We start from the raw sequence: 72,089 nt of genomic DNA on the forward strand, positions 1-72,089 counted from the left end.
TCAAATTTTCTGAGACATCTGTGCAGAACATAATTCAAAGCTAAGTATCCCAATCAAGGGCCCAATGCCCTTCTGGGTTTTAAATCATACCTAGATTTCTGTTTTCATAATTATATTTCACCTCTACATTCTTGTAAATATCGCAGGTTCCCAATACAATTATTCATGGCGCAGAATGATTTCTAACCCAAATCAAACCTGTTATTAACCCTAAAAATACACTGTTCCCTCAATCTCATTTTACAGAAGAGCAGGGACAGAGTTGTTCTTACAATACAGGAAAGTAGGGGACATTCAACCTGCTGAGAACCTCAAACGTCCTTGCAGAAATGATACCTGGAGAAGTTGTAGGCAGGTATGAAGAACCTAAGAGAGCAAAGGCCAATTTGCATGGCAAACAACCTGGTCAGGATGAAGGGATGTTTCTGAATCAGGCTCTCTCTTCTTACTGTGGAGAAGATGGACCAAACCAGGCCTGTGTGGAGAGCTGTTCCCGGGTGCCTATGGTTGATATACCATTCTAACTTGTGAAAGTGTCAGAGGAAGTAGGGACAGCCACCATCTCATGGGACCTTTGGAAGCAATTGTTAGGACAAAGGGGTTGCCAAGGCAGTGACCTTATTCAGTTCCAAAGAAAGTGACATACCTCATTTCCTTGCTGATGGAACTCTCTGAACTTGGTATCCAAGAAGCCAGGCACCCAGAGGCAGTCCCAGTCCCAGTCCCAGTGGGCTCACTTGTTTGGATTTACCAAGGACACAGTTAGTATTTCTTGGTACTTACTGGTGTGAGGATGGCAAAATGCCAGGAGAGCTCTGAAGAGGGACCATTCCTCATAAAGCAGGTAGTGGCTCACCACTTTTTTCTGAAAACTTCAAAGCGTTGGCCAAGGAAACAATATCTGAGAGGGTACAGGTTATTTCAGCGGAACATAGTATGGCCCACCAGTCAGAGGACACACCGGATAGTCAAAGACTTACTTTGGGGAAGCAGGTGCCTTTTTGAGTGTGGGTTTGTAATTTTGTCTCATGTTCTGAGAATAGGTAGGAAAGGCAGTATTTTTTTCTGTTTTTTTTGTTTGGAGTGAACTGTTTCTAGTAAGCCATTTGACAAGGTGAGTGTTTCTATGTCTGTGTATCCCACTGTGTCTGTGGTTGTAGACATGAGAAAAGACAATGCAACAATGGATGTGTCCTGTCTAGTAGAAAGCATCCCAGCATTCATCGTGCCCAATTTATGAATGGAGTGTGGCTTTCCTTATGGATGGGCAAAACCTACTACCTTCCTAAGTCCCTGTTTTCTTCCTGAATTCTGGCCACTCTCCAAAATAGGCCCATGGATTTGTGTCCAAGATAGGTGCCAACTCCAATGTCTGTGACATAGCCATATACTGGATAGCTGAAGGGAATGGCCAGTATCTCAGAAAACTAAAATATTAGTGTGACCAGGAAAGTCTCAGTGGAGATACCCTGCTTTGGGCCATTTGCTTACCTATTGTTCTGTTGCCCTGAATGTCAGGAAGGTCTTTGCCTCAGGCCACCCCTTTTTTGAACCCTGAAGAAAACAGTTTTCAAATGGAAATAAATGGGCATCACCTTGGGCTCTTTGCTTAATTGCTTTGGAATAGGATGTGTCTGAATCAGCCTCTTGGCGCTGTGTGAGGCTGTGGCTTATATGCTCTGCACCTGATGGATCTAAAGAAAGATTCCATGTGTGCATCCAAAACCAAAATGGCAAAAAGTTCAGTCATTGTGAATGAATTCTATTGCCTTCCTCTGTTAGGTTCCTGAAATCCATCAAGTGAGAATAGGAATCTTTTGGGTCAAATGAGTTCCTCAAATCTCTGCAGAAGTGCTTGTCTTTTCTCCTAATTCCTGTTCACCTAAAGAATCTAAACCCCACAGTCAGAAGGCCTCAAATTGGAGAAGCGGAGCAGTATTAAGGACAGGCCTATTTGATCACTCCTGTTTCACAGGAAGGGTTTCCAGCCCACCCTGACTTTAGCCAAATGAGGGGCATGGGAGCTTATTTTGGACACTCTCTTGGAATGTGCCCCTCATGGAAAGCTCTAAACAGAGGTTATGATGAGTGTCTACATAAAAAAAGATGGGGGCCATGTGGGAGTGTTTTGGTTTTAATTGTGGTCATTTGTTTGGCGGTGTGGAGAGATGACTGGGTCAACCTGGGCTTGAACTCTGCTGTGATTCCCCTTAGAGACTGCATTCTGGAACTGACCTCAGAGAAGAATTGCCATAAACTGTGTTGGGATTTTATGAGGCCACGCATGAGAGTCGCCCTTGGAAACAGAGATCTTGGCCGAGGGTGGCTTTTTTCAGAGTATTGGGAATCTCAGCCAGGATATCACATGATTTTATTCTGAAAGACTTGGCAGCGATTTTTGAGAGTCAAAACACACATGGACCTCATATTGGAGACCTCAATGGGCCTGGCTTCATGTGACCTTTTTTTCCCTCTTTTGGAAGCCTTGCCTGTGAGAGTTATCCAGAGCTTTCTTTGAAATGAACTTCCTCAACATTTAATGGTTCCTGAATGAATTGAAACCCACAGTGCCTCCAACTTCATCCTTGAAAAATGACTAGATAAATACCATGAAATTTTTGAAATTCCCATGACCAGGTGGCACTGGAGAACCTTTGGATGTTCTGTTTCTGATCATGAGTGTACCAAACCATGCCTTGTTTGACTGGGTTTCATGAAAATTGTGTAGAACAGAGATGCAAGTATATTGAAGCCTGCTGAGTAGTGGGCCAAGAGCTGTGGTGTGCAGGTGTGTGAAAAAATATCTGTGGTGGCGACATGTGGATCTCCCATTGACTTCCATATGGCTTGTGGCTGACATGGTGCAGCCAGCAGACTCTATTTGTAGAGGCATCTTTTTATATGGAGAGGTTTTATGGCAATGTTCAGAATAAGGTTACTATGGTCAAGGAGAAAGCTATGAGGGATAGAAGCCTGTTTTGTGCATTCTCCTAGAGACCCTGACACACCACATGTGACATAACTCTTTCCAGCAATGTGTCCCAGTTGAACTCCTTGTATTTCATGAAGCAAATACCAAACTCCCAGTGCAGGAGCAAGAAAAACCATGGAAAGTGGAGGATGACCAAATGGCTTCACAGTCCACACGGGGAGACACTTAGCCCACAGTGGCCACAGTTTGCATACAAAGGGAGAATTTGGCACTGCTGTCTCATGTTCATTGGACAATAAGAAAAAATGTCCTCCAGGTCACATAGATGCAGGGTCAGCTTTGATGTTCTCACTACAAAGGAACATAGTTTCTGACAAGCTCCTGAGAACAACAAATATTTCAAGTGTCCAACCACAGAGGAAGTTTCTCAAGAAGTATTTAGTCCGGCAGAGCACCATGTACGTGGAGTGTTTACCCTGTCACTTAGTTTTGGAAATTCCTCTACCACCTCCAAAGTTCTGAACTCCTGATCATTTTCCATTGCAGATATGTATTCACATATTTTCTAACTATTCTCCTCTAATTGTGCTTTACTTGGGGCGAAGGTAATGTAAAGGCATTTTTCGGGATGAGAGTGGAAAGATTTTTGTGTAGCACATATTTACATACATATTGGATACATTTTCCTATTTTCCATTCGACATAGTGAATCCCTGACAATAATCCATACTCTACTAGACTCTTACTGATAAACCTAATATGATGGAGAAAAATAACCCAAACAGAATAGAAATACAAGCAGTTCAGTGGATGCATCACGTATATTTGGACTTGCCTTTTGCATGACAAATTGTAGGTGTTATAAATCTTGTAAATTTTAATTGATATAGTTCTCCATGAGTTTTTAAAGTTAACAACTATGTGAATTCCTGTCTCCTTTTCTCTGTAGCCTATTCAGCACATGTATTTTTATATGCACATATAGAATCCTACCTGGTATCACAAGTACATTGTTGTGAATGCATGCATTGGCAGATACAAATTGTGAGAAAAGATCACTCCTCCTAAACGCTGTTGGAAGTGAAAATTGAACCTATGGGTGACCTTCCTAGTGGAATATTATAAATAAATCCATTTTCATTAAAATATAAATTTTTCCATCTCTGGATGATATATATTTCATGATAAATTTCGATTGGCATATATGTTGCTACATTTTAATGTCTGTGTGTGTGTGTTTTGTGTATATATATATATATATATATATATATATATATATATATATATATTCTCCAGATTTTTCAAAATTTGAAATATATGTGTCTTATATACACTCCCTAAATTCACTCTTGTTCATGTATGTGGATTTATAATCAACTTTTCACAAGATTTTTTTCAGAAATATTCATCCACGTGAAATACATATTTGTTTCCTAGTACAACAAACTCACTACAGTGAATGGTGGTTACAAATCCTAATATTTCTACACTAGCTGACTCAGTTTAACATCAACGCAAGTAGATTCCTATGGTACATGATGTGTATTTTGAGGTTCATTTGCATTCAACACTGGTATATTACTATTTCTTAAGTTTTTAACATCATAATATATATATATTTCATCCACAAGTTCACAAATTTATAGGCATTTGTTTTAGTTTCCATCATTTCCTGCTTCAGAACACATGATTTCCTCCAGGTTTCTTGACTGGCCTTTTCATGAAACTTCTTTCCAAACACATTATTTTCGATTTCCATAATCAATTTTAAAGCAAACCTCACACACTCTTCATGATAAAGCATAACCCTAAAATTACCATTAGATGTATAACTGGTTGTAATGAATGGATGTATATCAAAATAAGATTTCCTGTATATTTTCAGATATCAATTCAATCCATTATTTAAAGTTGGAGCCAGTTATATTATTTATTCACAGTATGTTCTATTCATGCATTTTCTCTATATTCATAGACACAGGGCACGCCTATTTTTACTTTCAATACTAATTTATATGTCTTCAAAAACTTGTTCCCAGAAATGGTGGAAGAAATACTCATGTTACCTGATGTACATATACATTTTATCACAGTAATATTCTGGACACAAAATGCAAAGTCACATTTATGATTGTACCAAATCCTAAATGGTAAGTGAGCATGGATTACTAAAATCATCCATGTCCAGGTTGCCTAATGCTCTAAAATGTAAATCCTATTGGTGACTATGTATTTGTTTCCTCCTAAGATTATATACTCAACCTGAAGCCTGTTGAAAATGTCTAATCCTATCACTCACTTTATACTTTTCCTGATTTTCTAATGTTTCTATTGATATCTACTTTCCTACATATTTTCCCCAGTTCATCTTTGTGACTGACTCTTCATATGTGCTGACTTTTACATTCACTCTCTACTCAAAACCCTCTTGCGAAAGAACTTATGGTCCAAATCATATACTCACTCTTCTTCCTAAACCTACCAACTATCATTCTAATCCTACTGACTATCTTTTTTTAATGGATGTTCTCTTCTACATTCAATCATGCAAGGTACAAGGTCCTATGCCATTGTATATTGATTTATCTGAGATAACTGTGCAGAACATAATTCAACGATAAGTATCCCACTCAAGGGCCCAATTTGCCCTTCGGGGCTTCAAATCTTACTTAGATTTCTGTTTTCATAATTATATTTCTCCTATATATTCTTGTAAATATCACAGGTTCCAAGTGCCTTTATTCATCCCACAGAATGATTCCTAACTCAAATCGAACATGCTATTAACCCTAACCATACACTCTTCCCTCAATCTAACTTTACAGAAGAGCAGGATCACAGTTGGTCTTACAAAAGAGGAATGTAGGGGATCTTCCACCTGCTGAGAACCTCAAAGGTCCATGCAGAAATGATCCCTGGAGAAGTTGTAGGCAGCTATGAAGGACCTGAGAGAGCACACATCATCTTCCATGGCAAACAACCTGGTCAGGATGAAGGTTTGTGTCTGAATCAGCCTTTCTCTTCTTAATTTAGAGAAGTTGGACCAAACCCGGCCTGTGTGGAGAGCTGTTCCTGGGTGCCTATGGTTGATATACCATCCTAACTTGTGAAAGTGTCAAAGGAAGTAGAGGTAGCCTCCATCTATTGGGACCCTTGAATGGAACTGTTAGGACAAAGTGGTTGCCAATCTAGTGACCTCATTCTGTTCCTGAATAAAGTGACCTACCTCACTTTCTTAGTGATGGAACTCTCTGAACTTGGGATCCAGGAAGCCATGCACCCAGAGCGAGTCCCAGTCCCAGTCCCAGTGGGCTCAGTTTTTTGAAACAACCAAAGACAGTGTCAGTCTTCCTTGGTACCTACTTATGTGAGGATTGCCAAATGCCAGCAGCGCTCTGAAGAGTGGACTTTTTCAGAAAGCATGTAGTTGTTCATCGCTTGCTCCTCACAACTTCTCAGAGTTGGCCAAGTAGACCAGATCTGAGACAGGACAAGCCATTTCGGGAAAACATAGTATGGCCCACCAGTCATAGGACACTCCTGATAGTCACAGACCTATTTGTGGGAACAAGGTGCCTTTGTGGTTGTGGGTGTGAGTTTGTGGTTTTGTCTCCTGTTCTGAGAATAGGTAGGAAAGATGGTTTGTTTGGTTTGGAGTGGACTGTGTCTAGTAAGTCCTTTTACAAGCCGATTGTTTCTATGTCTGTCCATCTCTCTGTGACCTTGGTTGTAGATATTAGAAAAGAGAATGCATCAATGAATGTGTCCTGTCTAGTAGAAATTTTCCCAGAATTCATCCTACCCAATTTATGAATGGAATTCAGCTTGCCTTATGGATGGGCAATGCCTACTATCTTCCTAAGTTCCTCTTTTCTTCCTGCATTTTGCCACTCTCCAGAATAGGATCATGGTTTTTTGTCCAAGTTATGTACCACCTCCAATCTCTGTGACATAGCCACGTACTGGATAGCTGAAGGGAATTGGAGCATCTCAGAAAACCCAGATATCAATGTGACCAGGAAAGTCTCAGTGGGGAAACCCTGATTTGGGCCTATTGCTTACCTATTCTTCTGTTGCCCTAAATGTCAGGAAGGCCTTTGCCTCTGGCCACACCTTTGTGAAGCCTGAACAAAACAGTTTTCAAATGGAAATGAATGGACATCACCTGTGGCTCTTTGCTTAATTGCTTTGGAAAGGGATGTGTCTGAATCAGCAACTTGGCCCTGTGTGAGGCTGTGGATTAGATTCTCAGCACCTGATGGATCTAAAGAAAGATCCCATGTTTGCATCCATAACCAAAATGGCAAAAAGTGCAGTCATTGTGGTTGAAGTCTCTCGCCTTCCTCTGTAAGGTTCCTGACCTCCATCAAGTGAGAATAGGGATCCTTTGAGTCAAATGAGCTCTTCAAATCCCTGCAGAGTCTAGCCCACAGTTGCTTGGGTTGTCTCATGACTCCAAATCACATAAAAAATCTATACATGACAGTGAGTAGGCCTCAAATTGGAGAAGCACAGCAGTATTTAGGGCAGGCCTATTTGATCACTCCTGTTTTACAGGAAGTGTTTCCACGTCACCCAGACTTTAGGCAAATGAGGGGCAAGGAAGTCTATTTTGGATACTGTCTTGTGCATACAGCCAGAGGTTATGATGAATGTCTATATGGATAAAGATGAGGATCATTTGGGAGTGTTTTGGTTTTAATTGTGGTCATTTGTGTGGCAGTTGGAAGAGATGACTGGATCCACCTGCTCTTGAACTCTGGTGTGATTCCCCTTAGAGACTGAGTTCTGGAACTAACCTCAGAGAAGTATTGCCATGAATTGTGTTGGCATTTTAGGAGGCCATGCATGAGAGTCACCCTTGGAACCTGAGATCTAGGCCCTGGTGGCTTTCCAGAGAGCACTTGAAATCTCAACCAGGATATCACATGATTTTATTCTGAAAGACTTGGCAGTCACAGTTGAGAGTCAAAACACACATGGACCTCACATTTTAGACCTCAACGGGTCTGGCTTCATGTGACCTTTTGGCCACTCTTTGGAAAACCTTGCCTGTTATTGTTCTCCAGAGCTTTCATTGAAATGAGCTTCCTCACCATTTAATGGTTCCTGAATGAATTGAAACCCACAGTGCCTCCAACTTCATCCTTGAAAAATGGCTAGATAAATAAAATGAAATTTTTGAAATTCCCATGACCAGGTGTCACTGGAGAACCTTTGGATGTCCTGTTGCTGATCAAGAGTGTACCAGACACTTCCCTGATTGACTGGGTTTCATGAAAATGGTGTAGAACAGAGATGCCATTAAGTTAGACCCTACAGAGTAGTGGGCCTAGAGAAGTGGTGTGCAGTTGTGTGATAATACATTTGTGTTGTGGCCATGTAGATCTGCCATTGGCTTCCAAATTGCTTGTGACTGACATGGTGCAGCCAGGAGACCCGTATATGTAAAAGCATGTTTTTATATGGAGAGGTTTCACGGCAATGTTAAGAATAAAGTTGCAATGCACAAGTTGGCGAGCTATGTGGGAAAGAAGACTGGTTGGTGCATTCTCCTGCAGACTCTGACCCACCGTAAGTGACAGAACTCCATCTAGCACTGTGTCCCTGTTGAACTTCTTGTATTTTGTGAATCAAATACCAAACTCCCAGTGCAGCAGCAAGAAACACCACGAAAAGTGGAGGAAGACCAAATGGCTCCACAGTCCACATGGAGAGACACTTAGACCCAAGTGGCCACTGTTTACCTACAAAGAGTGAATTCAGAACTGCAGTTGACCCAGAAAGAGAGAATTCAGCACTGCTGCCTCATGTTCACTGGAAATTAAGGAACCATATCCTCCAGGTCACATAGATGCAGACCCAGCTTTGATGGTCACACTACAAAGAAAGCTAAAGCTCCTGAAAATAATATATATTTCAAGTGCCCAACCTCAGAGGAAGTTTCTCAAGCAGACCTACATGTTTGAGGAGTGTTTACCATGTCCCTTACTTTTGGAAACTCCTCTACCACCTCCAAGGTTGTGAACTCCTGAGCATTTTCTATTCCAGATATGTATTCACAGATTTTCTAACTCTTCTGTTTTAATTGTGACTTACTTCAGATGAAGATAATTTCAAAGCTTTGTTCTGGATTAGAGTGGGATGATTTTTGTGTAGCACATGTTTGCATACACATTGGATTCATTCTTATTTTCCATTTGAAATACTGAATTCCTGACAGTAACCCACAACCTACTAGACTCTGACTACTAATCCTAATATGATGCAGAAAAATATCCCAAACAGAATGAAATTCAAGCAGTTCAGTGGAGGCATGGTGTAGAGTTGGACTTACCTTTTGCATAAAAAAGTGTAGGTGTTATAAATATAGTCAATTTCTTTGTTGAAATAGTTCTCCATGTGTTTTTAATGTTAACAAATATGTGAATTCCTGTCTCCCTCTCTCTGTAGCCTATTCAGCACATGCATTTTTATATGCACATATAGAATACTACCTGGTATCACACGTACATTCTTGTGAGGTGGCTGACTTGGCAGATACAAATTGTGAGAAGAGATCACTCCTCCTAAATGCTGTTGGAACTGAAAATTCAATGTATGGGTAAACTTGCTAGTTCAACAACATTATGCATAAATCTATCTTCAGTAAAATGAATATTTTTGGATATATATATATATATATATATATATATATATATATATATATTTGGATCTCTCTCTCTCTCTCTCTCTCTCTCTCTATATATATATATATATATATATATATTGCTATTTTTAATGTCTCAGTGTGTGTGTGTGTGTTTGTGTGTATACACACACACACTCTCCAGATTTTTCAAAATATGAAATGTATGAGTCTTATTATACACTCCCTAAATTAATTCATATTCATATATGTGGATTTATAGTCAACTTTTCACAAGATTATTCTCAGAAATATTCATCCACCTGAAATACATATTTCTTTCCTAGTACTGAAAACTAACTTCAGTGAATGGTGCATACGAATCCTAACATTTCTACAGTAACTGACCCAGTTTAACATCAATTCAAGTAGATTCCTATGGGACATGATGTGTATTTAACAATAATTTTTATTCAACACTGGTACTTTACTATTTCTTCAATTTATGCACATCATAGGATATATATTTCATCTACAAGTTAGCAAATATTTAGGCATTTGTTTCACTTTCAATCACTTCCTGCTTCAGAACACATGTACACCTCCGGGTTTCTTGACTGGTCTTTTCATGAGACTTCTTTCCAAACACATTATTTTCAATTTCCATAATCACTTTTGAAGCAATACTCACACACTCTTCATGATAATCCATAACCATAATATTACAATTAGATGAATAATGGGTAGGATTAAATGTATTAAATCAATATAAGATTTCCTGTATATTTTCAGCTATCAATTCAATCCATTATTTAAAGTTGGAACCAGTTATATTATTTATTCACAGTATTGTCTATTCATGCATTATCTGTATATTCATAGACACATGGTTTAGCTATTTCTACCCCCAATACTAATTCATACATCTTCATTATATTGCTCCCAGAAATGGTGGAAGAAATACTCCTGTCATCTGATCTACATAATCATTTTATTACAGTAATATTCTGGATACACAAAGAAAAGTTCACACTTATGATTGTACCAATGTAAAGTTCGGGTGAGCGTTGGAGGAAGAAACCAGGAAGAGACTGTCTCATGAAACAGCAAAGGGCTTATTGGGGTTTCAGCATGCTGGGGCTCAGAGCTCACTTGATTAGAGAAGAGAGCCTTGAGAACAGCTTAAGCAGAGCTTATGTACTTTACATGGTGAAGGCAGGGAGGGAAATTAATTGATTAGTCAGGTCAAGTGAGTGGTTTGCATGCCAACAGGAGAGGGAGTACATTCAGCAGTTTGGCAGTTGGGGACAGCACATTCTGGGAACAAGATTAGCTAACAGTTCTCAAGATTTCAACAGTGTTTTGTTAAGCATACAGAAAAACAGGAATTACAAGTACCTATTTTATTAACCTTTCATTCCCCACTTCTTATTCTGGTTACTTTTAATCATCAAAGTGATCATTTGGGCGTCTTAGATTTTATGTCTCCTAGTGAGGTATACTGTTGTCTGATTACCATAAGTTTAACTTATCCAATTTGAGCTTGTAGAAAAGAAACTACACGGTTGAGCAAACAAGTTCCTACAATTATCATTAATATGAGGATTGTTAATGGACTGGCCAGGGTTGATAAAAACGTAGTTAACCAGGGGAACTATGTGAACAAAGACTCAAACCAACCTTTATGTGCCCCTCTCTCTTGTTGATACTCTTCAAGGCATCTTTTTAATTTACTCATAGATATTTTTACAACTCCAGGATGGTCGGCATAAAAACAACATTCTTCCCTCAATGCAGCACAAAGGCCCTCTTCTCTCATGAAGAGGAGGTCCAACCCTCGCCTGTTCTCTAAAACAAATTCGGAGAGAGAGGTTTAAGAGAATGGTCTGAGAATGAGGAAGGAGAGATGTAAAAGAAAAATGGGAAAGGGGTTTGGGATTTTCCAGGCAACAAAAAGTTGAGCAGTAGAACAGGTAGTGCAGAGGGGAAGACAGGAGTGAGTATCCCAAAAAGCCTGTGAGGGACGTTAAATTCTTAGTAACCTGTTTTCAGTGATGACAAATAAACTTTAAAGGCCATTTTCATTACATCTTGGATAGGAGTCTGAGGGCTCTCCTTAGCTTTTTGAGCTTTGGGTTAGCTGGTAAGAGGACTTGGTGGGACCTGGTGAGGGCACTGACAGGAGAAGAGAGAAGAGAGTGGGTGGATGTGTACCTTAGTACCTGTTACCTCAGCAAGGGGGCAATAGTTTAAGAACCGGCGGAGGTTTGGGTTTTTGATCTAGTAAATGGAGGGGAGAAATCAGGTTGCTGAAGTGGGAGTGACAGCAGAGAGTCTGGAGCAGAAAGCTGAGGGTTAGGATCTATTGGAGAAGCATAGTTCAATATGTGAGTGAAGGAGGGAAAAGGCCTCCACATAGGGGAATTTCCTTCCACCCTTTGAGCACTTGCCGAAGTCAAAAAGGTCATGCAGAATTTGAGCATCTACAGACCCCTCCAGGGGCCATCAGTTTTCGTTGTCTAATTGGTAATATGCCCAATGCTGTGTACTGAATTTGATGAGGAGTTTGGGTTCCACCAGGCAGCCCCTGTATGCTCACATCCCCATGACTTACAAAAGAAGTCGGCTTTTCGCCCACACAGCTGTGGCTGTTTGTGGGTTTGATCGTCCGCTGAGCAAACATAGTAATCTAGGCTAGCCAACCTGCATCTGGCTCACGTGTCCCTACATCCATAATGTTTGTTTCCATTACATATGGCACGGAAGAGATTTAATGGAATTTTAGTGGGATCCCCTTCATCAGGGATATCCCAATAGAAAAGACCTATAGCCAGCTGACAAATGTCTGGGTAGAGAGATGGCCACAAGGTCCCTAAGGTGGCTGTATGAAAGATAGACCATACTTCTTGTACAGTATGATTTGTGATCAGCCATCACTGATGAACAGGCTGATGAGGTTTAGGACTACTATTGGCCAAGGGGAGAGTCTATAGCCTTATCCACATGGCGAATACACAATTTGAAATGATTACCAGTCATTTCCAGTTTCCAGCCAGAGTCTGGACAGGGCGCAGGCTTGAGATGAGAGGCATGGGTCCAGGAAGTGATTCCGTCTACCTTTACCACTGTAGGTGTTATAAGTAGCACCTGGTATGGTCCTTTCCAGCGGGATTCCAGGGATGACACCTGATGTCATCTTATGTACATGAAGTCTCTTACTTGATATCGATATGGAGTCCTCTCGTCCCCAGGTTGGTAGGTAGTGGCCAGCTGTATCCACAGATATCACTGTTTTCTTTCAAGAACTTTAACTCTGTCAAGTCAGGGGGTGTGTAAGGGATCATTAGGTCTTAGAGTTGAGGTTAGGTCCCTTACTGGAGGAGGGACCATAGAGAATTTCATAGCGGGTGAGGTTACACAAAGAAACAGAGGGAGTATGAGTATTTCTTGCATGAAACAGTGCATAAGGCAGGAGCATAGTCCAACCTTTTATGCTGATATCTAAGCTTAATTTCGTTAAGGTCTCTTTAATGGTTCTATTTATTTATTTTACCTGTCCTGAGCTCTGGGGTCTATAAGCACAATGTAACTTCCAATTAATCCCCAGGGTCCTGGGTAACGCCTGACTTACAAGGGCCATGAACGCCGGTCCATTATCAGACGCTATTACCTTAGGCAGTCCGTATCTTGGAAAAATATCTTTCAGGATCTTCTTGACCACAATTTGTGCCTTTTTTTTTGTTGTTGTTGTTGTTTTTGTTTTTGTTTTTTGTGGGAAGGCTTCAATCCATCCTGAAAATGTATCTACTTGGAGATATTTAAGTCCATACCTTGCTGGCTTAATTTCAGTAAAGTCAACTTCCAAGAATTGTCCTGGTCTGGATCCTTGTAGGTGGTTTCCTGCAGGAAACTTGGAAGGGTAAGCATTAACCAATTGACAGACCCCACAGGCTTTTGTTACTTGTTCAGTTATTTCCTTTCACTCTGAGTTGGTTAGTGGAAAACTCTGTTCTTGATCCTTCAGGAATGCCTGAAGTTTCTTTGAACCAAGGTGAGTGAGTTGATGTACATTTTTAATGTACTTAAGGGGTTTCTGAAAAGGCAGGCTGGGCTCAGTGAAGTTGAGGATTTCAGTTTCAGTGTCCTTAGATGTTGTCAAAAGCTTGCTGGTGCTCAGGGGTCCATTAGAATTGGGCATCTCCCTTTAACAGCGGGTACAAAGGAGCAGCTAAGGACGCAAACACAGGTATCCATAACCTGCAAAAGCCAGCAGTCCCAAGAAACTCTCTGAGTTGTCCGCTAATAGATGGGGTGGTATCTGCTCAATGGTTTGTTTTCTGGGCTCAGTGAGGCATCGTTTACTGCCCCTAAGGCAATAGCCCAGGAAGATTACTTCTTGCTGGCAAATTTGGGCCTATTTGGCAGAAGCTCTATACTCGAGTTGAGCAAGCTCGGAAAATAGTGCTTGGGTCCCAGACTCACAGTTTTCTTTGGTGTTGGCTGCCAGTAGCAGGTCATCCACATATTGAAGCAGGGTAACTTCAGGGTGCGTAATTCTGAAGTTGTTGAGATCTCTGGGGAGGGCTTCATCAAAGACAGTGGGGGAGTTTTTGAACCCCTGTGGGAATCTAGTCCAAGTTAGTTGACCAGACGTTCTGGTTTCTGGGTGTACCCACTCGAAAGCAAATAACAAATGACAGTCTTTATGCAGAGGCAAGCAAAAGAAAGCATTTTTTTAAGTACAGAACAGTATAGCAATTCCGCTCAGGGTTCAGAGTGCTAGGCAGATTGTACAGATTAGGTCCCGTGGGGTGAATGTCCTGCACTCTGTTGTTGATCTCTCTTAGGTCTTGAACGAAGTGATAGACCCCGGTTCCTGGATTTTTTAACTGGTACTAGGGGAGTGTTCCAGTTCGAATGACCGGGCCTTAGGACACCTAAGGCCATATGTTTCTGAATATGGGGCCTTATCCCATCTTTAGCTTTTTTGCTCAGAGGATATTTTTTGACATTGATTGGATGGGCTGAAGTTTTTAACCCCACTGTTATTGGAGGTTGTTTCAAGGCTAGGCCTAACACAGCAGTTTTTTCCTAGGCATCTGCATAATCTGTTATCCATTTCTGGGGTAGCATGCCTGTTCGATCAGTCTTGGGGGGTGTGACAAGTTGATGTTCATCTTCTACTGACATAGTTAAAGCCGTGACTATAGGAGTTTTTACTGAAGGTTTTAGAAATTTCACTTGGGGGCCTTCAGGGTTAAAAGTTATTCTGGCCTGGAGCTTGTTGAGCAGATCTCTACCCATAAATGGGCCTGGGCATTCTGGGATTATTAGGAAGGAGTGATGGATTTTTCCTTTCCCCAGGTCCATGGTCCTCTTAGTTGTCTAAGCCCCATATTTACTGCCATTAGCCCCTTGAACTAGAGTTCCTTTATTTGATAGATGGCCCAATGTTGTCTTAAGGGCTGAGTGTACTGGCCCTGTGTCCACTTCAAAATTTACTCACCGCTGGCGAGTTCTTTGAGTTCTTTTGGCAGGGCCAGCTTCCTCCAGGGAAGGAGGGGCTGTGTGTGCCACGGGGTAGTCATCTGGAGGGCGCTGGGCTGGCCTAGATTCCTCCATTGGTGGAGAGTCTGAGTCAGCAGCAGGGGAGTCACTTAGAGGGTGTTGGGGGTTGGGGGACGAGGACAGGGCATAAGGAGGGGGAGGAGAGTCCAGTAGAGTCTTGAGACTCAGGGAGAACAGAGGGTGGAGGAGGAGGAGCAGAGGGTTTGAGAGATAGAATCATGGGGGAAGCAGTAGGAGCGGGGGCAGGTTCAAGGAAAGGTTTCACCCATGGAGGAGGAGATTTGCAAAGGTCCTGCTAAGTTAAGATATATTGCTGTTGATCTGGATGGCAATGTGGCCCTGGCTGAAAGACAATATCTCTGAGTTTTTAAATTAGTGGGAAGTACAAACATCCTTCTGGGTGCCATCTGACTCTGAAGGTGGGTCATTTTGAGGCACAGAGTGTCTGCCAGGTCCGGCGTTTTACTGAAAAAGAAAGATTCTGAGCCCTTAAACAGACTTTGGTCCAGTGATCAAGGGTCAGGGACAGAGGCATTGAAGTGCTCTGTCCCATATGAAAGATACACTAACAGTGAAACCAATGACACACGACACAGACAAGACAAGACAATAAAGACAGGCAATGGATGTCCAGTGCTGAGACCAGGACTGAGTAGCTGGCAAAACCTGATGGGCTGGTAATACCGAATCCAAAACAAAATATCACTGAGTTGAGGAGACTATTGTTACTCGATTTCCTGAGACCTCTGGGGCGTGCCCCAGAGATGTGGCCTGTGGCTCTGTGACACATCTGTCAGCCACCGTCGGAGAGAGCTCACGCTCATCACCGATAGCTGTTTTGTACATCCCTAACCTGAAACCTGAAACCAGAAAGAGGCGCCTTACCTACCCTGAGAGGAGCCCATTGGCTGTCTTTCATCCACCACTGCTGGATCTCACTGCGGCCCTCAGATGTAAAGTTCGGGCAAGCGTCAGAGGAAGAGACCACCAAGAGACTGTCTCATGCAACAGCGAAGGTTCCAGAATTCTGGGACTCAGAGCTCACTTGAATAGTGCAGAGAGCCCTGAGAACAGCTTAAGCAGAGCTTATATACTTTCCTTGGAGAGAGCTGGGTGGGAAGTTTATTAATGGGTCAGGGTGAGTGGGCGGTTTGTGTGTAAACGTGAGAGGGAATACATTCTACAGTTTGGCAGTTCAGGACAGGACATTCTGGGAACAAGATTAGCAAAAAGTTTTCAAGATTTCAACAGTGTTTTGTTAAGCATAAAGAAAAACAGAACGTGAAAAGTACATTTTTTATTTAATTTCACCAAAGCCTAAATGTAAAGTGAGCATGGATTACTAAAAACATTCATGTCCAGGTTGCCTAATGCTCACAAATCTCAATTCTCTTGGTGACTACACATTTGGTTCTTCCTAAAATTATATATTCAACCTCAACCTTGTTGAAAATGCCTAATCTTATTATTCACATAATACTTTGCCTGATTTCATAATGTCTATATTGATATCTGCTTTTCTACATATTTTCCCCATTCATCATGACTGACTCTTCACATGGAATGACATTAACATTCACTCTCTAACTGAAACCATATTGATAAAGAACTTTGGTCCAAATCCTATACTCACTCTTCTTTCTAAACCTACCGACTATCTTCCTAATCTTAACAACTCTCCCTTTTTGGCTGGATGTTCTCTACCACATTCAATCATCCAAGGTACAACATCCTATGCCATTGTATATCGATTTATCTGAGACATCTTTGCAGAAAGTATTTCAAGGCTAAGTATCCCAATCAAGGGCCCAGTGCCGTTCTGGGCTTCAAATCTTACCTAGATTTCTGTTTTTCATACTTAAATCTCACGTCTATATTCTTATAAATATCACAGATTCCCAATACCATTATTCATCAGGCAGAATGATTCCTAACCCAAATCAAACCTGTTATTAACCCTAACAACACAGTGTTCCCTCAATCTAACTTTAGAGAAGAGCAGGGACAGAGCTGATCTTAAAATACAGGAATGTAGGGAATCTTCCACCTGCTGAGAACCTCAAAGTCCATGCAGAAAAGATCCCTGAAGAACATGTAGGCAGCTATGAAGAATGTGAGAGAGTAAGTCATCTTCCATCGCAAAAAACCTGGTCAGGATGAAGGGATGTGTATGAATCAGCCTCTCTCTACTTAATGTAGAGAAGATGGACCAAACCAGGCCTTTGTGGAGAGCTGTTCCTTGGTGCCTATGATTGATATATCATTGTAACTTGTGAAAGTGTCACAGGAAGTACGGGAAGCCTCCATTTCATGGAACACTTTGAAGCAACTGTTAGGACAAAGTGTTTGCCTAGGCATTGACCTCATTCAGTTCCTAAAGGAAGTGACCTACCTCACTTCCTTGGTGATGGAACTCTCTAAACTTGGAATCCAGGAAGCCAGGTACCCAGAGGGAGTCCCAGTCCCAGTCCCAGTGGGCTCACATGTTTTGTGTTACTAAGGACAGAGTCACTCTTTCTTGGTACCTACTGATGTGAGGATGGCCAAATGTCAGGGTCATTCCTGAGAAAGCAGGTAGTGTCTCACCACAGGCTCCTGACAACTTCACAGAGTTGGCCAAGGAGACCAGATCTGAGAATGGATAGTCCATTTCAGGGGAACATAGTATGACCCACAATTTAGAGGACACTCCCGATAGTCACAGACCTACTTGGGGGAAGGAGGTGCCTTTTTTGGATGTGGGTGTGAGTTTGTGATTTTGTCTCATGTTCTGAGAATAAGTAGAAAAGGCGGTTTTTTTGGTTTGGAGTGGACTTTTTCTAGTAAGTTGTTTGACAAGGCGAGTGTTTCAATGTCTGTGTATCCCACTGTGTCCGTGGTTGTAGACATTAGAAAAGACAGTGCATCAATGGATGTGTCCTGTATAATAGAAAGCTTCCCAGCATTCATTCTGCCCAATTTGTGAATGGACTTTGACTCGCCTAATGGATGGGCAATGCCTACTATCTTACTACATTGCTGTTTTCTTCCTGAATTCTGGCAACTCTCGAGAATAGGCTCATGGTTTTGTGTCCAAGATATGTATATCCTCCAAGCTCTGTGACATGGCCATGTACATGATAACTGAAGGGAATGGGAGGATCTCAGAAAACTCAGATATCAATGTGACCAGTAAAGTCTCAGTGGAGAATCCTTGCTTTGGACAATTTGCTTACCTATTGTTCCATTGCCCTGAATGTCAGGAAGGTCTTTGCCTCAGGCCACCCCTTTGTGAAGCCTGAAGAAAACAGTTTTCAAATGGAAATGAATGGGCATCACCTGTGGCTCTTTGCATAATTGCTTTGGAAAGGGATGTGTCTGAATCAGCCTCTTGGTCCTGTGTGAGGCTGTGGCTTAGATTCTCATCATCTGATGGATCTAAAGAAAGATTCCATGTGTGCTACAAAACCAAAATGGTCAAAATAGCAGTCATTGTGGATGAAGTTTCTCACCATCTTCTGTAATATCCCTGACATCCATCAAGTGAAAATAGGGATCCTTTGGGACAAATGAGTTCTTCAAATGCCTGCAGAGGCTAGACCATAGATGCTTGGGTTTTCTCATGACTCCAATTCACAGAAAGAATCTATACCTGGCAGTCATTAGGCCTCAAATTGGAGAAGGGGAGCAGTAATAAGGGCAGGCCTATTTGATCACTTGTGGTTCACAGGAAGGGTGTTCAGGCCACACTGACTTTAGGCAAAATAGCGGCAAGGGAGCATATTTTGGACACTGTCTTGAACTGCACCCCTTATGAAAACCTCCAGCCAGAGAATTTGATGAGTGTCTATATGGAAGAAGATGAGGGCCATGTGGGAGTGTTTTGGTTTTAATTGTGGTCATTTGTGTGGCGATTGGAAGACATGACTGTGTCCACCATAGCTGGAACTCTGGTGTGATTCCCCATAGAGACTGAGTTCTGGAACCGACCTCAGAGAAGAATTGCCATGAATTGTGTTGGGATTTTAGGAGGCCACTCATGAGAGTCGCCCTTGGAAACTGAGATCTAGGCCAGGGGTTGCTCTCCACAGAACACTGGGAATCTCAGCTAGGATATCACATGATTTTATTATGAAAAACTTGGCAAGCATAGTTGAGAGTCAAAACACACATGGACTTCACATTGTACACCTCAATGGGCCTAGCTTCATGTGACATTTTGGCCACTCTTTGAGATGCCTTATCTGTGAGGGTTCTCCACAGCTTTCATTGAAATGAGCTTCCTCACCATTTAATGTTTCCTGAATGAATTGAAACCCAAAGTGTCTCCAACCTCATCCTTGAAAAACGGCTAGATAAATACCATGAATTTTTTGAAATTCTTATGACCAGGTGGCACTGGAGAACCTTGGATGTCCAGTTGCTGATCATGAGTGTACTAGACAGTGCCTTGATTGACTGGGTTTCTTGAAAATGGTGTAGAAGAAAGATTTCTGTATGTTGGAGACTGCTGAGTAGTGACACAGAGCTGTGGTGTGCAGGTGTGTGATAAAACATCTCTGTTGGGACCATGTGGATCTGCCATTGACTTCCAAATGGCTTGTGACTGAAATGGTGCAGCCCATAATCCCTTATATGTTTGACCTCTTCATATAAAGGCATCTTGTTATATGGAGAGGTTTCAGGGCAATGTTCAGAATCAGGTTGCAATGGTTAATGGGGCAAGCTATGTGGGATAGAAGCCTGGTTGGTGTATTCTGGGGCAGACCCTGACCCACCAGACATGTGAGAAATCCCTCCAGCACTGAGTCCCAGTTGATCTCCTTGTATTTCATGAAGCAAATACTAAACTCCCAGTGCAGCATCAAGAAACACCATGAAAAGTGGAAGATGAACAAATGGCTTCACAGTCCACACGGGGAGGCACTTAGCCTTCAGTGGCCACAGTTTCCCTACAAGGAGAGAATTCAGCACTGCTGCCTCATGTTTATTGGAAAATAAGAAACCATGTCATCCAGGTCACATAGATGCAGATCCAGCTTTGATTGTCTCCCTACAAAGAAGCTAAAGCTCCTGACAACTACATATATTTCAAGTGCCCAAGGTCAGGGGCAGTTTCTCAAGAAGTTTTAGGCCGGCAGAGCTCCATGTTTGTGGAGTATTTACCTGTTAGACCAGGACACGAGAAAAGACCACTGACTCCAATTAAAATCAAATTAAAGCAAGCTTATTATTTTCACTGGCTGAGCTTCCTCTGCCTCTCAAAATGGTGGAAACAAGACAGCAACCCCACCTTTCCTACAGCCCACCTTTATAGCGCAGAAAGTTACACAAAGGTGGGTTACAGATAAGAGAACTCGGAGAAGCATCACATTAATGCTAGTTTACATTTTTTTTTTTGCTTGCCCCTCATAAGAATTTATCAGGACCATGAGTACTGAAAAAATGTTGCAGCAGCTGGAACATGTCACTGTATAGAAGTTCCCTCAGCAGGCTTTAATATCCCCAGTTATCAGGACTGTCAACTTAATATTTAACATTTAGTGTTATATTAGTCCCTCCCCATAAGATACAGTTTAATAATTTAATGTCATCTGACCTTGCAAAATCCTTTTACTAGTATGACCTCTGTGTGTAATAGAGAAACCTTTAATTCTGTTACTCAGGGCTGGATTATCATACTAGCAAACACCAAGCCTACCTGTGTAGGTTAGGAATATCTGTAGGACTTAATCTAAAAATTTCTGCCTCTGGCAGCTCCTCTTGATTGTCACTTTTTATAGTTATCAGGCATTGCTGACTGAGAATCCTTCTTTGTGGCCTCCAGTCTTGCTTATTTTGGGAGGATAACATAAAGTGAATACCTTAAAATATTATTATTATTATTATTATTATTATTATTATTATTATTATTATTATTTAAAATGCCAGGAATGGCTGTATTTTGGTTTTAACTCTCTTTGCTAAGTGTTTAAGTTGAAGCTGTCAAACTGACTTTTGTTTCTATCTATTGTTAACAGCAGCTGAGTTTTATGAAAGTCATTCCTGAGGAAACTTGAGAGCAGCTTCTCAGTTCTGCTAGTGCCATTTGCGCTAGGTGGGTACAGGTCTCGCTTGACCATGTGGCTTCACTCGGAAGCATCAGGGATGTCTCCCTTCTCTGATGACTCTCCTCTTCATAGCAAATGCACTGATTGGCTTTCTGTTCTCCAGTGGTCTCATTAATCTCCCTGATTGGGAGGTTATGAAGCCCAGAGTTGCAAAGCTCTTAGAGAAGTCCCCTGTTCTCTGGATTCAGACTGACTCAGAGAGCAAGAGCCAAATATTGTTTTTTTTTTTTGGCTCTTTTCATGTAAATTTAATTTTAAATCCTAATCTTAATCATCCAGCAAATAAATTTTAACAGCCTTATATTAAGAGTACTGGGCTTTAATGTCTATAACTTTATAATTATTTATCTTTTTATTAATTGGGATCTGTATTATACTATCCATCTTGTAGGTGATGACTTACTATCTTAAATTAACCAATGCTGTGTTCTTAAAGCAACACTTTTGTAAAACACTAACAGGGAATCTTTAGATCACATATAAGGAAATTACAAAATAAATTTTTTTAACAAGTGTAAAAATACTTAGTTCGTGTAATAGCTCCCCTGAATTTTTTAGCTGAGTTATACATTATATCCCCTGTTTGAGATTCTAGTAATCTTGACAGAAAAAAAAACAACTTTTGAACATCACTTTAATTGACATAAAATCTGACCTACCGCTTTCGTAGTCATTCTCACATGTAGTAATATGGGACACAGAGCCTTATCTCAGTAAGGCAGGACTCTTTATTAATATTAAGTGTTTTGGTTCTAAAGATGATCTTTTTTAAAAAAAATATCATTTTACAAAGTTTACATAAATTGTTTGAGGTCACATGAACAATAGCTAACACCATATGATATCACATTTAAAACATAAATTTAATAAACACTGAAAGTTTTTAACCTTTACATAGATAAGGCTCTCATTAACATAAAAATACATTTAAATTGTTCCCCAATGTTAAAAGTAACATAAAAGTTTACATATCTTATTGATAACAGGTAAATGAATGCCCAATATATATTTTTTTACCATACAACATCAGAACACCAGCTTGATATAATGCTCTTTTAAAGTTTCTACCTTACAGACTTGTATACCTGAAAGATATGAGCACATTAATAACATTAGAATTACATTGATGTTTCTACATTAAGCAAGTTTAGCTTTTAAAGAAATGACAGTAAAGTGCTCTAAAATAACAGTTCTTATTTAATCAGTTGTTTAGTTTTTATGGTTGCTTGCTCTAGAAAAAATAAAACTTAATAAACACAATGTTATGGGTAAACTTATGTTTTAAGAAATTTTTGTCTCTTTAACACATGACTGATTTTTACAATCTTATACAGACTTTAGTACACACTTGTACAGATCTTAGTTAATCAATCAGATATCTAACAAAAGTACTCAAGAATGAGTAATTCCATATCAAATTTACTTTACTTATTTATCAAAATATTAGACAAATGTATTGAAGATTGTAAACCATTTTTTTGTTGAAAAAAAGTCCTAGAACCAAGTCATATAAGAACTTTTGTAAACATTAATATTTTATTAGATTTTTGAACACCTAGAAAAACTTGTAAGCTGAAATTTAAAGACATTTATTTTTATCTGTTTATCCAATTTAAATTCAACAATTTAAATCATGTGAATTAAAGATCTTTGGATCCACTTTTTAAAATTTGTTTTTATGAGCGTTGTTTTTATGAGTGCTCTTTATATAAGTTAATTTGTGTATCATATATATGATATACGAACATACAACACATATGTATATATAAACATACAACACATAACAAAAGTGTGCACACATAATAATAGTAAAGGTCTTGTAGCTTTTCACAGGTGAAATATCCATTGCAATGTTTCAAAAACTCCACAGTTGGTCAAAGATAGAACTGATCAGAAAAACATTTAGGTCTGTAGGATCAAAATCATGAGCTCAAAAAAAAAAAATAAAGAATCTAAGTAAAAAAATAAGAGTCCTAGAAAAAATGACTGGTAATTAATTAGTAAATACCATACAGTTTAACTTTTTTTTCCCCTTAGGCCTCAGATCAGTCTCCTACTGAGTTTGCAGGCTTCTTTCATTTGCATTTCAACATAAGTCCTGGCTGAGGTCCTGAAGCAATAGGGAAAAGCTTCTATTGTGAGCAGACACCTCAGGCCTAAGGCATTTCAACCATAATATTCAGGTTTGGATGTTGAAAATTATGATACAAGTTTAAAACACAAATCACAAAATTTTATATCTTTACATCTTGTTTTGTCAACAGATACCATACTATGATTTACTATCCTTGTCCAAATTAATGCACTGCTACACACAGTGACATTTTCCCAGGCTACCCACTTCAAAATTGGTGAAAAATAGCCTGAATGATTGGGAAGTTACTTGCCAAGTTGGAAGTAGTGTTGTTTAGTTTTCCATCCTAAATATTTAAGTTCTCTGGCATGAATTATCTGAAATCATAAACTAAACAATTACCTAAACCCGATTTTTAACTGCAAGATTGAGCAATGCTTTAAAAACCCATTCAGATACCAGATTGTTACAATAAAACATCATCATTTAGACACACATTCAGCTAAGATCATTCCCAAAAAACAATTTATAATATCAACACATTATTGCAAATGTCTTAAAGGGCCAGAAACAAAGACACAAGACAGACAGAAAAGAGCTCCAGACTATGGCTGACAGACAGAAGCCTTTAAAATAGAGCAGATAAGATAAATATCTCCTACACCAGTGGAACCATAGATGTACCCACAATGGAACGAGATGTTTTCACAGAGGGACAACCTGAAATGTAAAATCAAGGGTCTCCATGCATTTAGTGTCCCCTTTTTCTTTTTCTCTTTTTTAAGAAAACAGAGGTGGCATAATCCTTACAGTGCAGGGAAGGAAGGAGGTAATTCTCTGAAGCAACAGTGCTTTGGCAGCTGCTGGTAGTCACTCAGTCCCTCCTTTTACTTACAGGATTAGCTCTTCTGGTTCCATTCCACCTCAAGCATGCTCTATCTCCTAACATTTCAGTAGTCAGCTCTCAAAAATTTCCAGGGCGGGGGCGGGGGGTACCTAAATTTGTAACTTAAAGTTTGGTTCCTGAATTTGAAGCCAATTCATGCCAATTTAATAATGAGGACAGGGTTTGAGAAAAAGAAAAAGGGAGTTTTACTGCTTTGCTAACAAAGGAGAAACACAGGGGTCTCTGCCCAAAGGTTGTGACTCTCTTTGTCTTAAGGGACAAGGGGTTTTAAAGGAGTTTCAATTGTTAACCTGGGAGATACTCAGTTCTTATGTCCCCAGCAGGCATTGCCCTGTGCAGTGTGTGTGCTCCAGGCAGCCAGCTAGTGGCTTCTCTCATTCTTCTTAACAAAGGGGGGTAAAGTTCATCACAGTTCTTTAAAACACAGTCCAAAGGGATGTCAGTCTTACTTGCTTTATTACCCATTTTCACGTCCAATATCCTTAAGTTTTTTCCACAGAAATCACACAACAAAACACACAAAAACAAACAAACAAAAAACATATAGAACACAGAAGAAAACACACAAAAAAACAGAAACTCGGTGCAGAAACAAAAAACAGAGGAGCAATGGAACATCTTGCTAATGCTCCGGGATAGGAGCTCCTACGTGCCCGTTGGCACCTCTCTACCCTTTCAGAGGAATTCCCTACAGAACAGAACAGAGGACAGAATGATTCTTGGTACTGTCCCAGACAGGAGTATATATGTGCCTCCCCAGGCCACCTCTCTGTCATCAGAAGAGATCTCCCTTAACCGGATATCAGATGTTATATAGGCACCACTTACCGATGGAGGCCTCCTCCACCATAGTTTTAATAGTTTTAGTGCGGTGGTTCACTGCAGTGCTCCCTGGATCAAAAGCTCACTCCAAGGCCTTGGAACTTGCCTCTCCTGGCTGGAGCCCTGGAGGGAAGGCCAGCTTCAGAATTTCCAGCAGTGTGGTCTTGTGATCTGTTGGGGCAGGTTCATCTCACTGCGGAACTACAAAATGTTAGACCAGGATGCAAGAAAAGACCACTGACTCCAATTAAAGTCAAATTAAGACAAGCTTATTATTTGCAATGGCCAGGCTGCATCTTCCTCTCAAAACAGTGGAAACATGACAGCAAACCCACCTTTCCTACACCCCAGCTTTATAGCCCAGAATGTTACACAAAAGGGGCGTTACAGAAAACAGAATTTTGATAAGCATCACACTAATTTTCGTTTACATTTTTTTTTGCTGTCCCCAGCATCAGAAATTATGAGGACCATTAGAGCTTCAGAGAGGGTCATTGTATGGTCAGGGAAGGCCAATATTTATGAGGTGTCACTAAAGTTTCAGAGAAGGCTGCGATCTGGTCAGAGAGCCAGGCATGGGTGAGTTCAAGGCACGGGAAGGCATTCCAAGCAGGTTCAGAATTTGCAGTAATTTACACTAAAGCCAAAATTATCTTTTCATGGTTTTTTGGAAAGATGGCTCATAATTTTAATAAAAGTTTATGTTGGATGTATCAACCGTGTCCCTTACTTTTGGAAACTCCTCTACAAACTCCAAGGTTGTGAACTCCTGAGCATTTTCCAATCCAGATATGTATTCACAGATTTTCTAACTCTTCTCCTCTAATTGTATCTTACTTGGAGCCAAGGTAATGTCACGACATTATTCTGGATGAGAGTGGGAAGATTTTTGTGCAGCACATATTTGCATATACATTGGATTCATTTTCCAATTTTCCATTCGAAACACTGAATCCCTGACACTAACCCATAACTTACTAGATTCTAACTACTAATACTAATATGATGGAGAAAGGAAACCCAAACAGAATTGAAATAGAAGCATTTCAGAGGAGGCATGGTGTATACTGGAATTGTCTTTTGCAAGATAAAGGGTAGGTGTTATAAATCTAGTGAATTTTTTATTGAAATATTTCTCCATGTGTTTTAAAGTGAACAAATATGTCAATTTCTGACTCCCTTTCTCTCTAGCCTATTCCGCACATGTATTTTCATATGCACATATAGAATCCTACCTGGTATCACACGTAAATTTGTGTGAGGTGCCTGACTTGGCAGATACAAATTGTGAGTAGAGATCACTCCTCCTAAACGCTGTTGGAACTGAAAATTCAACCTATGGGTGAGCTTCCTAGTAGAACATTATACATAAATCCATTTTCAGTAAAATAAATAATATTTTCCATCTGTGGATGGTATATATTTCATGATGAATTACGTTTTTCATATATATTGCTACTATTTAATGTCTGTGTGTGTTTTGTGTGTATGTGTGTGTATATATATATACACACTCTACAGATATTTCAAAATATGAATGACATATGTCTTATATACACTGTCAAAATTCATTCTTGTTCATGTATGTGGATTAATAATCAACTTCTCACAAGATTTATCTCAGAAGTATTCATCCACTTGAAATACATATTTGTTTTCTAGAACAGAAAACTCACTACAGTGAATGGTGGTTACAAATATTAATATTTCTACAGTAACTGACAGAGTTTAACATCAATGCAAGTGGATTCCAATGGGACATGATGAGTATTTTGGCGTTCATTTTCATTCAACACTGCTACATTAATATTTCTTCAGTTTTTGCACTTCATAATATATATATATATATATATATATATATATATATATATATATATATATATATATTTCATCCTGAAGTTCACAAATTTATATGCATTTGTTTCACTTTCAATCACTTCCTGCTTCAGAACACATGCATTCCTCCAGGTTTCTTGACTGGTCTTTTCATGAGACTTCTTTCAAAACACATTGTTTTCAATTTCCATAATCACTTTTGAAGCAAAACTCACACACATCATGATAAACCATAACCCTTATATTACCATTAGATGCATAACTGGTTGGAATGAATGATTGTATATCAATAAAAGATTCCCTGTATAATTTCAGATGTGAATTCAATCCATTATTTAAAGTTGGAACCAGTTACATTATTTATTCACAGTATGGTATATTCATGCATTATCTCTATTTTCATAAACACAGAGTACACCTATTTGCACCCCCAATAATAATTTATACGTCTTCAAATATTGCTCCCAGAAATGGTGGAAGAAATACACATGTCACCTAATCTACACATACATTTTTTCACAGTAATATTCTGGACACAAAATGCTAAGTTCACACTTATGATTGTACCATATCCTAAGTGGAAAGTGAGCATGGATTCCTAAAACATCCATGTCACCATTGCCTAATGTTCTCAAATGTAAATCCTATTGGTGATTACATATTTGTTTCTTCCAAAGATTATATATTCAACCTCAAGCCTGTTGAAAATGTCTAATCCTATCACTAACTTTATACTCTTTCTGATTTCCTAAAGTCTCTATTGATATCTGCTTTTCTACCCATTTTCCGCAGTTCATCATTGTGACTGACCCTTCGTGTGTGCTGACATTGACATTCACTCTCTACCCAAAAACCTATTGCTAAAGAACTTTTGTGCAAATTCTATAATCACTCTTTTTTCTAAACCTACAGGCTATCTTCCTAATCCTACCGACTATCCCTTTTTGACTGGATGTTCTCTTCAACATTCAATTATCCAAGGTAGAAGGTCCTATCCCATTTTATATGGATTTATCTGAGACATCTGTGCAGAATGTAATTCAAAGCTAAGTATACCAATCATGGGCCCAATGCACTTCTGGGCTTCAAATCTTACCTAGATTTATATTTTCATACTTATATTTCACCTATATATTCTTGTAAATATTGCAGATTCCCAATACTATTAGTCATCCTGCAGAATGTTTCCTAACCCAAATCGAACCTGTTATTAACCCTAACCATACACTGTTCCCTCAATCTAACTTTACAGAAGAGCAGGCCCAGAGTTTGTCTTTCCATACAGGAATGTAGGGGATCTTCCACATGCTGAGAAACTCAAAGATGCATGTAGAAAAGAACTCTGGAGAAGTTGTAGACAGCTATGAAGGACCTGAGAGAGCAAAAGTCATCTTCAATGGCAAACAACCTTGTCAGGATAAAGTGTTTTGTCTGAATCAGCCTCTCTGTTCTTAATATAGAGAAGATGGACCAAACCAGGCCTGTTTGGAGAGCTTTTCCCTGGTGCCTATGGTTGATATACCATTCTAACTTGTGAAAGTGTCACAGGAAGTAGGGGCAGCCTCCATCTCATGGGACACTTTGAAATAACTGTTAGGACCAAGTGGTTGCCAAGGCAGTGACCTCATTCACTTTCTAAAGGAAGTGACCTACATCACTTCCTGGATGATGGAACTCTCTGAACTTGGGATCCAGGAAGCCAGGCACCCAGAGCCAGTTGCAGTACCAGTTCCAGTGGACTCACTTGTTTGGATTTACCAAGGACAGAGTCAGTCTTTCTTGGTACCTGCTGATGTGAGGATGGAAAAAGCCAGGAGAGGTCTGAAGAGGGGCCTTTACTGAGAAAGCAGGTAGTGGCTAACCTCTGGCTCCAGACAACTTCACAGTGTTGGCCAAGGAGACCAGACCTGAGATAGTATGGCCCACCAGTCATTGGACACTCTGGATAGTCACAGACATACTAGGGGGAAGGTGGTGCCTTTGTGGGTGTGGGTGTGAGTTTGTGGTTTTGTCTCATGTTCTGAGAATAGGTATGAAAGGTGGTTTGTTTAGTTTGGAGTGGACAGATTCTAGTATGTCTTTTGACAAGGTGAGTGTTTCTATATCTGTGTATCCCACTGTGTCCTTGGTTGTAGACATTAGAAAAGAGAATGCATCAATGGATGTGTCCTGTCTAGTAGAAAGCTTCCCAGCATTCATCCTCCCCTATTTATGAATGGACTGCCACTTGCCTTAGGGATGGGCAACACCTACTTCCTTCCTAAGTCCCTGTTTTCATCAGGAATTCTGGCCACTCTCCAATATAGGCTCATGGTTTTGTGTGCAAGATATGTACCACCTCCAAGCTCTGTGACATGGCCATGCACTGGATAGCTGAAGGGAATGGGGAGCATCTCACAAATCTCAGATATCAGTGTGACCAGGAAAATATCAGTGGACAAACCCTACTTTGGGCCTTTTGCTTACCTATTGTTCTGTTGCCCTGAATCTCAGGAAGGTCTCTGCCTCAAGCCACCACTTTGTGAAGCCTGAAGAAAACAGTTTTTAAATGGAATTGAATAGGCATCACCTGTGGCTCTTTGCTTAATTGCTTTGGAAAGGGACTTGTCTAAATCAGGTTCTTGGCCCTGTTTGAGGCCGTGGCCTAGATTCTCAGCACCTGGTGGATCCAAAGAATGATCCCATGTGTACATCCAAAACCAAAATAGCAAAAAGTTCAGTCATTGTGAATGAAGTCTCTTGCCTTCCTCTGTTAGGTTACTGATCTCCATTAAGTGAGAATAGGCATTCTTTCTTTCAAATGAGCTCTTCAAAGCCCTGCAGAGGCTAGCCCATAGGTGCTTGGGTTTTCTCATGACTCCAAATCACATTCAGAATCTATACCTGACAGTCATTAGGCCTCAAATTGGAGAAGCAGAGCAGTATTAAAGACAAGCCTATTTGACCACTCCTTGTTCACAGGAAGGGTGTCAAGCCCACCATGACTTTAGCCAAATGAGAGGCAAGGGAGCTTATTTTGGACACTGTCTTGGGCTGCACCCCTCATGGAAAACTCCAGCCATAGGTTATGATGAGTGTCTATGTGGAAGAATATGAGGGCCATGTGGGAGTGTTTTGGTTTTAATTGTGGTCATTTGTGTGGCAGTTGAATGAGATTGACTGTGTCCTTCTGGGCTTGAATTCTGGAGTGATTCCCCATAGAAAATGAGTTCTGGTAATGAACTCAGAGAAGTATTGTCATAAATTTTGTTGGGATTTTAGCAGGCCAAGCATGAGAGTCACCCTTGGAAACTGAGATCTAGGCCCAGGGTCGCTTTCCACAGAGCAATGGGAATCTCAGCCAGGATATCACATGATTTTATTCTGAAAAAATTGGCAGAAATATTTGAGAGTCAAAACACACATGGAACTTACATTGTAGAACTCAATGTGCCTAGCTTCATGTGACCTTTAGCCACTCTTTGGGAAGCCTTGCCTGTGAGAGTCCTCCAGAGCTTTCATTGAAATGAGCTTCCTCAACACTTAATGGTCCCTGAATGAATTGAACCCACAGTGCCTCCAACTTCACCCTTGAAAAACGGGGAATATATATACCTTGATATGTTTTAAATTTCCATGACCAGGTGAACCTTGAGAACCTTTATATGTCCTGTTGCTGATCTTGAGTGTTCCAGACAATGTGTTGATTGACTGTGTTTCATTTAAATGGTGTAGAACAGAGATGCCAGTAAGTTGGAGCCTGCTGAGTAGTGGGCCTATTGCAGTGGTGTGCAAGTGTGTGATAAAACATTTGTGGTGGGGCCATGTGAATGTGCTATTGGCTTCAAAATGGCTTGGGACTGACATGGTGCAGCCAGCAGACCCTTATATGTAAAGGCATCTTGTTATTTGGAGAGATTTCAGGGAAATTTTCAGAATCAGGTTGCTATGGACAAGGGGGCAAGCTATTTGGGATAGAAGCCTGGTTGGTGCTTTCTCCTGCAGATCCTGACCCACCACAAATGACAGAACTCCTTCCAGCACTGTCTCCCTGTTGAACTTGTTGTATTTCATGAAGCGAATACCAAAGTCCCAGTGCAGCAGCAATAAAAACCATGAAAAGTGGAGGAATTCCAAATAGCTTCACAGTCCACATGGGAAGAAACTTAGCCTCCAGTGGCACCAGTTTACCTACAAAGAGAGAATTCAGCAATGCTGCCTCAAGTTCAATGTAAAATAAGAAACCATGTTCTCCAGGTCACATTGATGCAGACCCAGCTTTGATGGTCTAACTAGAAAGGAAGCTAAAGCTCCTGACAATAACATATATATCAAGTTCCCAACCTCGGAGGCAGTTTCACAAGAAGTCTACAGGCCAACAGAGCTCCATGTTTGTGGAGTGTTTACCGACACAGGTAATGTCAAGTCATTGTTCTAGATGAGAGTGGAAATATTTTTGTGTAGCACATATTTGCATACACATTGGATTCCTTACCTAATTTTCCATTCGAAATACTGAGACCCTGACACTAACACATACCCTAGTAGACTCCGACTACTAATCCTAATATGAGGGAGAAAAATAACCCAAACAGAATAGGAATATAAGCAGATCAGAGGAGGCATGGTGTATATTTGGACTTTCCTTTTGCATTTTATAGGGTAGGAGTTATATATCTAGTCAATTATTTGTTGGAATAGTTCTCCATATGTTTTAAAGTTAAGAAATATGTGAATTCCTGTCTCCGTTTCTCTGTAGCTTATTCAGCACATGTATATTTATAAGCACATTTAGAATCCTTCCTGGAATATAACATACATACTTGTGAGGTGGCTGACTTTGCAGATACAAATTGTGAGAAGAGATCACTGCTCCTAAACGCTGTTGGAACTGAAAATTCAACCTATGGGTTAGCTTCCTAGTTGAATAACACTATACATAAATCCATGATCAGTAAAAAGAATATTTTTGGATCTGTGGATAATATATATTTTGTAGTGAATTTCAATTGGCATATATATTGCTCTTTTTAATATCTCTGTGTGTGTTTTTGTGTGTGTGTGTGTGTGTGTGTGTGTGTGTGTATATATACAAGAATATATATATATATATATATATATATACATATATAAATATATATATATATATATATATATATATATATATATATATATTCTCCAGACTTGTCAAAACTTGAAATATATGTGTCTTATTATACACTCCCTCAATTCATTCATATTCATGTATGTGGATTTATAATCAAATTTTCACAAGATTATTCTCAGAAATATTCATCCACCTGAAATACATATTTGTTTCCTAGTACTGACAACTAACTTCAGTGAATAGTGCTTACAAATCCTAATATTTCTACAGTAACTGACCCAGTTTAACATCAATGGAAGTAGCTTCCCATGGGACATGTTGTGAATTTAGACGTTCATTTTCATTCAACACTGGAACATTACTATTTCTTCAGTTTATGCACATCAGGGGATATATATTTCATCCACAAGTTAACAGATTTATAGGCATTTGTTTCATTTTCAATCACATTCTGCTTCAGAAAACATGTATGCCTACATGTTTCTTGACTGGTCTTTTCATGAGACTTCTCTCCAAACACATTATTTTCGATTTTCATAATCACTTTTGAATCAAAACTCACACACCCTTCATGATATACCATAACCCTAAGATGTATAACTGGTTGGAATGAATGAGTGTATATCAATATAAGATTTCTTATGTATTTTCAGATAACAATTCAATCCATTGTTTAAAGTGGAAACAGTTATATTATTTATTGACAGTATGGTCTATTCATGCATTATGTCTATATTCATAGACAGATGGTAAAATTCTTTGTCCCCCCAATACTAATTTATACGTCTTCAAAATATTGATCCTATATGGTGGAGAACAAACTCATGTCACCTGATCTACATATACATTTTATCACAGTACTATACTGGACACAAAATGCAAAGGTACCACATCTGATTGTACCAAAGCCGAAATGGAAAATGAACATGGATTACTAAAAACATCCATGTCCATGTTGCCTAATGCTCTCAAAGGTCAATCCTGTTGGTGACTACATGTTTGTTTCTTCCTAAGATTATATATTCAACCTCAAGCCTGTTGAAAATGTATCATCCTATCACTCACTTTATACTTTGCCTGATTTTCTAGTGTCTCTATTGGTATCTGGTATCCTATATATTTTCCCCAGTTCATCATTGTGACTGACACTTCACATGTGCTGACATTTACATTCACTCTCTAACAGAAACCCCATTGCTAAAGAACTTTTGTTCCAAATCCTGTACTCACTCTTCTTCCTAAACAATCCGACTATCTTCCTAATCCTACCGACTATCCCTTTTTGACGGGATGTTCTCTTATACATTCAATCATGCAAGGTGCAAGGTCTTATGCCATTGTATATTGATTTATCTCAGACATCTGTCCAGAACGTAATTCAACGCTAAGTATCCCAATCAAGGGCCCAATGCCCTCCTGGGCTTCAAATCTTACCTAGATTTCTCTTTTCATACATATATTGAAAGTTTTATAAAATACGTACTTGTCACTTACTTGTTATAAAAACACTGTTGAAATATTGAGAACTGTTTGCTAATCTTGTTCCCAGACTGTGCTGTCCCCAACTGCCAAACTGCAGAATATACTCCCTCACCAAATTGCTCGCAAACCACCCACTCAAGCATTAGGCAAACTGAACATGGATGTTTTCAGTAATCCATGTTCACTTTCCATTTAGGCTTTGGTTCATTCATGAGTGTGACCTTTGCATTTTGTGTCCAGAATATTACTGTGATAAATTGTATATGTAGATCAGGTGACATGAGTAATTCTTCCACCATTTCTGGTAGCAAAATTTGAAGACATATAAATTACTATTTTGGGTAAAAAGAGGTGTAGCCTGTGTCTATGAATATAGAGATAATGCATGAATATACCATACTTTGAATAAATAATAAAACTGGTTCCAACTTTAAATAATGGATTGAATTGATATGTGAAAATATACAGGAATTCTTATATTGATATACATACATTCATTCCAACCAGTTATACATCTAATGGTAATATTAGGGCTATGGTTTATCATGAATGGTGTGGGAGTTTGCTTCAAAAGTGATTATGGAAATCGAAAATAATGTGTTTGGAAAGAAGTCTCATAAAAAACCAGTCAAGAAGCCTCGAGTAATACATGTGTTCAGAAACAGGAAGTGATTGAAAGGGAAACAAATGCCTATAAACTTGTGAACTTGCAGATGAAATATATATCCAATGGTGTGAATAAACTGAGGAAATAATAATGTACCAGTGTTGAATAAAAATGAACTTCAAAATACACATCATGTCCCATAGGAATCTACTTGCATTGATGTTAAACTTGGTTAGTTACTGTAGAAATATTAGGATTTGTATGCACCATTGACTGAAGTTAGTTTTCAGTACTAGGAAACAAATATTTATTTCAGGTGGATGAATATTTCTGAGAATAATCTTGTTGAAAGTTAATTATAAATCCACATTCATGAACAAGAATGAATTAATGGAGTATATATAAGAAACATATATTTCATATTGTGAAAAATCTGTAGAGTGCATATATATATATATATATATATATATATATATATATATACAAAAAAACACTCAAACAGAAATTAAAAATAGCTATATACATGCCAATCGAAATTCATCATGAAATAAATATGATCCACAGATGCAAAATATGTATTTTACTGAACATGGAATTATGTATAATGTTGTTCAACTAGGAAGCTCACCCATAGGTTTAATTTTCAGTTCCAACAGCATTTATGAGGAGTGATCTCTTCTCACAATTTGTTTCTGCCAATTCAGCCACCTCCCAAGAGGTAGGATTCTATTTGTGCATATAAAAATACATGTGCTGAGTAGGCTACAGTGAAAGGGAGACAGAAATTCACGTATTTGTTAACTTTAAAAAATCATGGAAAACTATTTCAACAAATAATTGACTACATTGATAACTCCTACCTAGTATCATGCAAAAAGTAAGTCCAACTATACACAATGCCTCTTCTGACATGCTTGTATTTCTATTCTTTTTGGGTTATTTTTCTCCATCATATTAGGATTAGTAGTCAGAGCCTAGTAGGGTATGGGTTAGGGTCAGAGATTCAGTACTTCGAATGGAAAATTAATCCAATGTGTATGCAAATATGTACTACGCAAAAAACTTCCCACTCTCATCCAGAACAATGGCTTGACATTACCTTCAAACTAATTAAGACACAATTACAGGAGAAGAGTTAGAAAATCTGTGAATACATATCTAGAATGGAAAATGCTGAGGAGTTCACAATCTTGGAGGTGGAAGAGGAGTTCTAAAAGTAAGGGAAAGGGTAAACACGCCACAAATATGGAGCTCTGCTGGCCTAAAGACTTCTTAAGAAACTGCCTCTGAGGTTGGGCACTTGAAATATATGTTGTTGTCAGGAGCTTTAGCTTCCTTTGAAGTGAGACCATCAAAGCTGGGTCTGCATCTATGTGACCTGGAGGATATGGTTTCTTATTTTCCAATGAACATGAGGCAGCAGAACTGAGTTCTCTCTTAGTAGGGAAACTGTGGCCACTGGGTCTAACTGTCTCCCCGTGTGGACTGTGAAACCATTTGGTCATCCTCCAATTTTCGTGTTGTTTCTTGCTGGTGCTCTGGGAATTTGGTGTTTGCTTCACAAAATAAAAGGCGTTAAAAGGGACACTGTTCTGGAGGGAGTTCTGTCAGGTGTGGTGGGTCAGGGTCTGCAGGAGAATGCACCAACCAGGCTACTATCCCACATACCTTGCCCACTTGACCATAGCAACCTGATTCTGAACATTATGAATTATGAATATTACATATATATATATATATATATATATATATATATATATATATATATAATATAATATAAATTGATTATGGAAATAAAAAATAATGTGTTTGGAAAGAAGTCTCATGAAAAGACCAGTCAAGAAACATGAAGGAATACATGTGTTTTGAAGCAGGAAGTGATTGAAAGTGAAACAAATGCGTATAAATTTCTGAACATGTGGATGAAGTATATATCCTATGATTTGCAAAAACTGAAGAAGTAGTAATGTACCAGTGTTGATTAAAAATGAATGTCAAAATACACACGTGTCCCATAGGAATCTACTGCATTGATGTTAAACTGGGTCAGTTACTGTAGAAATATTAGGATTTCTATACACAATTCAATGAAGTTAGTTGTCAGTTCTAGGAAACAAATATGTATTTAAGGTGGATGAATATTTTTGAGAATAATCTTGTGAAAAGTTGATTATAAATCCAAATACATGTATATGAATGAATTTAGGGAGTGTGTAATAAGACACATATATTTAGCCTTTTGAGAATACACACACACATACACACACACACACATACACACACACAGGAAACACACCCACAGACATTAAAAAGTAGCAATATACATAGCAAAGTAAATTTATCATGAAACATATATCATCCAAATATACAAAAATATTCATTTTACTGAACATGGATTTATTTATAATGTTGTTATATTAGGAAGCTCACACATATGTTGAATTTTCATTTCCAACATAGTTTAGGTGGTGTGACTTCTTCCCACAAATTGTATCTGAAATTTCTGCCACCTCACAAAAATGTAAGTCTGATACCAGGTAGGATTCTATATGAGCATATAAAAATACATGTGCTGAATACGCTACAGAGAAAGTGAGCAGGAATTCACATATTTGTTTACTTGAAGAACACATGGTGAACTATTTCAACTAAAAATTGACTAGATTTATAACTCTTACCATATATAATGCAAAAGGCAATTCCAACTATACACCATGCCTCCTGTGAAATGCTTGTATATCTATTCTGTTTGGGTTATTTTTTTCCATCATTTTAGGATTAGTAGTCAGAGTCTAGTAGGTTATGGTTAGTGTCAGGGAGAAAACGGTTTCTTATTTTCCAATGAACATGAGGCAGCAGTGCGGAATTCTCTCTTTGTAGGTAAACCGTGGCCACTGAGGTCTAAGTGTCTCCCTGTGTGGACTGTGAAGTCATTTGGTAATTCTCCATTTTTCATGGTGTTACTTGCTCGTGCACGGGGAATTTGGTATTTGTTTCATGAAATATAAGGAGTTCAACTGGGAAAGAGGGCTGGAGGGAGTTCTGTCACATGTGGTGGGTCATGATCTGCAGGAGAATGCACCAACCATGCTTCTATCCCACATAGCTTTCCCAGTTTACTGTAGCACCAGATTCTGAACATTGCCCTGAATCCTCTCCATATAACAAGATGCCTTTGCATATAAGGGACTCCTGGTTGCACCATGTAAGTCACAAGCCATTTAGAAGCCAATGGCAGATCCACATGGCCACACCACAGAAGTTTTATCACACAACTGCACACCATGGCTCTAGGCCCACTACTCAGTAGGCTCCAATTTACTGGCATCTCTGTTCTTCAACATTTTCATGAAACCCAGTCAATCAAGGCACTGTCTGGTATACTCATGAACAGTAACGGGACATCCAAAGTTCTCCAGTGCCATCTGGTCATGGGAATTTCAAAAATTTCATGGTATTTATCTAGCCATTTTTCACGGATGAACTTGGAGGCCCTGTGGGTTTCAATTCATTCAGGAACCATTAAATGGTGAGGAAGATCATTTCAATGAAAGCTCTGCAGAACTCTTACAAGCAAGGCTTCCCAAACAGTGGCCAAAAGTTCACATGAAGCCAGGCCCATTGAGGTCTAAATGTGAGATCCATGTTTGTTTTGACTCTCAACTATAGCTGCCAATTATTTCAGAATAAAATCATGTGATATCCTGGCTGAGATACCCAGTGCTCTATGGAAAGCCACCCTGGGCCTAGATCTCAGTTTCCAAGGGTGACTCTCATGCGTGGCCTCCTAAAATAGCAAGAAAATTCATGGCAATACTTCTCTGAGGTCAGTTCCAGAACTCAGTCTCTAAGAGGAATCACACCAGAGAACAATCCCAGGTGGACCCAGTAATCTATTCGAACCACCACACAAATGATCACAATTACAACCAAAATACTCCCACATGGCCCTCATTTTCTTCCATATAGAAACTCCTCATAACCTCTGGCTGGAGTTTTCCATGAGGGGCACAGCCCTAGACAGTGTCCAAAATGAGCTCCCTTGCCCCTCATTTGCCTAATGTCAGGGTGGAATGGACACCGTTCCTGTGTACCAGGAGTGATCAAATAGGCCTGCCGTTAATAATACTCCACTTCTCCAATTAGAGGCCTTCTGATTGTGGTGTTTAGATTTTTTATGTGAATTGGAGTGATGAGAAAAGTCAAGCACCTATGGGCTAGCCTCTGCAGGGCTTTGAACAACTCATTTCACCCAATAGATCCCTATTCTCACTTGATGGAGGTCAGGAACCTTACTGAAGAAGGCTAGAGACTTCATTCACAATGAGAGCAATTTTGGCCATTTTGGTTTTGGATGCACACATGGGATCTTTCTTTAGATCCATCAGGTGATGCGAATCTAAGCCACAGCCTAACATAGGGCCAAGAGGCTGATTCAGACACATCCTTTTCCAAAGCAATTAAGCAAGGAGCCACAGAAGATGCCCATTCATTTCAATTTGAAAACTGTTTTCTTCCGGCTTCACAAAGGGGTGGCCTGAAGCAAAGACCTTCCTGACATTCAGGGAAACAGAACTATTTGTAAGCAAATGGCCCAAAGCAGGGTTTCTCCACTGAGACTTTCTTGGTCACACTGATATCTGAGTTTTCTGACATGCTGGCCATTCCCTTCAGCTATCCAGAACATGGCCATGTCACAGAGCTTAGAGGTGGTACAAAACCATGAGACTATTCTGGAGAGTGGCCAGCATTCAGGAAGAAAACAGGAACTTAGGAAGATATTAGGTGTTGCCCATCCCTAAGGCAAGCCACAGTCCATTCATAAACTGGGCAGGATGAATGCTGGGAAGCTTTCTACTAGACAGGATACATTCATTGATGCATTCTCTTTTCTACTGTCTACATCAATGGATACAATGGGATACACAGACATAGAAAAACTCGCCTTGTCAAACGACTTACTAGATCAGTCCACTCCAAAACAAACAAACCGCCTTTCCTACCTATTCTCAGAACATAAGACAAAACCACAACCTCACACCCACACCCACAAAGGCATCTCCTTCCCCCAAGTAAGTTTGTGACTTTCCAGAATGTCCTCTGACTGGTGAGCCATACAATGTTACCCCAAATGGCCTGTCCTGTCTCAGATCTAATCTCGTTGGCCAACTCTGTGAAGTTGTCAGGAGCCAGCGGTGAGCCACTTCCTGCTTTCTCAGGAAAGGCCCCTCTTCAGAGCTCTCCTGACTTTTAGCCATCCTCATATCAGTAGGTACCAAAAAAGACTGACTCTGTCATTTGTAAATCCAAATAAGTGAGCCCACCTGGGCTGGGACTGTGACTGGCTCTCTTTGCCTGGCTTCCAGGATCCCAAGTTCAGAGAGTTCCATCACCAAGGAAGTTAGGTAGGTCACTTCCATCAGGAACTGTATTCGGTCACTGCCTTGGCAACCACTTTGCCCTAACAGTTGCTTCCAAGGTTCCCATGAGATGGAGGCTGCCCCAACTTACTGTGACACTTTCACAAGTTAGAATGTTATATCAACCATAGGCACCCAGGAACTGCTCTCCACACAGGCATGGTTTAGTCGATCTTCTCTACATTAAGAAGATAGATGTTGATTCAGACACATCCCTTCATCCTGACCAGGTCGTTTGCCTTGGAAGATGACTTTTTCTCTCTCAGGTCCTCCATAGCGGCCTACATCTTCTACAGAAATAATTTCTGCATTGACCTTTGAGGTTCTCAGTAAGTGAAATATTCCCTCCATTCCTGTATTATAAGACCAACTCTGTACCTGCTCTTCTGTAAAGTTAGATTGAGGAAACAGTGTATGGTTAGGGTTAATAACATGTACAATTTGGGTTAGGAATCATTCTGCAGGATGAATTATGGTATTCTGAACCTGTAATGTTTATAAGAATATATAAGTGAAATATAAGCAGGTAAACAGAAATCTAAGTAAGCTTTGCAGACCAGAAGTGCATTGGGCCCTTGATTGGGATACTTAGATTTGAATTATGTTCTGCAAAAATGTCTCCGATAAATCCATATACAATGGCATAGGTCCTTGTACCTTGGATGACTGAATGTAGAAGAGAACATCCAGTCAAAAAGGGATATTTGGTAGGATTAGAAAGATAGTTAATAGGTTTAGAAAGAAGAGTGAGTATAGGATTTGGACCAAAAGTTCTTTAGCAATAGGGTTTCAGGTAGAAAGTGAATGTAAATGTCAGCATATGTGAAGTATCTGTCACAATGATGAACTGGGGAAAATATGTAGGAAAGCAGATATCAATAGAGACATTAGGAAACCAGGCCAATTATAAAGTGAGTGATGGGATTAGACATTTTCAACAGCCTTGAGGTTGAATATATAATCTTAGGAAGAAACAAATATGTAGTGACCAATAGGATTGACATTTGAGAGTATTAGATGTGTTTCATAATCCATGCTCACTTTCCATTTAGGCTTTAGTACAAACATAAGTGTGATCTTTGTATTTTTGTCCAGAATATTACAGTGATAAAATGTATATGTAGATCAGGTGACATGATTATTTCTTCCACCATTTCTGGGTGCAATATTTTGAAGACATATAAATTAGTATTGGGGATACAAATAGATGTACCATTGTCTATGAATATAGAGATAATGCATGAGAAGACCATACTGTGAATAAATAATATAACTACTTCCAACTTTAAATAATGGATTGAATTGATATCTGAAAATATACAGGAAATCTTATATTCATATACAATCATTCATTCCAACCAGTTATATATCTAATGGTAATATTAGGGTTATGGTTTATCATGAAGAGTGTGTGAGTTTTGCTTCAAAATGATTATAGAAATCAAAAATAATGTCTTTGGAAAGAAGTCTCATGAAAAGTCCAGCCAAGAAACCTGGAGAAATACATGTGTTCTGAAGCAGGAAGTGATGGATAGAGAGACAAATGCCTATAAATTTGTGAACTTGTGGATAAATATATATCTTATGATGTGCATAAACTGAAGAAATAGGAATGTACCAGTGTTGAATAAAAATGAACATCAAAATAAATATTCCATATAATAGGAATCTACTTTCATTGATGTTAAACTGGGTCAGTTACTGTAGAAATATTAGAATTTGTAGGCACTGTTCACCGAAGTTAGTATTCAGCACTAAGAAAAAAATATTTATTTCAGGTGGATGGATATTTCTGAGAATAATCTTGTAAAAAGTCCATTATAAATCCAAACACATGAACATGAATGAATTTAGGGAGTGTATAATAAGACACATATATTTCATATTTAGAAATAACTGGTGATTATATATATATATATATATATATATATATATATATATATATATATACAAAAAAATACACACAGACATTAAAAAGTAGCAATATATATGCCCATTGAAATTCATCATTTAATATATATCATCCACAGACCCAAAACTATTTATTTTACTAAACATGGATTTATGTATAATTTTGTTCAACTAGGAACCTCACCTATAGATTGAATTTCCAGTTTCAACCGTGTTTAGGAGGAGCGATCTCTTCTCACAATTTGTATCTGCCAAGTCAGCTACCTCACAAGAATGTACGTGTGATAAAAGGTAGGATTCTGTATGTGCATACAGAAAAACATGTGCTCAATAGGCTACAGAGAAAGGGAGACAGGAATTCACATATTTGTTAACTTTAAAAACAAATGGAGAACTATTTCAATTAAAAATTGACTTGATTTATAACACCAACCCTTTATCATGCAAAATGCAAGTCCAACTATACACCATGCCTCCTCTGAACTGCTTGTATTTCTATTGTGTTTGGGTTATGTTTCTCCATCATATTAGAATTAGTAGTCAGAGTCTAGTAGGGCATGGGATAGTGTCAGGGTTTCAGTGTTTCGAATGGAAAATTAGATGAGGAATCCAATGTGTATGCAAATATGTGCTATACAAAAATCTTCCCAAACTCATCCAGAACGATGACTTGACATTACCTTCCCCCCAAGTAAGACACAATTATAGGAGAAGAGTTAGAAAGTCTGTGAATACATATCTGTAATTGAAAATCCTCAGGAGTTTACAACCTTGGAGGTGGTAGAGGAGTTTCCAAAAGTAAGGGAGAGGATTGATAGACCCAACCTGATCTTTTATTAAAATTGGGAGCCATCTTGCCACAAGGCCATGAAAAGCTAATTTTGGTTTTACTATAAATTACTGCAGTTTCTGAACCTGTTTGGAATGTCTGCCCGTGCCTTGAACTGACCCATTCCTATCTCTCTGACCAGATAGCAGCCCTCTCTGAAACTTTAGTGACACATCATAATTTTTGGCCTTCCCTGGCCAGACAACGACCCTCTCTGAGGTCTAATGGTCATCATAATTTCTGATGTCGGGGCCAGCAAAAATAAAAAGTAAACTACATTTAGTGTGATGCTTGTCAAAATTCTGTTATCTGTAATCCCCCTTTTGTGTAACTTTCAGGGCTATATAGCTGGGCTGCAGGAAAAGTGGGGTTGCTGTCTTGTTCCTGCCGTTTTGTGAGGGAGAGGCTGGCCGGCTGGTTGAAATAATAAACTTGCCTTAATTTGATTTTAATTGGAGTCAGTGGTCTTTTCTTCCGTCCTGGTCTAATATTTTGCAGTTCCCCAGCAAGATGACCCTGCCCCAACGGATCACAAGACCAGACTGCTGGAAATTCTGAAGCTGGCCTTCCCTCCAGGGCTCCCGGCTACAGAGCCACTCTAAGGGATGCGCAACTTGAGATGTTTCAACACCTTGGAGTGAGACTTTGGTGCAAGGAGCACTGCAATAAACCACTGGACTATAACTCTTAGCAAGCACCTGGTGGAGGAGGCCTCCATAGGTAAGTGGCGCCTTTATAACATCTGATGTCTGGTTAAGGGAGATCTCTTCTGATGACAGAGAGGAGGCCTGGGGAGGCACACATATACTCCTGTCTGGGACAGTAACGAGAATCATTCTGTCCTCTGTTCTGTTATGTAGGGAATTCCTCTGGATGGGTAGAGAGGTGCGGATATGCACGCACGCGGTCCTACCCTGAAGCTTTTGCAAGACGTTGCATTGCTCCTCTGATTTTCTGTTTTGGTCCCGGGTTTCTGTATTTTTTCTGTTTTGTTCTGTGTTCTATATGTTTTTTGTTTGTTTGTTTATGTGCATTTTGCTGTGTGATTTCTGTGGTAAAAACTTAAGGATATTGGACATGAAAATGGGTAATAAAGCAAGTAAGCCTGACACCTTTTTGGACTGTGTTTAAAGAAACTGTGATGAACATTACCCCCCTTTGTTAAGCAGGATAAGAGAAGCCCCTAGCTGGCTGCCTGGAGCACACCCACTGCACAGGGCAATGTCTGCTGGGGAACTAAAAACTGAGTATCTCCCAGGTTAACAAGTGAAACTCCTTTAAAACCACTTGTACCTCCAGATCAAGAGAGTCACAACCTTTGGGCAGAGTCCCCTGTGTTTCTCCTTTGTTAGCAAAGCAATAAACTTTCTTTTTCTTTTTCTCAAAAACCCTGTCCTCTTTATTAAATTGGCATTAATTGGCTTCAAGGTCAGAAACTGAAGTTTAAGTTACAAATTTTGATAAACCACGCCCCCACGGCCCGGAACTTTTTGAGAGCTGACTACTGATATGTTAGGAGACAAAGCATGCTTGGGGTGGAACCGAAGCAGAGGAGCTAATCCTGTAAGTAAAAGGAGGGACTGAGGGACTCCCAGCAGCTGCCAAAGCCCTGTTGCTTCAGGGAATTCCCTCCTTCCTTCCCTGCACTGTAAAGATTATGCAATGTCTGTCTTCTTAAAAAAGAGAAAAAGAAAATGGGGATACTAAATTCAGTAAAGTCACCATGGAGACCCTTGATTTTACATTTCAGGTTGCCCCTCTGAAAAAACATCTGGTATCCTTGTGGGGATATCTATGGTGCCACTGGTGTAGAATATTTTTCTCTTATCTGCTCTATTTTAAAGGCTTCTGTCTGTCAGCCATAGTCTGGAGCTCCTTTCTGTCTGTCTTGTGTCTTTGTTTCTGGCCCTTTAAGACATGTGCAATAATGTGTTGATATTATAAATGGTTTCTTGGGAATAGTCTTAGCTGAATGTGTGTCTAAATGATGATGTTTTATTGTAACAATCTGGTATCTGAATGGGTTTTTGAAGCATTTCACAATCTTGCAGTTAAAAGTCAGGTGTAGGTAATTGTTTAGTTAATGATTTCAGATAATTCATGCCAGAGAAATTAAATACTTAAAATGGAAAATTAAAGAACTCTACTTCCAAGTTGGCAAGTATCTTCCCAATCATTCAGTCTTTTATTTCACCAATTTTGAATTGGGTAGCCTGGGAAAATATCACTGTGTGTACCAGTGCATTAATTTAGACAAGGATAGTAAATAATTTTACGGTATCTGTTAACGAAACAAGATGTAAAGATATAAAATTTTGTGAATTGTATCTTTAACTTGTATCATAATTTTCAACATCCTAACCTGAAAATTATGGTTAAAATGCCTTAGGCCTGATGTGTCTGCTCTGAATAGCAGTTTTTTACTTCTCCTTCCAGACCTCAGCCAGGAGTTATTTTGAAATGCAAATAAAAGAAGCCTGCAAGCTCTGTAGGAGACTGATATGAGGCGTAAGGGGGAGAAAAAAGGCAAATTGTATGGTTTTTACTAATTACTGGCCAGTCAGTTTTTTAGGACTCTTATTTTTTTTCCTTAGATACTTTATTTTCTTTTTTTAGCTCATGATTTTGATCCTACAGACCTAAGTTAATGATTTTCTTATCAGTTCTATCTTTGACCAACTGTGGAGTTTTTGAAACATTGCAATGCAGATTTCATCTGCTAAAAGCTATAAGACCTTTACTATGTTTATGTGTGCACACTTCTGTTATGTGTTGTATGTCTACATATACATATATCCGTATATCAATTATATGATACAAAAATTAACATATACAAAGAACGCTCATAAAAAAAGCTCATGAAAACAAATTTTAAAAGGTGGATCCAATGATCTTTAATTCACGTGATTTAAATGGTTCAATTTAAATTGGATAAACAGATAAAAATAAAAGTCTTTAAATTTAAGCTTACAAGTTTTTCTAGGTGTTCAAATATCTAATAAAATATTAATGTCTACAAAATATCTAATATGACTTGGTTCTAGGACTTTTCCTTCAACAAAAAAAATGGTTTAAAATGTTCAATACATTTCTCTAACATTTTGATAAATAAGTAAAGTAAATTTGATATGGGATTACTCATTCATGAGTACTTTTGTTAGATATCTGATTCATTTACTAAGGTCTGTAAAAGTTTTTACTAAAGTCTGTATAAGATTGTAAAAATCAGACATGTGTTAATGAGACAAAAATTTGTTAAAACATAAGTTTACCCATAACATTGTGTTTATTAAGTTTTATTTTTTCTAGACCTAGCAACCATAAAAATTAAACAACTGCTTAAATAAAAACTGTTATTTTAGAGAACTGTACTGCCATTACTTTAAAAGCTAAACTTGGTTAATGTAGAAACATCAATGTAATTATGATGCTATTAATGTGCTCATATCTTCCATATACAAGTCTGTAAGGTAGAATCTTAAAAGAGCATTATATCATGCTGGCATTCTGAAGTTGTATGGTAAAAATATATATTGAGAATTTATTTATCTGTTATCAAAAAGATATGTAAAGTTTTATGTTACTTTTTACATTGGGAACAATTTAAATGTATTTTTAAGGTAATGAGAGCCTAATCTATGTAAAGGTTAAAAACTTTCAGCCTTTCTTTAATTCATGTATTAAATGTTATATCATATGGTGTTAGCTAATGTTCATGTGACCTCAAACAATTTATGTAAACATTGTAAAATGATATTAAAAAAAATGATCAGCTTTAGAACTAAAACCCTTAAGATTTATAAATAGACCTTCCTTACCTGAGATAAGGCTCTGTGTCCCATCTTACTACATGTGAGAATGACTACGAAAACAATAGGTCAGACTATGTTTCATTTAAAGTTATGTTCAAAAGTTGTTTTTTTTCTGTAAAAATTACTAGGATCTCAAACAGGGGATATAATTTATAACTAAGCAAAAATTTCAGGGTAGCTATTATGCAAACTAAGTATATTTACTCTTGTTAAAAATTTTTATTTTGTAATTTTCTTGTAAGTGATCTAAAGATTCCCTGTTAGTGTTTTAGAGAAGTGTTGCTTTAAGAACATAACATGGGTTAATTTAAGATAATAAGTCATCACCTACAAAACAGACAAAATAATACAGACCTCAATTAATAAAAAGATAAATAATTATAAAGTTATAGACATTAAAGCCCAGTAATCTTAATATTAGGTAGTTAAAATTTATTTGCTGGATATTTAAAATTAGGATTTAAAATTAAATTTAAATGAAAAGAGCCAAGAAAACTAATATTTGTCTTTTGCTCTCTGAGTAAGTCTGAATTCAGGGAACAGGGGACTTCTCTAAAGAGCTTTTCAAATCTGGGCCACATAACCTCCCCATCAGGAAGATTAATGAGACCACCCGAGAACAGAAAGCCAATCAGTGCATTTGCTAAGAAAAAGAGAGCCATCAGAGAAGGGAGACATCCCTGATGCTTCCGAGGGAAGCCACATGGTCAAGCAAGACCTGGACTCACCTAGCGCAAATGGCACTAGCAGAACTGAGAAGCTGCTCTCAAGTTTCCCCAGGAATGACAACCATAAAAGCTCACCTGACTGTTAACAATAGATAGAAACAAAAGTCAGTTTGACTGCTTCATCTTAAACACTTAGCAAAGACAGTTGAAAGCAAAATACAGCCATTCCTGGGCATTTTGAATAATAATAATAATAATAATAATAATAATAATAATAATAATAATATTTTAATGTATACACTTTATATTAGCCTCCCAAAATAAGTAAGACTGGAGGCTACAAAGAAGGATTCTCAGACAGGAATTCCTGATAACTATAAAAAGAGTGTATCAGGAGGAGCTGCCAGAGGCAGAAGTTTTTATTTCAAGCCCTCAGATATTTCTAACCTACACAGGTAGGCTTGGTGTTGGCTAGTACGTTTATCCAGCACTGAGTAACAGAATTAAAGGTTTCTCTATTAGACACAGAGGTCATACTAGTAAAATGATTTTGCAAGATCAGATGACATTAAATTATTAAACTGTATCTTATGAGAAGGGACAACTGTAACACTAAAAGTTAAATATTAAGTTGACACTCCTGATAACTGGGGATATTAAAGACGGGTGAGGGAACTTCTATACAGTGACATGTTCCAGCTGCTGCAACATTTATTCAGCACTCATGGTTTTTGTTTCTCACATAGAAGAACCCATCCCCAGATTACTTTACAACCTGTTCTTCCCCAACCAGACTTCAAACCGAAATGACTTCTAAAAGGCAACTCATGTCCATCATGCTGTTCCCTCTCACGTCACCCTCTCTCAGCTCAGAAGAAGCCAAAATGAGTGACGCCTCTCTTCTTACAACAGTGGAGCCAAAAATAAATAGACTATCAATATAAGTAATTAATTAAGTCAGGTAAAATCAGGGAGACTGGTTTTGGGTGATTTCAAAAAATAGGGAGACTGTTACCTGAGGGATTAAAATTCCCTCAGTGCTCTTCCCCTACCCTATGAAAGATTTGAAAGAGACACATTAGAAAATGGGGGAATGATAGACCCAACCTGATCTTTAATTAAAGTTTGGAGCCATCTTGCCACAAAGCCATGAAAAGATAATTTTGCTTAACTATAAATTACAGAAAATTATGAACCTGATTGGAATGCCTGCCCATGCCTTGAACTCACCCATTTCTGGCTCTCTGACCAGATAAAAGCCCTCTCTAAAACTTTTTTGACACCTCATAAATATTTACCTTCCCTGGTCAGACGACACTCTCTGCGGCTCAAATGGTCCTCATAAATTCTGATGTTGGGGCCAGCAAAAAAAAAAAATATGTAAACTACCATTAGTGTGATGCTTGTAAGAGTTCTGTTATTTGTAACCCCCCTTTTGTGTAACTTTCTGGGCTATAAAGCTGGGCTGTAAGAAAGGTGGGGTTGCTCTCTTGTTCCCGCCGTTTTGGGAGAGAGAGGCACTGGGGTGGTGGAAATAATAAGCTTGTTTTAATTTGATTTTAATAGGAGTCAGAGGTGATTTCTTGCGTTCTGGTCTAAAAGGTAAACACTCCACAAACATGGAGCTCTGCTGGCCTAAAGACTTCTTGAGAAACTGCCTGTGAGGATGGGCACATGACATATATGTTGTTGTCAGGAGCTTTAGCTTCCATTCTAATGAGATCATCAAAGCTGGGTCTGCATCTATGTGACCTGGAGGACATTGTTTTTTATTTTCCAAAGAACATGAGGCAGCAGTGCTGACTTCTATCTTTGTAGGTAAACTGTGGCCACTGAAAGCTAATTGTCTCCGCATGTGGACTGTGAAGCCATTAGATCATCCTCCACTTTTCATGGTGTTTCTTGCTGCTGCACTGGGAGTTTGGTATTTGCATCACGAAATACAAAGAGTTAATCTGGGACACAGTGCTGGAGGAGTCCTGTCACGTGTGATGGGTCAAGTTCTGCAGGAGAATGCACCAACAAGGCTTCTATCTCATATAGCTTGCCCCCTTGACCATAGCAACTTGATTCTGAACATTGCCCTGAAACATCTCCATATAACAAGATGCCTTTTATGGAGAGGTTTCAGACATATAAGTGATTCCTGTCTGCACCATGTCAGCCACAAGCCATTTGGAAATCAATGGCAGATCCACATGGCCCGACCACAGATATTTTATCACACACCTGCATACCACAGCTCTGGGCCCACTACTCAGCAGGCTCCAACATACTGGAATCTCTGTTCTACACCATTTTCATGAAACCCAGTCAATCAAGGCCCTCTCTGGTATACTCATGATCACCAACAGGACATCCAAAGATTCTCCAGTGCCACCTGGTCATGGGAATTTCAAAAATGTCATGGTATTTATCAAGCCATTTTTCAAGGATGAAGTTGGAGAAACTGTGGATTTCACTTCATTCAGGAACCATTAAATTTTTAGGAAGCACATTTAAAAAAATGCTCTGGAGAACTCTCAGAGGCAAGGCTTCCCCACGAATGGCCAAAATGACACATGAAACCAGGCCCATGAGGTCTACAAAGTTAGGTCCATGTGTGTTTTGACTCTCAACTATGGCTGTCAAGTCTATAAGAATAAAATCATGTGATATCCTTGCTGAAATTTCCAGTGCTCTGTGGAAAGCCACCCTGGGCTTAGATCTCATGTTCCAAGGGTGACTCTCATGCATGGCCTCCAAAAATCCCAACAAAATTCATAGCAATACTTCTCTGAGGTCAGTTCCATAACTCAGTCTCTAAGGGGAATCACACCAGAGTTCAAGCCCAGGTGGACCCAGGATTCTCTTCCAACCACCACACAAATAACCACAATTAAAACCAAAACAGTCCCACATGGCCCTCATCTTCTTCCATATAGACACTCATAATAACCTCTGACTGGAGTTTTCCATGAGGGGTGCAGCCTAAGACACTGTCCAAAAATGCAACCTTGCCTCTCATTTGCCTAATGTAAGAGGGGCCTGGACACCCTTCCTGTGAACCAAGAGTGATCAAATAGACCTGCTATATAACTGCTCTGCTTCTCCAAAATGGGGCCTACTGACTGTCTGGTATAGATTCTCATGTGAATTGGTGTCATGAGAAAACCTAAGCAAATATCGGCTAGCCTCTGCAGGGTTTGAAGTACTGATTTGACCCAAAGTCAAAACTGATTTGACTCCATCACTTGATGGAGGTCAGGAAGCTAACAGAGGAAGGCGAGAACCTTCATCCACAATGACTGCTCTTTTGGCCATTTTGGTTTGGATGAAGACTTGTAAACTTTCTTTAGATCCATCAGGTGCTGAGAATCTAAGCCACTGCCTCACACAGGGCCAAGAGGCTGATTCAACCACATGCCTTTCCAAAGCAATTAAGCAAGGAGCCAGAGGTGATGCCCATTCATTTCCATTTGAAAACTGTTTTCTTCAGGCTGCATAAAGGGGTGGCCTGAGGTAAAGACTTTCCTGACATTCAGGACAACAGAACAATAGGTAAGCAAAAGGCCCAAAGCAGTGTTTCTCCACTGAGAATTTATTGGTCACACTGATATCTGAGTGTTCTGAGATGTTCCCATTCCCTTCAGCTATCCAGTACATGGCCATGTCACAGAGTTTGGAGGTGGTACATATCGTGGAAACAAAACCATGAGGCTATCCTGAAGAGTTGCCAGTATTCAGGAAGAAAATAGGAACTTAGGAAGATAGTAGGTGTTGCCCATCCATAAGGCTAGCTGCTCTCTATTCTTAAATTGGGCAGGATGAATGCTGGGTAGCTTTCTACTAGACAGGACACAACCATTGATGCATTCGCTTTTCAAATGTCTGCAACCACGGATACAGTGGGGTACACAGACATAGAAACACTCGTGTTATCAAATGACTTCCTAGAAACATTCCAGTCCAAACAAACAAACCACCTTTCCTACCTATTCTCAGAACATGAGACAAAACCACAAACTCACACGGACAACCACAACGACACCTTCTTCCCCCAAGTATGTCTGTGACTATCCTGAGTGTCCTCTGATTGGTGGGCCATACTATGTTGCCCCGAAATTGCCTGTCCTGTCTCAGATCTGGTCTTCTTTGCCAACTCTTTGAAGTTGTCAGGAGTCATGGTTGAGCCACTACCTGCTTTCCCGGAAAAGGCCCCTCTTCAGAGCTCTGCTGGCATTTGGCCATCATCACATAAGTATGTACCAAGAAAGACTGACTCTGTCCTTGGTAAATCCAAACAATTGGGACCACAGGGACTGGGACTGGGACTTGCTCTGGGTGCCTGGCTTCCCGGATCCCAAGTTCAGAGAGTTCCATCACCAAGAAAGTGTGGTAGGTCACTTCCTTCAGGAACTGAATGAGGTCACTACCTTGGCAATCACTTTGTCCTAACAGTTGCTTCCAAGGGTCCCATGAGATGGAGGCTGCTCCTACTTCCTGTGACACTTTCACAAGTTGGAATGGTATATCAACCAGAGTCACCCGGGAAATGCTCTCCACACAGGCCTGGTTTGGTGCATTTAATCTACATTAAGAAGAGAGAGGCTGATTCACACACATCTCTTCATTCTGACCAGGTTGTTTGATATGGAAGTTGACATGGAGTTGACTGTTGCTCTCTCAGGTCCTTGATAGGTGAAAAGGTGAGTCAAATGACTGAGGAAAAGACCACCAAGAGACTGTCTCATGCCACAGCAAAGGGTTTTTTGGGGGTCCAGCATGCTGGGGCTCAGAGCTCACTTCAGAGGAGCAAAGAACAAAGAGCCCCGAGAACAACTTGAGCACAGTTTATATACATTCTTTAAAGAGGGCAGGGACTTTACATACATCATAGCCTTCTTTAGCAAATCATAATATACCATGGGAAAGTCAAATTACAACTCTAAAACATGATGAGCACAGTCATTGGTGGGCACACGTCGGGCAGGGGTGATGGATCAGCCCTGAGAATTGGTATACATTTAAACTGATTGGTTGAAGCCCTGAGATGTATATGTGCTGAGCTGCACGGTTTCTGAAAAGGGGTTGTTAAGTAACTAGGTGGTCAGGGAAGATTTCAACACACATCTAATGAGCAGTTCCGGGAATTGTCTAAACTGCCACAGGAATTTCAGGTTCTGAGTGTAGCTTGGAAACTTTACAAAACCTGGTTCTTTACCTGTCAATTTCAATTTCTTTTAATCTTTTATTTCCCACTGCTTTTTCTGACTACTTTTAATCTTAAAAATAATGAATCCTAATTATTGCAGGATCTCACATTCTATATCTTCCAGTGTAGCGTATTTCTGTCTGATTACCATGAGTTTCACAGCCCAATCTGAGCCTGGGGAAAGGTAACTATGCAGTTAAGCAAACAAGTTCCCACAGTTAGGAACACCATAAGGATGATCAGGGGTCCTGCTAAGGCTGATAGGAGTGTAGTTAACCATGGGGACTGGGTAAACCATGACTCAAACCACCCTTGTTGAATCTCCCTTTCTCTCTGGTGCTCTTCAAAGCATTTTCTCAATTTTCTCATGGATTCTTTTACAACTCCAGTATGGTCAGCATAGAAACAACATTCTTCTCTCAGTGCAGCACAGAGGCTCCCCTCTCTCAAGAAGATGAGATCTAATCCTCGCCTGTACTGTAAAAAAACTTCAGAGAGAGAGGTTAAGGATTCCTGAAAAACTGTGATGCAGGTCTCTAACGTCTTCAAGTCTTGATCTATTGCTGTTTCTAATTGGGCCATTTGTTGTGACCCAGATCATAGCAGCTGTTCCTGTATCCACTCCTGCAGCAGCTCCTATCCCCAATAGGATTTCTAAAGTAAGGGACACTGGCTCCCTGCGAAATCAGGTTGTTTGTCCCCCTAGTAGACCTTCAAATGATTCTGCATCATGATAGAGCACCCTGGGGAGTATCTGCACCATTACACAATATTTTAGAGAGCTGTCCAATACCTGGGCTGAAATGCAAGGAGTTCTGAGTGTGTGGAGTTCAGTTCCATAAAAGTTTCTTTAATTAGTTCCCAGGGGGAGGAGTCAGCTGTACTGTGGACTGGAAAAGTAGGCAAAAACGGAAACTGGAAAGTATGAAGTGGTAGAGGGGATCTGGTAGATCTAGTCACTGGGTCCTCCACAGGTTTGGGCCTGTTTGCGACTTCAGAAATCAGCTGGGCACACATAAAAATCAAGACTGGCTAGGTTACACCTGAGCTGGGGGAAATGACATCCATTATTCATGGGGTAAGGTGGTCTATGTTGCCCTGGTTTGGGTAAGAGTGGTATCTGTGTGGGGTTCTCTATGTCAGGTAGATCCCAGTCAGAGAGGCCTACGGCAAGCTGACAAATGTCCAGGTAGAGAGATGGCCACCAAGTCCATAAGGGGGCTGTATGTGAAATAGACCACACTACTTGTTCAGTAGGATTTATATCTTGCCATTGTTTCTGAACAGGCAGATGGGGATTAGGACTTCTGGTGGTCAGGGGAAGAATCCATAGCCCTACCCACATGACGGACACGCAACTTGAGAGGGTTACCAGTCTGTTCCAGTTTCCAGCCAGAGTCTTGGCAGGGCGTAGGCTTGAGATGGGAGGCATGGTTCCAGGAAGTGATTCCATCCACTTTCACCACTGTAGGTGTTATAAGCAGCACATGGTATGGTCCTTTCCAGCGGCGTTTCAGGGATGACACCTGATGCCATCTCACGTAGACGAAGACTCCCACTTAATATCGATGTGGGGTTTCCTCGTCTCATGAGTGATTAGCAGTGGCCAACTGTTTCCACAGGTATCGCTGGGTGCTGGGTTTGTTCAAGGGATTTAAGTCTGTCAAGCAAGGGGGTGAGAAAGGAATCATTAAGTCTCAGAGTTGGGGTTAGGTCCCTTTCTGGAGGAAGGGCACCATAGAGAATTATATAAGAAGTGAGGTTACACAAAGAGTCAGAGGGGGTATTTCTTGCACGAAACAGAGCATAAGGTAGGAGCATAGTCCAATTTTTTATGCCGGTCTCCAAGCTTAATTTCGTTAAGTTCTCTTTGATGGTTCTATTCATCCTTTCTGCCTGTCCTGAGCTCTGGGGTCTATAAGCACAATGTAACTTCCAATGAATCCCCAGGGTCCTGGTGAATCCCTGACTTACCTGGGCTACAAATGCTGGTCCGTTATCGGACCCTATTACCTTAGGCTGGCCAAACCTTGGAAAAATGTCTTCTAGGATCTTTTTTACTACTTTTTGTTCCCCCCAGTGTGGAAAAAGTTAACAGAGTCACTCCGTTTAGGGCTGCCAATTTAGCTTCCTCATCTGCCCTTCTTTTTCCAAATGCCATGGTGTCGTTTCCCTTCTGGTGCCCTGGACAGTGCACTATAGCTAGGTCTTTAGGGCCCTGCACTGCTGAGAGAAGGTGGAGGATCTCATCTTTGTTCTTTATTTCTTTCCCAGTGAAGGTTAATAGTCACCTTTGCTGGTAAATAGCCCCGTGCACATTTGCAGTGGCAAATGCATAGCGGCTATCAGTGTATATGGTGGCCCTTTTGCCTGTTGCTAGTTCCAATGCTTTCGTAAGAGGAATCAGTTCTGCTTTTTCGGCTGATGACCCTTCTGGAAGACCAGAGGACCAGATGACATTAGTTTCGCTAACTACTGCTGCTCCAGCCCACCGCTTACTCTGTTGGAGGAAGCTGGTGCCCTCCGTAAACCATAAGACTTCAGGGCGAGGCAGTGGCTGCTCCTCCAAGTCTCATCGTATACTGGTTTCCTCTGCCAGTATGTGTTGACACTCATGAGCGACGGGTCTTGATGATTCTTCTGGCAGCAGTGTAGCCGGGTGGAGTGGAGCAGGGGTTCCCAGCGTTATTCTGTCTTTGTCAAGCAAGAGGCTCGGGTAGTGGTTTATTCTGGCGTTTGATAGCCACCTCGCTGGAGGCTGACAGATGATGCTCTCCAGGGCATGGGGGGCTATAATGGTTAGCTTCTGTCTCAAGTTCATTAATGAGCATCTTTTATTAGAAGGGCTGCCGCTGCTATAGCTCTTAAGCAATGGGGCCGCAAGCCACTGGGTCCAGTTTTTTTTTTTAAGAATGCTTCCGGCCTTTTCCAAGGTCCAAACTTCTGAGTAAGCACTCCCCGTTTATTTCTTTTCTTTTCCTCGATGCAGAGAGTGAAGGGTTTTTCTACATCTGGGAGTCTTAAGCCCAGAACAGATAGCAGTACCTTTTTTTGACATCATCAAAAGCTTGTTGGAGCTCAGGGGTCCATTGGAAGTGACCATCCCCCTTTATCAGCGGGTATAAAGGGGCAGCCAGACATGCAAACCCAGGAATCCATAACCTGCAAAAGCCGGCAGTCCATAGAAACTCTCTGAGTTGTCTCTTATTAGATGGGGGCAGTATCTGCACAACGGTTTGTTTTCTGGGCTCAGTGAGCCATCGTTTGCCACCCCTAAGAGAATAATCCAGGACGATTACTTCTTGCTGACAAATTTGGGCCTTATGGCCGAAGCCCTATATCCAAGCCGAGCAAGCTCAGATAATAGTGCTTGGGTCCCAGACTCATAGTTCTCCTTGGTGTCAGCTGACAGTAGCAGACCATCCACATATTGGAGTAGGGTGACTTCGGGGTGTGCAGTTCTGAAGTCGTTGAGGTCCCTGTGGAGGGCTTCTTCAAAGAGAGTGGGGGAGTTTTTGAACCCCTGTGGGAGTCTAGTCGATGTTACTTGGCCAGATGTTCCAGTTTCTGGGTCTACCCACTCGAAAGCAAACAGCAACTGACTGTCCTTATATAGGGGCAAGCAGAAGTAAGCATCTTTTAAGTCCAGCACAGTGTACCATTCCCGCTCTGGATTCAGAGTGCTAAGCAAATTATATGGATTGTGTACTGTGCGGTGAATGTCCTGCACTTTGTTGTTGATCTCTCTTAGATCTTGAAAAGGACGGTAGTCCCCAGTTTCTGGCTTTCCTACTGGTAGCAGGGGTGTATTACAGGCTGATTGACAGAGCCTTAGGACACCAAGAGCCAGGTATTTCTGAATATGGGGACTTATCCCATCCTTAGCCTCTTTGCTTAGAGGATATTGTTTAACACTGATTGGAGAGACAGAGCCTTTTAATTCTACTACTATTTGAGGTTGTTTTATGGCTAGACCTAACCCAGCAGTTTCTGCCCAGGCATTAGGATAATCTTTTATCCATTTTTGTGGTAGTTTGCCTATTTGATCAGTCCTAGGTCGCGAGAAGAGTTGATGTTCATCTTCTAAGGACATTGTCAAAGCCGTGACTATGGGAGTTTTTACTGAAGGCTTTAGAAACTCCCCTTGGGGACGATCAGAGTTAAAGGTTATTCTATCCCGGAGTTTGGTAAGCATATCCTTGCCCATAAATGGGGCTTAGCATTCTGGGACTACTAGGAAAGAGTGGTGGACTTTTCCTTTTCCTAGGTCCATAATCTTCTTAGTTGTCGAAGCCCAATATCTACTGCCATTAGCCCCTTGAACTAGGGACCATTCATTTGATAGGGGGCCCAGTGGGTTCTTAAGGGCTGAGAATACTGCTCCTGTATGCAATTCAAAGTTCACTGGAGTCCCCTCCACTTCAAATGTTACCCTGAGCTCGGGGAGGTGATCAGAGCCCGGACTTTCCTAGTCCTCTTCTAGAGTCAGCATGGCGGGCTGGCGTGGCTGCTTCTTTTTGGGGCACTCTTTGGCCCAGTGTCCTTTTTCTTTACAGTAGGCATATTGATCTGATTCCAGGGGCAGCCTTTGGCATGGCACCAGGTATCCCTTTCTGTCTCCCTGCTTTTTAACTTCTGGCGTATTTGCTGCTGTGAACAAAACCTTAGCCAATGCTTTAGTCTGCCTTTTGCTCCGTTCATCCTCCTTTTGTTCCCTTTCCTTCTCTCTCCTCTGTTCCCTCTCCTCCTCAGTTTCTCTTTTATAATATACTTTCTCAACTTCTCTGACTAAATCTCTTAAAGTCATATCTTGTAAACCATCTAGACGTTGTAACTTTCTCTTAATATCTGGGGCAGCCTGCTCAATAAAGGCCATTGCAACAGATGCCTTTTGGTCCTCTGCCTGAGGATCAAAATGAGTATATTTCCTATATGCTTCCATAATTCTCTCCAGAAAGATAGAGGGAGACTCATTAGGCCTTTGGATAATCTCTCTTACCTTGGCAAAATTAGTCGGCCCTCTGGCGGCCGCTCGGAGACCTGCTATTAGAGCCCAGCAATAAGTGGACAGATGCTACCTACCTTCAAAGTGTTGGGTTCCCAGTTGGGTCATTTCATGGGCCCGTAAGGATGGTGATGGAGCATCACAGGAACTTCCGAGTTTTCTATTATCTGTTGCCGGAGGTTTCCTTTAGGTGGCTCAGCTTTCTCCAGGGTAGGAGGGCCTGCTGCTGCTGCAGGGAAGTCCCCTGGAGGGCTTGGGTCTCGCCCAATTGCCTCTAGTGGTGGAGAGGCTGAGTCAGCGGTCGGAGGATCATCAGGAACGTGTTGGGGGTTGGGGAGCAAGGGTAGAGGATATGGAGGGGGAGGAGTGTCCAGTCTTGTGACTCAGGGAGAATGGAGGGAAGAGGAGAAGAGTGGAAGTTTTGAATAACAGGATCGTGGGGGAAGGGTTACATGCCTGTTGATCTGGGTGGACACGTGGCCCCGGCTGAAAGACAGTATCTCTGACTTTTCGGATTAGAGGGAAGTGGAAGGATCTTTCTGGGGCCATCCGACTATGAGGATGGGCCATTCTGAAGCACAGAGAGTCTGCCAGGTATAGCGTTTTACTGAAAAAAAGAAAGATTCTGGGCCCTTGAGCGGACATAAGTCCACTGATCAAGGGTAAGGTACAGAGGCATGGAAGTACTTTGTCCCATAATGGGAGTTACTCAAACAGGGACAGTAAATACACAAACGTGATAAAGACAAAGACAAACAGTAAACGTTTAACATGAGTCCAAGACAAAGATTAGAACTGAGTAACTGGCAAAACCTGATGGGTTAAAGTATAAAGACAGACAGTAAACTCAACATGAGTTAATGACAATGAACAAAACTGAGTAGCCGGCAAAACCTGATGGGCTGTCAAACCGAATCCTGAAGCAAAATATAACCTAGTTGAGGAAACTACCATTCCTCGATTTCCCAAGTCCTCTGGAGTGTCCCCCAGGGACATGGCCGGTGGCTCTGTTACACATCTGTCAGCCACCATCAGAGAGAGCTAACGCACTTCACCGACAGCCACTTAGCCAAGCACTAACCTTAAACCCGAAACCAGAAAGAGGCACCTTACTTACCCCGAGAGGTGTCCGTTGGGGTCTTTCATCCGTCGCTGCCAGATATCTCACCTGGGGCCTCCAGATGAAAAGATGGGGCGAATGTCAGCGGAAAAGACCACCAAGAGACTTTCACATGCAACAGCAAAGGGTTTATTGGGGGTCCAGCATGCTGGGGCTCAGAGCTCACTTCAGAGGAGCATAGAACAAAGAGCCCCGAAAACAACTTGAACAGAGTTAATATACATTCTTTAGAGAGGGCAGGGACTTTACATACATCATAGCCTCCTTTAGCAAATCATCATATACCATGGGAAAATCATAATAAACCATGGGAAAGTCAAATAACAACTCTAAAACATGATTAGCACAGTCATTGGTGGGAACACGTCGGGCAGGGGTGACTGATCAGCCCTGAGAATTGGTATACATTTAAACTGATTGGTTGAAGCCCTGAGATGTATATGTGCTGAGCTGCACGGTTTCTGGGAAGGGGTTGTTAAGTAACTAGGTGGTCAGGGAAGATTTCAACACACATCTAATGGACAGGTCCGGGAATTGTCTTAACTGCCACAGGAATTTCAGATTCTGAGTGCAGCTTGTAAACTTTACAAAACCTGGTTCTTTACGTTTCAATTTCAATTTCTTTTATACTTTCAGAACCTTACAAAGGAAGGTGAGAGACTTCATCCACAATGACTGCTCTTTTGGCCATTTTGGTTTTAGGTGCATGCATGGGCTCTTTTTTTAGATACATATGGTGGTGATACTCTAAGACACAGCCTCACTCAGGGCCTAAAGGCTGATTAAGACACATCGTTTTCCAAAGCAATTACTTATCTGAGGCCAGTTAAAGAACTCAGTCTCTGAGCAGAATCACACCAGAGTTCAAGCCCAGGTGGACCCAGTCATCTCTTCCAACCACCACACAAATGACCACAATTAAAACCAAAAAACTCCCAAAAGGCCCTCATCTTCTTCCATATAGACACTCATCATAACCTCTGGCTGGAGGTTTCCATGAATGGCGCAGCCCATGAGAGTGTCCAAAATAAGTTCGCTTGCCCCTCATTTGCCTAAACTCAGGGAGGCCTAGACACCCTTCTTGTGAACCAGGATTGATCACATAGGTCTGACGTTAATGCTGCTCTGCTTCTCCAGATTGAAGTCCCTGTAAGTCAGGTATAGTTTCCTTATGTGACTTGGAGTCATGAGGAAACCCAAGCACCTCTGCAGGGCTTGGAAGAACTCATTTGACTCAAAGGATTCCTACTATCACTTGATGGAGGTCCGGAACCTTACAGAGGACGGCGAGAGACTTCATCCACAATGACTGATCTTTTTGCCATTTTGGTTTTGGATGAACACAATAGATCTTTCTTTAGATCAATCAGGTGCTGATAATCTAAGCCACAGCCTCACACAGAGCCAAGAGGCTGATTCAGACACATCCCTTTCCAAAGCAATAAAGCAAAGAGCCACAGGTGATGCCCATTCATTTCCATTTGAAAACTGTTTTCTTCAGGCTTCACAAAGGGGTGGCCTGAGGCAAAGACATTCATGACATTCAGGGCAACAAAACAATAGGTTAGCAAAAGGCCCAAAGCAGGGTTTCTCCACTGAGACTTTCCTGGTCACACTGATATCTGAGTTTTCTGAGATGCTCGCCATTCCCTTCAGCTATCCAGTACATGGCCATTTCACAGAGCTCGGAGGTGGTACATATCTTGGACACAAAATCATGAGCCTATTCTGGAGAGAGGGCAAAATTCAGGAAGAAAACAGGAACTTAGGAAAAGAGTAAGTGTTGCCCATCGATAAGAAAACCTGCAGTTCATTCCTAAAATGGGCAGGGTGAATGCTGGGAAGCTTTCTACTAGACAGGACACATCCATTGATTGATTCTAATTTCTAATGTGTACAACCACGGACACAGTGGGATACAGAGACACAGAATCACTCGCCTTGTCAAAGGACTTTCTAGAAAGAGTCCACCCCAAACCGAACAAACCACCTTTCCTACCTATTCTCAGAACATGAGACAAAACCACAAACTCACACCCATTCTCAAAAAGGCACCTCCTTCCCCACGTAAGTCTGTGACTATCCAGAGTGTCCTCTGACTGGCGGGCCATACTATGTACCACCGAAATGGCCTCTCCTGTCTCAGATCTGGTCTCCTTCTCCAACTCTGTGAAGTTGTCAGGAGCCTGTGCTGACCACTACCTGCTTTCTCAGGAAAGGCCGCTCTTTAGAGCTCTACTTGCATTTGGTCATTCTCAAATCACTAGGTACCAAGAAAGACAGAATCTGTCCTTGATAAATCCAAACAAGTGAGACCACTGGGAATGGGACTGGGACTGGCTCTGTGTGTCTGGCTTCCTGGATCCCAAGTTCAGAGAGTTCCATCACCAAAGAAGTGAGGTAGGTCAATTCCTTCAGGAATGGAATGAGGTCACTGCCTTGGCAACCACTTTGTCCTAACAGTTGCTTCCAAGGGTCCTTTGAGATGGAGGCTGCCCCTACTTCCTGTGACACTTTCAGAAGTTAGAATGGTATATCAACCATAGGCACACAGGAGAAGCTCTCCACACAGTGTTGGTTTGGTCCATCTCTTTATATCAAGAGGAGAGAGGCTGATTCAGACACAACCCTTCATCCTGACCAGGTTGTTTGACATGGAAGATGACTTTTGCTCTCTCAGGTCCTTCATAGCTGCGTACATCTTCTCCAGGGATCATTTCTGCATAGACCTTTGAGGTTCTGAGCAGGTGGAAGACTCCATACATTCCTGTATTGTAAGACCAACTCTTTCCCTGCTCTTCTGTAAAGCTGGATCGAGGGAAGAGTGTATGGTTACTGTTAATAACACATTGTATTCGGGTTAGAAATCATTCTGTGGGATAAATAATGATATTGGAAACCTGCGATATTCACAAGAATATATAGGTGAAATGTAAGTATGAAACAAGAAATCTAGGTACAATTTGAAGCCCAGAAGGGCATTGGGCCCTGGATTGGGATACTTAGCTTTGAATTTTTTTTGGCACAGATGTCTCAGATAAATCGATATGCAATGGCATAGGACCTTGTACCTTGGAAGATTGAATGTCCAAGAGAAGATCCAGTCAGAAAGAAATAGTCAGTAGGATTAGGAAGATAGACAGTAGGTTTAGAAAAAATAGTGTGTATAGAATTTGGACAAAAGTTTCATTAGCAATAGGGTTTCGGGTAGAGAGTGAACGTAAATATGAGCACATATGAAGAGTCAGTCACAATGATGAACTCGGGAAAATATGTAGCAAAGCAGATATCAATAGAGACATTAGGAAATCAGGCAAAGTATAATGTGAGTGATAGGGTTAGACATTTTCAACATGATTGAGGTTGAATATATAATCTTAGGAAGAAAGAAATGTGTAGTCACCAATAGGATTGACATTTGAGAGCATTAGGCAACCTGGACATGGCTGTTTTTAGTAATCCATGCTCACTTTCCATTTTGCTTTGGTGAAAGGTTAAAAAATAGGTATTTGTCACTTCCTGTTTTTCTGTATGCTTAACAAAACACTGTTGAAATCTTGAGAACAGTTTGCTAATTTTGTTCCCAGAATGTGCTGTCCCCAACTGCCAAACTGCAGAATGTACTCCCTCACCCGGTTGCAAGCAAACCGCCCACTCGCCGTGACCCATCAATAAATTTCCCTCCCTGCCCTCACCAAGGAAAGTATATAAGCTCTGTTAAAGCTGTTCTCAGGGCTCTATGCTTTATTCAAGTGAGCTCTGAGCCTCAGCCTGCTGGACCCCCAATAAACCCTTTGCTGTTGCTGAGTGAAAATGGTATAATGTTCTGTACTTAAAAGATGCTTTCTTTTGCTTGCCTCTGCATAAAGATAGTCAGTTGCTGTTTGCTTTCGAGTGGGTAGACCCAGAAACCAGAAAGTCTGGTCAAATAGCTTGGACTAGACTCCCACATGGGTTCAAAAACTCCCACACTCTCTTTGATGAAGTCCTCCACAGAGATCTCAACAACTTCAGAACTACGCACCCGGAAGTCACCCTGCTTTAATATGTGGATGTCCTGCTACTGGCAGCCATCACCAAGGAAAACTATGAGTCTGCGACCCAAGCACTATTATCCGACCTTGCTCAATTTGGGTATAGAGCTTCGGCCAAAAAGACCCAAATTTGCCAGCAGGAAGTAATCTTCCTGGGGTATTTTCTTAGGGGCAATAAATGATGGCTCACTGAGCCCAGAAAACCAACCGTTGTGCAGATACCACCCCCATCTAAAAGGAGACAACACAGAGTCTCTTGGGACTGCTGGGTTTTGCAGGTTATGGATACCTGGGTTTGTGTTCTTAGCTGCTCCTTTATACCCGCTGTTAAATGAGAATGCCCAATTCCAATGGACCCTTGAGCACCAGCAAGCTTTTGATAACATCTAAGGACACTGACACTGAACTCCTCAACATCACTGAGCCCAGCCTGACATTTCAGAAAGCCCTACATTACGTTAAAAATGTACATCAACTCACTCACCTTGGTTCAAAGAAACTGCAAGCATTCCTGAAGGATCAAGGACAGAGTTTTCGACTAACTCACTCACAGCGAAATGAAATAACTGAACGGGTAACAAAAGCCTGTCGGTTCTGTCAATTGGTTAAAGCTTACCCTTCCAAGATTCCTGCAGGAAAGCACCTACAAGGAACCAGACCAGGACAATTCTGGGAAGTGGACTTTACTGAAATTAAGCCAGCAAGATGTGGACTTAAATATCTCCTAGTCTTTGTAGATACATTTTCAGGATGGATTGAAGCCTTCCCCCCCCCAAAAAAAAAAAAAAAAAAAAAAAACACGGCGCACATGGTGGTCAAGAAGTTCCTGAAAGATATTAAGATATTTTTCCAAGACACGGAATGCCTAAGGTAATGGGGTCTGATAATTGAACGGCATTCATGGGCCAGGTAAGTCAGGCGTTAGCCAGGATCCTGGGGGATTAATTGGAGGTTACATTGTGCTTATAGACCCCAGAGCTCAGGACAGGTTAAAAGAATAAATAGAAACATTAAAGAGACCTTAACGAAATTAAGCTTAGAGACCGACGTAAAAGATTAGACTATGCTCTTGCCTTATGCACTGTTTCATGCAAGAAATACCCTCTCTGTTTCTTTGTGTAAACTCACCCCCTATGAAATTCTCTATGGTGCCCCTCCTCCAGTAAGGGACCTAACCCCAACTCTAAGACCTAACCATCCCTTACACACCCCCTTGCTTGACACACTTAAATCTCTTGAAAGAACTCACTGATACTTGTGAAAAAAGCTGGTGACTGCTTTACACCCTGGGGACGAGGGGACTCCACATCAATATCAAGTAAGAGACATCATCTACATAAGATAACATCAGGTGTCATCCCTGGAACCCCGTGGAAAGGACAATACCAGGTGCTACTTATAACACCTACAGCGGTAAAAGTAGACGGAATCACTTCCTGGATCCATGCCTCTAATCTCAAGCCTGTGCCCTGTCCAGACTCTTGCTGGAAACTTGAAAAGACTGGTAAACCTTTCAAATTGTGTATTCGCCATGTGGATAAGGCTATAGACTCTCCCCTTGGCCATGAGTAGACCTATCGCTCATCAGCCTGTTCAGTAGCAATGGCTGATCACAAATCCTACTAGACAAGAAGTATGGTCTATCTCACATACAGCCCCTTTAGGGACATTGTGGCCATCTCTCCACCCAGACATTTGTCAGCTGGCTATAGGTCTTTCCTATTAGGATATCCCAGATGAAGAGGATCCCACTAAAATTCCATTAAATCTTTTCCGTACCATAGAAAATTGAAACAAATATAATGGATGTAGGGACATGCGAACCAGATGAAGGTTGGCTAGCCTAGATTAGTATGCTTGCCCGGCAGACTATTAAAGCCTCAAAGAGCCACGGCTGTGTGGGGGAAAAGCCAAAATCTTCTGTAAGTCCTGGGGATTTCAGCATACAGGGGCTGCCTGGTGGAACGCAAACTCCTCATCAAATTCAGTACAGAGCATTGGCCATATTACCAATTAGACAACAAAAATCAAACCCCCAGAGGAGTCTCTAGATCCTCAAATTCTGTGTGACCTTTTTAACTTTTACAAGTGCTCAAAAGGGTGAAAGGAAATTCCCCTATGTGGAGGTCTTTTCCCTCTTTCGCTCACATCCTAAACTATGCCATATATTTTAATTCGGCAGGACCTCTGCAAATTTCCTCCTCCATGGGTGAAGCTTTTCCTTGCCCCTGCCCCTGCTCTAACTCCTTACCCCAGGAACTCACAAACACTCTGCTCCTCCTCCTCCACCACCCTCTGTTTTCCCTGAGTCACCAGATTTGACTCTACTGGACTCTCCTCCCCCTCCTTATCCCCTGCCCTCATCCTCTAACCCCCAACACCCTCTAAGTAATTCCCCTGCTGCTGACTCAGCCCTCCTCTATTGGAGGAAGCTAAAGCATCCCAGCACCCTCCATATAATTCCCCTGCAGCACACAAAGCACCTCCTCCGATGGAGGAAGCTGGCCTTGCTAAAGGAACTCGCTGGCGGCGAATGATTGAAAACCCTGGAACTCTCGGGATGCCTCCCCTCCGACCCTACGGTCCAATGATTGACAATTGCCATGGGGAAAAAATTCAAGCCTACCAGTATTGGCCGTTCTTCTCTTCAGACCTATTAACTTAAAAAATTACAATGCCCCTTTTTCCGAGGACACCACCCGGCTCTCAGGTCTGGTTGAGTCATTGATGATTTCACACCAGCCTGCTTCGGATGACAGCCAACAACTGCTAGGGACTCTCTTCATGACAGAGAAACAAAAGGGAATCCTCAAGGAAGCTAAAAAAATATCCTCGGACCATGTGTGCATCCGACACAACTTCCCAACATAATCAAAGCCAGCTTTACCTTGAACTGACCCAACTGGGACCCCAACACCTTTGAAGGTAGGGGGCATCTGTCCACTTATCACCGGGCTCTAATAGTGGGTCTCCGAGCAGCTGCTAGCGACCAACTAATTTGGCCAAGGTAAGAGAGATTATTCAGGGGCCTGATGAATCTCCCTCTATGTTTCTAGAGAGAATAATGGAGGCATATAGGAGATATAATCCTTTTTATCGTAAGGCAGAGAATCAAAAGGAATCTGTCATGATGGCCTTTATTGGGCAAACTGCCCTGGATATTAAAACAAAGTTACAAAGCCTAGATTGATTACAAGATATGACTTTGAGAGATTTAGTCAGAGAAGCCGAGAAGGTATACTATAAGAGAGAAACTGAGGAAGAGAAAGAAGCAAAGGGACTATAAAAGAAACAAAAGGCAGACTAAGGCGTTGACTAAGGTCCAGGTCACAACAACAAATAGGCCAGAAATTAAGAAACAGGGAGACAAGAAGGTATACGTTGGCGAACGACAGAGGCCACCCTTGGCCTCAGATCAATGTGCCTACCCAAACAAAAAGGAAACTATGCCAAAATTGACATAGAAAGCGACAGCCACGCCAGCCTGCCATTCTGACTCTGGAGGATGACTGAGAAAGTCGGGGCTCAGATCCCCTCCCCGAGCTCAGGGTAACTTTTGAAGTGGAGGGGACCCCAGTAAACTTTGAAGTGGATACAGGGGCAATATACTCAGCTCATAAGGCCACATTGGGCCCTCTATCAAATAAAAGGTCTCTATTTCAAGGGGCTGATGGCAGTAAATATCGGGCTTGGAAAACTAAGAGGACCATGGACTTGGGGAAAGGAAAAATCCATCACTCCTTCCTAGTAGTCCCAGAATGCCCAGCCCCATTGATGAGCAGAGATCTGCTCACCAAGCTCCGGGACAAAATAACTTTTAACCCTGAAGGCCCTCAAGTGGAATTTCTAAATCTTTCAGTAAAATCCAAGAGTCACGGCTCTAACTATGTTAGTAGAAAATGTACATCAACTCACTCACCTTGGTTGAAAGAAACTGCAGGCATTCCTGAAAGATCAAGAACAGAGTTTTCCACTAACTGACTCTCAGTGAAGGAAATAACTGAATGGGTAACAAAAGCCTGTCGGGTCCATTAATTGGTAAATGCTTACCCTTCCAAGCTTCCTGTAGGAAAGCACCTACGAGGAACCAAACCAGGGCAATTCTGGGAAGTGGACGTTAATGAAATTAAGCCAGCAAGGTATGGACTTAAATATCTCCTAGTCTTTGTAGATACATTTTCAGGATGGATTGAAGCCTTCCCCACAAAAAGAAGAAAAGAAGTAGCGCAAAATTTGGTCAATAATATCCTAGAAGATATTTTTCCAAGATACGGCCTGCCTAAGTTAATAGGGTCTGATAATGGACAGGCGTTCGTGGCCGAGGTAAGTCAGGGGTTAGCCAGGAACCTGGGGATTAATTGAAAGATGGAATCATTCCTGGATCTATGCCTCTCATCTCAAGCCTGTGCCCTGTCCAGACTTTTGCTGGAAACTGGAGAAGACTGTTAACCTTTTCAAATTGCAAATTTGCCGTGTGGATAAGGCTATAGACTCTCCCCTTGACCACCAGTAGTCCTAACACTCGTCAGCCCGTTCAGCAGCGATGGCTGATCACAAATCCTACTGGACAAGAAGTTTAATCAATCTTGCATACAGCCCCCTTAGGGACCTGGTGGCCATCTCATCACCCAGATATTTGTCAGCTGGCTATTGGTCTTTCCTATTCGGATATCCCTGAAGAAGAGTATCCCACTAAAATTCCATTAAATCCCTTCCGTATCATATGTAATGGAAACAAACATTATGGATGTAGGGACACAGGAGGTAGATGCAGGTCGGCTAACCTAGATTACTATGATTGCCCGGTGGATTATCAAAGCCACAAACAGCCATGGCTGTGTGTGGGAAAAGGCCGACTTCTTCTGTAAGTCAAGGGGATGTGAGCATACAGGGGCTGCCTGATGGAACCCAAACTCCTCATCAAGTTCGGTACACAGATTTTGCCATATTACCAATTAGATAGCATAAATTGATGGCCCCCAGAGGGGTCTCTAGATCCTCAAATGCTGCAGAACCTTTTTAACTTCGGCAGGGGCTCAAAGGTGTGAAAAGCGATTCCCCTATGTGGAGGCCTTTTACCTCCTTTCCTCACATCCTGAACTATGCTTCTCCAATAGATCCTCACCCTCAGCCTTCTGCTCTAGTCTCTCTGCTGTCACTCCCACCTCAACAACCTGATTTCTCCCACCCCGTTACTAGATCAAAAACCCAAACATCCGCCGGTTCCCAGACCATTGCCCCCTTGCTGGGGTAGCAGGTACTTAGGTACCCCTCTACACATTTACCCCTCTCTTCTCCTGTCAGTGCCCATACGGGGTCCCACCAGGTCCTTTTCCAGCTAACCCAAAGATCAAAACAGCTGAGAAGAGCCCTCAGACCCCTATCCAAGATGTAATAAAAATGGCCTTTAAAGTTGCTTTGTCATCACTGAAAACAGGTTACTAAGAATTTAAAGTCCCTCACAGGCTTTTTTGGATACACACTCCCATCTTCCCCTCTTCTGTACCTGTTCTACTGCTCAAGTTTTTTTTTGCTAGAAAATCCCAAACCCCTTTCCCATTATTCTTTTACATCTCTTCGTACTCATTCTCAGATCCTCGGAACTTCTCTAAGTCCCGCCATCCCTGTCTTCCCCCTCTGTCCCACGCCCACAGAAAAGTCTTAACTGATCTTCTCCAGATGTCTTCCCCATGGCTGACTTTAGGACGTTCAGCAAAAGAGTCCCTGTAAAAGAGTTCAGTGTAGATAAACTTCCTGTTTTTATGTGTCCCTGTTCTACTTGGCCACTGGCTAAAACAATCAGTACTCGTAAGCTAGACACCCCATTACTAGTTTTTCACAAAATATGTGAACAAGGCCTCTGACTTTGAGCTTGGGCTTCACAGAGATGGCTGCATTTCTAAGAAAAAGAAGTTATCAACTGGGCTCCATGGTAACAGCTGGCAAGCGCCAAAAAGAAAGGGATGAAAAAGCTCTCCCCCTTCCAGGTGTCCTTGAAAAGTTAACTTGCCCAGAACAGTGGAAAAAAACAGAAACAAAAACTGCTTTTTGTGAACTTCTGCTGACTGTGAACTTCTGAGCACATTCCCTTACACGTTGGGTACAAAATTCTGAATCTACCTAAACTTGGGGTTCATGGGATTAATTGATTACAACAGAAGCAATGCCCTCTGAATCCGTTTGCAACCAAATAGGACTGTTTCCCTAGCTTTGGTGCTATCTTAGGTGCCTTGTCTTGACCGTTCCAACAACAGTATAATTCTATATACTTAAACATTTTTATGTTTTCATTAAATGGTCAACAGTGGTGATTAATTGTGTAATGGTGCAGAGGTTACCCAGAGTGCTCTATCATGATGCAGGTTCATTTGAAGATAAAACAGGGGGGCATACAACCCAGTTCCACTGGGAACATATATCCCTCACTTTAGACATCCTATTAGGAATATGATTTTTGCAGGGGAGGTCACAGGACCCACAGCCCTGGTCCATGGTACACAACAAAATACCCAATTAGAAGCAGCAATAGACCAAAACTTAAAGATATTAGAAACCTCTATCACAGCTTTGCGGGAAACTTTAACCTCTCTCTCTCTGATGTTGTTTTATACAACAATCGAGGGTTGGACCTCCTCTTCATGAGAGAAGGGGGACTTTGTGCTGCATTGAGGGAAGAATGTTGTTTTTATGCCGACCATACTGGAGTTGTAAAAAATTTATGAGTAAAATAAAAGGATGCCTTGAAGAGTGTCAATGAAAGAGAGAGGCCCCAAAAGGGTGGTTTGAGTCATGGTTCACACAGTCCCCCTGGTTAACTATGAGTTTATCAGCCTTGGAAAGTCCAATAATAATCCTCACATTATTGCTAACTATAAAACCCTGTTTGCTCAACCATGTAATTTATTTTCTCCAAGCTCAAATTAGACAAGTTTAACTTATGGTAATACCCCACTAGCAGACGTAGAATGTGACACCACCCCAATGATCACTTTTATGATTAAAAGTAGCCAGAAAAAGACGTGAGGAATGAAAGGTTAATAAAATGGTACTTGTCACTTCCACTTTTTCTGTATGCTTAACAAAACATTGTTGAAATCTTGAGAACTGTTTGTTAATCTTGTTCCCAGAATGTGCTGTCCCCAGCTGCCAAACTATAGAATGTACTCTCTCACCCGGTTGCATGCAAACTGCCCACTCGCCCTGACACATCAATAAACTTCCCTCCCTGCCCTCTCCAAGGAAAATACATAACCTCTGCTTAAGATGTTCTCAGGGCTCTCTGCTCGATTCAAGGGAGCTCTGAGCCCCAGCATGCTGGACCCCCAATAAACCCTTTGCTGTTCCATGAGACAGTCTCTTGGTGGTCTCTTCCTCTGACACTCGCCCGAACATTACTTGGATGATTGAATGTAGAAGAGAACATCCAGTCAAAAAGGGATAGTCGGTAGGATTAGGAAGATAGTCGGTATGTTTAGGAAGAAGAGTGAGTATAAGATTTGGAACAAAAGTTCTTTAGCAATAGGGTTTCGGTTAGAGAGTGAATGCAAATGTAAGCATATGTTAACCGTCACAATGATGAACTGGGTAAATATGTAGGAAAGCAGATATCAATAGAGACATTATGAAATCAGGCAAAGTATAAAGTGTGTGATAGGATTAGGCATTGTCAAGAGGTTTGAGTTTGGATATAAAATCTTAGGAAGAATCAAATATATTGTCACAAATACGATTGACTTTTGAGAGCATTAGGCAATCTGGACATGGATGTTTTTAGTAATCCACGTTCACTTTACATTTAGGCTTTGGTACAAACATAAGTGTGACCTTTTCTTTTTGTGTCCAGAATATTACTGTGATAAAATGTATATGTAGATCAGGTGACATGAATATTTCTTCCACCATTTCTGGGAGCAATAATTTGAATACGTGTAAATTAGTTATGGGTTTACAAAGAGGTGTACACTGTGTCTATGAATATAGAGATAATGCATGCATAGACCATACTGTGAATAAATAATATAACTGGTTCCACTTTAAATAATGGATTGATTTGATATCTGAAAATATATAAGAAATCTTATATTGATATACAATCATTCATTCAATCCAGTTATATATCTAATGGTAATATTAGTGTTATGGTTTATCATGAACGGTGTGTGAGTTTTGCTTCAAAAGGGAATATGGAAATCGAAAATAATGGGTTTGGTAAGAAGCCTCATGAAAAGACCAGTCAAGAAACATGGAGGAATACATGTGTTCTGAAACAGAAAATGATTGAAAGTGAAGCAAATACCCATAATTTTGCTAACTTGTGGATGAAATATATACTCTATAATGTGCATCACCTGAAGAAATAGTAACGTACCAGTGGTGAATAAGAATGAACATGAAAATACACATCATGTCCCATATGAATCTACTTGCATTGATGAGAAACTGGGTCAATTATTGTAGAAATATTAGGATATGTATGCACCATTCACTGAAGTTAGTTTTCATTACTAGGAAACAAATATGTATTTCAGGTGGATGAATATTTCCGAGAATAATCTTATGAAATGTTGACTATAAATCCACATACATGAATATGAATAAATTTAGGGAGTGTATAATAAGGCACATATATTTTATATTTTAAAAAATCTGGAGTGTGTATATATACACACACACACACAGAGACATTAAAAAGTGGCAATATATATGCCAATCGAAATTCACCATGATATATATATTTTACACAGATTGAAAAATATTCAATTTACTGAACATGGATTTATGTATAATATTGTTCAACTAAAAGGCTCACACATTGGATGAATTTTCAAATCCCATAGCGTTTAGATGGAGTGATCACTTCTCATCATTTGTATCTGTCAAGTCAGAAACCTCACAAGAACGTACGTGTGATACCAGGTAGTATTCTATATTGCATATAAAAATAGATGTGCTCAATAGGTTACATAAAATGGGAGAGAGAAATTCACATATTTGTTAACTTTAAAAACACATGGAGAACTATTTCAATTTAAATTGACTAGATTTATAGCACCTACATTTTGTCATGCAAAAGCCATGTCCAACTATACAACATGCCTCCTCTGAACTGCCTGTATTTCTATTCTGTTTGGGTTATTTTTCTCCATCTTATTAGGATTAGTAGTCAGAGTCAAGTAGGGTATGGGTTAGTGTCATGGATTCAGTATTTCAAATGGAAAATAGGAAAATGAATCCAATGTGTATGCAAATATGTGCCACAAAAAATATTACCACTCTCATCCAGAAAAATGCCTTAAAATTATCTTCGCCACAGGTAAGACACAATTAGAAAAGAAGAGTTAGAAAATCTGTGAATAAATCTGTGGAATGGAAAATGCTCAGGAGTTCACAACCTTGGAGGTGGTAGAGGAGTTTCCAAAAGTAAGGGACAGTGTAAACACTCCACAAACATGGAGCTATGCTGGCCTAAAGACTTCTTGAGAAACTGCCTCTGAGTTTGGGCACTTGAAATATATGTTGTTGTCAGGAGCTTTAGCTTCCTTTGAAGTGAGACCATCAAACCTGGGTCGGCATCTATGTGACCTGGAGGACATGGTTTCTTATTTTCCAATGAACATGAGGCAGCAGGGCTGAAGTCACTTTTTGTAGGTAAACTGTGGCCACTTCGGGCAAAGTGACTCCCCGTGTGGACTTTGAAGCCATTTGCTCATCCTCCAATTTTCGTGGTGTTCCTTGCTGCTGCACTGGGAGTTTGGTATTTGCTTCATGACATACAAGGAGTTCAACTGGGACACAGTGCTTGAGGGAGTCTTGTAACGTGTGGTGGGTCAGGCTCTGCAGGAGAATGCACCAACTAGGCTTCTATTCCACATTGCTTGCCCCCTTGACCATAGCAACCTGATTCTGAACATTGCCCTGAAACCTCTGCATATAACAAGATGCCTTTTCATATAATGGTCTCCTGGCTGCACCAAGTCAGTCACAAGCCATTTGGAAGCCAATGGCAGATCCACATGGCCACATCACAAATGTATTATCACACACCTGCCCACGACTGCTCTAGGC

Source organism: Callospermophilus lateralis, chromosome 15, assembly GCF_048772815.1.
Source record: "Callospermophilus lateralis isolate mCalLat2 chromosome 15, mCalLat2.hap1, whole genome shotgun sequence".
In the NCBI taxonomy this organism is placed as follows: Eukaryota; Metazoa; Chordata; class Mammalia; order Rodentia; family Sciuridae; genus Callospermophilus; species Callospermophilus lateralis.